This window comes from Malaclemys terrapin, chromosome 2, assembly GCF_027887155.1.
Source record: "Malaclemys terrapin pileata isolate rMalTer1 chromosome 2, rMalTer1.hap1, whole genome shotgun sequence".
NCBI lineage: Eukaryota > Metazoa > Chordata > Testudines > Emydidae > Malaclemys > Malaclemys terrapin.
In genome coordinates, this window is record NC_071506.1 from 206,989,281 (window position 1) to 207,061,369 (window position 72,089).

The 72,089-nt window shown below is 44.8% G+C and overlaps 1 protein-coding gene and 1 long non-coding RNA gene across 2 annotated transcripts; both read right to left on the minus strand.

Annotated features, from left to right (window-relative positions):
* Window positions 1-17,893: 17,893 nt before the first annotated feature.
* LOC128832329 (uncharacterized) lies at window positions 17,894-31,577 on the minus strand. The gene is made up of 2 exons (XR_008443961.1): window positions 30,378-31,577; window positions 17,894-18,519 (listed from the first exon to the last, which is right to left on the minus strand). It is a non-coding gene; the product is annotated as an uncharacterized LOC128832329 (long non-coding RNA).
* On the minus strand, window positions 27,349-29,972 carry TMEM158 (transmembrane protein 158). Its single transcript, XM_054019619.1, has one exon. The coding sequence runs from the start codon at window positions 29,857-29,859 to the stop codon at window positions 29,044-29,046; it is 816 nt and encodes a 271-aa protein (XP_053875594.1). The 5' UTR covers window positions 29,860-29,972; the 3' UTR covers window positions 27,349-29,043.
* Window positions 31,578-72,089: the final 40,512 nt, after the last annotated feature.

The window sequence follows — 72,089 nt, forward strand, 5'->3', positions numbered from 1 at the left end:
TGCTGTCACTGCCCTTCTAGCCAGTAGTCCAGTGCTTACGGCACTCACCTGGGTGCTACCTTTATATTTTATACTTTTTGTGGATACAGTGTCAGCCTTAAATAGTAGTGCATAATGGCTTAATTGATGAGGCAGATGATGGCACCTCCAAGTATGATCACCTCTATTGAAACAGGGCACAAAAACAGATAGATATTTGCATAGAATACCTCATCTTTGTGGAAACTGGAGCTTGCTATTGATAACACGAGCGATTCAAACATCAATTCCACAAACAAGACTACGTGTAGATTAGCTGTTGATCACTTACAACTTCCTCCTTTTTTAAATGACAGTTACTCATATCCCCTTTGTTTGAAACATTTCCAAGCACATATTGCAATAACCAGATTTTCCATACTAAAATGCGGTTAGAACATTTTTGCAGATAAAAACAATTGCTTTGATAAACAGGATATTACATGAAGCAACTAAACTTTCAATTCTTAGTACTACTAATAAAAATCAACATCTTAATTTCATCACCCTGCATTGTTATTACAAATTATTCTCAGAGCTTGCCAGGGGCTTGGTTCACTTAACAATAGGCCTTTACTTGGCAATGAGCCCATTGGCCTAATAGTCAACGTGGGAGAGGAGAGAACTGGATTCAAGTCCCTGCTCCAGAAGGGGAATTCAAACCTGAGTCTCTAATATCCCATGTGAGAGCTGTAACCACTGGGCTAGTGGGCATAAGGGGATCACTTTCTCCTTCTCTGGTTTTATGAATCTCACCCTTTATTTCCTTTGATTTTTTTAAAATGACACAAAATGTAACATTTTATTTTGGGGTCACACAAAGTGTTTCATTTGACCTGAAACAAACATTTTCCAACTTCTGCCAAAAATTAAAAAAAAAAAAAAAAAAGTTTTCTATTTGATCTGAACTGAAATCTTTTCTTTTTTGGAGGGAGGAGGGGGAGAGAGGCGAGGGTTCAGCTACAGATCTGAAAAAGCAGTTATTCCTCTAACCTTTGTTCCTGGACCCAAATAGGACTATGATCCTTTCTCTGAAAATTGCAGCACATTACACAGGTTCATTTATATGAACATTGACATTTGCTTTAGAGAAGATGCAAATTTACAAGGACTCTAATTCCTCATACTTTAGGACAAAAGTCATTAACTAATAGGAGTTAGGTAGGAACTTTCTCTGAAGCACCTGATTGCAATACGGGATTGGATGGACCACTGATGTGATCCAGTTTGGTTAGTCCTATGGTTCATTCATCATAATCCTGTGACAATGCTATGGGACAAATGCTCTCCCTACCCAGGATGGATTTTTTAATCAATTGTGCAGATTCATTTAGTTCTCATTAAAGTGGATGCCTAATAGCACTTGCTCAACCAAGCATCAAGTAGTGCGCAAACTTTCCCACGTGGAGCTACGCTAAATCATCTCAATCCTGATGCTCTGGGGCCTCTTTGAACAGAGACTGTCAGTGTCAGATTGCATGCTTATGTTTGATGTGCACAAATGGGGAACTTGCGTGTGACCACCAGACCAATCTTCCAAGTCCAAATGTTTAGCTTGGGTTGCCAGATGTCAAAGGCTAATATACTAACCTGTAGCATTTACAGTAGCACCTCCTCTGCTCATTATAGACTTCCATGGTGAGGACTATCAACATACATTCCTGCTTTTACCCTCTGTGTAATTCTTCACTTTTGCCCTGTTAATATCAGTGTGAAAGATCTGCAGCAAAATCATCTAGCCTGCAATGAATTTTAGACAGATTACGTTTTTCTTTTTCTCGTGTATCCTCCATAGTCAAAGTAAAAGAACACTTGCTGCGGCTGTTGGCAAACACAGCTTGTACATCATTAATGTTTGGGGAGAAAAAAAGGGAAATGTAATGATAGTACTGCTAGAAAAAAAATTCTCTAACCATCACAAATAGTAATTACTGTACTGTGCAAATCTTTGTTCTAATTGATGGAATTCAAAGAGACTAACAGTTAGTTTTAACAATCTCTCAGTGAAGTTTAATGAAGGATACTTTGACTGTCTGTGGAAGTTCCATTTCTTGTCATTCTTTATTGTATCTGAACTTTATGGCTTTAGTAATCCACTGTACATATAGCAGACACAGTAAATAAATAGAAGGAACTGAAAAATAACAAATGGGGAGCAGGCCCTGTGCACAAAAAACAGTTCAGCACATTGGCACTGGCAAAATACCACAAACCCCTATTACATTACAAGCCTGGACAATAAATCAATGGCTCAGAAGATGAGGTGTTATCACAAGCTAGTCAACGAGGTATATTCTGATTGAACTGTATTCACACAGATGTATATGTCAATAGAGATGAGTCTATATGCCATCCCAGAGCTTTAAGTGAAGCGATTCCCTCCAATAATGATAAATTACTTAACATTTAAACAGCACTTTTGAAATGTAAAGTGTTACATAAATTCTACAGTAAGTTATCTCAAAACACTCCTGTGAGGCATGTAGGCAGGCAAATAAATATTCCCTGTATTCTACTGGTGATTTACTTATAAATTAGCACTAATATTACATGTAGGCAAGTTACTCTGGCAGAATGTCAGGGGACAATTTACAGCTCAGTTAGGACAGGTTACTGGGTATGATTGTGTCTCGGGTTAATTACATCCTGTCACATAAGCTATGGCTACACTTATAGCTTGGGGTGTGATTCCCAGCTTGTGTAGACATACTCCTGCTATTCTCATCAAGCTAGCATCCTAACCGGAGTGTAGCTGCAGTAGCATGGGCAGCAGCAGCACAGGTGAGCTGCCCTGAATACAAACCAGCCCGGACCCTGTGGGTATGTACTCGGGGTGGCTAGCCCATGCCGCCACTCACTGCTGCCCTTGTTACCAGAGCTACTACACTAGTATTTTTAGTGAGCTAACTTAATAAGAGCTAGTACAAGTATGTCTGCGCAAGCTGGGGATCAAACCCCTAGCTCCATGTACAGATGTAGCCTTAGTCTCTCGTAGGCATGAGGTTGGAAGTCTCAGTTGATCCCATGGTGGGTGGATGATGGACCATTGTCCATTATTTACGTTTGTGGGGCAGGGCTGGATCCAAGCATGCGCCTGGGGTATTGGCTTCTCAGGTCTAGCACATTGGGAAAGCCTGTTTCCTGGCTTCTTGGGCATTGGCAGAAGATCTATGTCCTGTTTGGCTGAGATACAAAGAGCCTGGTTCTGATCTCATTTACACCAATGTAAGTCAGGAGTAACTCTGTTGAAGTCAACGGCGTGATATACCCCAGGATAAAACGGGTGTGAGAAGAGAATCAAGCCTGTACTAATTATTGGTCACATGTCATATTTCTAAATGGTCTATGAAGAGTTAATAAATAATTAATACGTTTTAATAAATGGTTAATCAATTGTTGTGGATTGTTATAGAATTCAGCGGATCCAGGGTTGCTTATAACCGGGTATAACACGTACTACTCATGTCTGTAACATATTTAGAACATGTATCATTTATTAACCCATTATAAGCCATTTATAAATAGACCTTTTTTTAATATAAAGGTGAAATCTATTCATCTTCAACTGGATTGTTAATATCATTGTTCCAGCCTTCATTGGGGATTGATCAGACAAGTGAGGACAAGTAGGTGCATTAGGCCAGGTAATGCAAAGTGACAGTGCAAATGTAAGTGGCATGATGCCAGAAGAAACGTCCAGGAGGTGCATGTACCTGTGAAACAAAAAGCTTTTGGAGGGCCATCACAGGCACAGACTCCAACTCTAGTGAAGGAAAGAGCCACATCTGTGCGTCAACGTGCAGACAAAAGCATGTAGACACTGAGGCAATGAAAGTGATTTTGGTAAGTTCTGTTTAGGCTCTGTGCACTCAGAGGTTAGTGACGCACCATGACACTATGAATTAATGATAGTTGGTTGATGTGCATTTTCATTATGGATCTGCTTCCTAACTTGCCAGTGAATCATTCTCTTTCACCTGACAGGCTAGTATTTGATAGCAAATCATTACTTAGGCTGATTACAGCATAAATCATGCCACTAGTAAAGCAAGTCTGTGTCTCCATAGAACAAATGAGGATGTGTCATATAAATATTTGTGGGTGGCTGGCTGTCTCTTTGCTCCCGCTATGTATAGGTTCATGCTTTATAACAACTCTCATACCTCTTAACTGTACCTCATTTTGAGGGATAAATAATTTATGTCCCTCCTTTATGGTCTTTGATGTGTTGCATCCCACAGTTGGGCATCGGCAGGCTGAGAGTTCTGGCTAGCCTATATTCATTAGCAGAAGATGTGTGGTAAATCAGTCAGTGTGTTACAAAGTATCTGTTATTATAAAGGTAGTAGAGGCCATATCATGCAACGTGCCACTGGCTCTGGCTTCTAATTTTCCCTGAGGGTGCTCAGCCCCTGCCTCCACTCCATCCCTACCCCCAAACCTCCACCCCACCCTGCCTCTTCCCGCTCTCGCTCTGCTCCCACCCCACCCCTTCCCCACATCTTCCCTCCCCCCTTGAGTGTGCCCCATCCCCAGTCTTCCCGCTCCCTCCCAGCGCCTCCTGCATGCCGCGGAACAGCTGATTGGCAGCACGTAGGAAGCGCTGGGAGGGAGGGGAAGGAGTTGATTGGTGGGGCTGCCCGCAAACAAGAGTGGGTGGAGATTGGGGGAGAGATTGGCTGCCGGTGGGTTCTAAGCACCCGCTAATTTTTTTCTGTGTGTGCTCCAGGGCTGGAGCACCCATGCAGTCAGCGCCTGCATGTGCTAGGAAATAGACTCCCACCTTCCCTACACACACACACACACACACACACACACACACACACACATACTTATAAAATCAAAGGTGAATTTAGTTTCAGGATGATTGCACTATGTGGTCCTTGGAATGTGGGCTAATTACTGTTGGTGAAAACATGCACTGTACATGGGAACAACACACTGCACCTGTTATGTGAAAGCTGCCAGGGTTAAATAATATGAGAGTTCTCCCCCATTGTCCTCACAGGTGTATTGCTGATCACACAATTCTTTTTCAATCACTGATGTGTCTGATTAATGTGATTGTTCCACTGTCCATGTTAACAGACGGCCTGTTGGGATCAGGAGCGCCGCCAGCTTTTCTGCCGCCCTAGGCGGCGGAAGGTCCCGCCCCAAAATGCCGCCCCCCACAGAGGCGGCGGAAGGTCCCGCCCCCGAAATACCGCCATGGTCGCCGCCCCCCAAACTGTAGCGCCCTAGGCGACTGCCTAGGTCACCTAATGGGTTGCGCCGGCCCTGGTTGGGATATATGGAGCTGTGTGTGTGCTCTCCAATTGTCATGTATTAGTCACTTGTTTTCTGACACATTTAACAGTGTTGAGGAAGATGGAGAGAAATGATCCAAAGGATGTTCCTGAGAAATCATACAGGAGTAAACAGTGTCTCCAGACATGATCCCTTCACTGCAGGGAATGCAAAACAATGAGGCCTATCTGTTAAATGATGAAGTGAGCACACACCCCATTAACAACAAAGCAACAAAAAAAGGCCACATAGGAAACATTTAGGAACGGTTTAAGGACATCACTTCCCGCTGGACTGTCTGTTGTTCTAGAACTTGTGATCATCTATTCAATTTTGTCAAGCTACTGGAGCTATTGATGGGAGTTGTCTGCCCAGCTTTCTGACTAATTTACAATATTTCCCTGACCCATGGAGATGTTACTAGCACAATAAATGACCACAATCTTAGAAGTTACATGCCAGCAATATTGTTGTGATGGGTGCAAGAGATGCCCAATGCCAGAGAAATGATCACTGTCATGGAAATAAGGAAACTAACACCTGAGCATTTGTCACCTATATGATTTGTAGAGATTTTTATAGAAATGTGAGCAATGCAGAACTAGTATTCTACATTAGAACTGTTGTACATAATTCCAGGGTCCCTTTTGAAGTTATAACCACCAGACTGTGGGGTGGGCAGGAGTACCAGAGTTGAATCTGCAGTGTGCTAGACACGGAGCTTAGACCTGTGCAGAGTGCTAGTATTTTTTTCAGACATCCAGGCACTGAGGAGAAACTGAAGTCTCTAATCATGCCACAAAGATGTTACAGGCTTGCACGGTGCCAAAACACCGACCCTGTGTATGCTCTGTTGTAATATGCCGGCACTGGAAAACAGTGTCATGAGTGAGTGCTCTGGAAATCAATCGATGCCCTTTACCAAATGTGGAATATCGTTTGACACCCAGTATGTTAGTGATGTGTGGGCTGGCATATTAATTGCTATGGCCTCCACAAACATTTTGATAGCTATTGATTGGCATAGGCTACATTTAATATATGAAATGAGCAGAAGGTCTAACTCACCCAAAGAGGGAATGGCGAAAGTAGCATTTGCAAAACCTATTTGTGGTTTTGTTGGGTTTTTTTGCACACAATACCGCTTTCTCAGTAACCTTTTTAGAGTGTCGGCAGGGAACAATTCTGTTAGTAAATATTGTTGCTATTTCCAGCTTCTGTATAATTAATCACAGAAATCCAGTTGGTATTAAAATGCCTCAATCAATTATTCATACCTATGCTTTTAATATTTCTCTCTCACCCATTTTTGCATTTGTTCTCAGCAATTGTAGAGATGCAGCTGGTAATCTGATTGCAACTTTGACCTTTAAGACAAATGGTGTGTGGGGTTTGGTGGTATTTTGTAGATGCCATTTTCTGTAGATGGTACATGTACAGACTCATTATTGATTATGAATAATGTGAGGTATAAGTATCCATGTACACAGATCATGACAAAATGTATCTCTGAATTGAAACACCAGACATGTTAATTGTAATCACTGAGAGCTTTAAGGTATAGCTGAACCTCACACGACAATGTTGCATCCACTGTTTAGTTGGAGCTCAGTTCTGGCCAAAGATGATTGAGAAAATTGGATCCTTTTGTGAAAAGAACAGTGGCAGTTTTTGTCTGAGGGCTCAGAAAGGAAAAAGCAGAAATACAATAAAAATAAATGGCATATGGTTTTACATTGATCATTTAAAACCCCAGCATGTAGGGTGTTCTGAAGTGCTGGCTGGTGAGAACAGGAAGCCTTTGGAGTTGTTGTGAAATTTAGAAACCAAACATCCACCAGTGAAAGATAAACTTGAGGATATTTTCCTTAGAAAACTTGAACCCCTGAACAATCAAGAAGACTGGATTACTCAAATTGGCAATGTCAACACAAATATCCTTCAGCCATCATATTTGGTATCTCTATGAAGCATGCAGCACTGTAAGGTGCAAACCATTCTTTCCAGCACAGTAGATGTTGTTTCGAAATCATAAGGCCCGGTGCAGTAACTACCATACTGAAGGCAGCACCTTTGTCAGATAACATGGTTTACCACTGTATTTGGCTAAGGAGGTCCAAAAACAACTGCTTTCAAAATTCAGGAAAGTGATTTCTCAGTAATTCAACTTGCTGAGTCAGCCAAAGTCTTTGGCATTGCACGGCTTAGTGTTTGTGAGGTTAGTTTCTGAAGGTCTGCAGAAGACCTGCGCTTTTGTGAAGTTGTGCCAATACTCACAACAGGAGAATGATTGAGATAATGCAGGAAGCAGTCACAGATCTCCACATTCAGTGGGGAAAGTGAAATGCAGTTTACACAGGTGGTGACAAGGCAATGACTGTTAAGAATAAAGGCCTGGTCACACATATGAAACACATTGTGCTTTCTGGTTTAACTCTTTCCTATGCCACCAAGCTGTTGTTCTTTTGACAATGGCTAAAGACCTGCTCTTGGTCCCTGAGTAAGCTGTTAAAGTAATTTACTCCATAAAGGCCATCTAACTCACTCTTGGCTCTTTGCAGTGCTCTGGGATGACATGGCTCTCATGCAACTCTTGGTCCTGGCTCTGGCTCTGCTGCCAATGAGGCTCTGCTGCCAAGCTCATCCTCCCCACAGCTGATAAGTCCCAGTGTGGGATGGAAAGATCAGGCTCGAGCCATGTTGGTGCAGTGACTCCAGGCCTGTCTCTGTCTCTACAAGCTGGTAAGATGTTCATACATAGAAAGTCCTCACTCCACAAGAGCACATGCCTATCAGCATAAAGCTACCTGCATCCCCACCCTCATGCAAACTCACCGCTCAGGAGTGCCCTAATGATAGCCTGTTCCCTGACATATTCAACTTACTTCCCCACAGAGGCAGGAGTATTCCCCCCTCACTCTCCACTTATGATGGCTGCTGCTCACCAATGACTTAGACCCTGGGTTCACAAAGCACTTAAACATTTGCTTAAGTCACTGTAAAATCCACCTGTGCCGAATCAGTGTCATTGTGAGGAGGATCTGACTTGTGAGCAAGCCTGCCCTTGTCCATCGTCCCTTGGGGCCTACAACATGGCAATGTTTCAGAACAGTCACGTAGTGAGTAAGGTTGTTGGTTATGTGCTGATGGGAGTCTGGAGATGGGTAAGCAGGAAGGTTTCCATGATTAGACTACCTAAGTGTCTGCTGAGAGTCTTAGCTGCCTTATTCAGGGATTGACATTTGATATAACCTCTGAGCATCTGAGAGAAGTTTAAGGTGCTAATTAAGGTGCTAATTAAAGTTGGACTTCATTGGATATTTATGGAAAGAGAGTCAGCTTTATGTTACACAATAGACACACTTCATGCAATGTCCCCCCTTCAGCTCCATGAAGTAATCCTGTCCTCCAGGCTAATGTAGAAATGTATATAGCCTGCTAGCTTTGTGATTGAATTCACCAAATCTGAACTCTTTTTAAAGGAATGGCAGAAGCCTCATTTAAAAACTATGAGGGGTAAACACAGAGGCAAACCCTGATACATCTCTCCCCTTACACATACTCAAGACTGGCTGCTCAGTGCCTCATGACTGAATGAATAAAGATCAGTTTCTTAAAATCATGCAAAAGGGTACTGATTTAATTCTTTGCCGAAGTCATGTGTTCCAAGCTGTGACAATATATCAGCAAAATGAAATCTCAAACATGCGCAACCCATGTGCTGCCTCTGGGCCTGGAGAAATTGTGTTTAGTAGTAGCATGTAGCAAGTTCTATCTGACGAGATCAGTATTTCCTAAATAACCACAACTATGTGGGCAGGTTGAGGGGGAAGGGAGGGGAGGGGAGGAGAGGCCAGAAAATGAAAATGACCCATGGAGAAAACAATAGCTACATTTTGTGTTCTCTGTGACGCTAATCCTCAAGCTATGCTAACAGAAATGTAAATGATGCTGTTCCAATACTGAACTGGGAACAGTACTTCTAAAGCTATTTTGTGTGTGCTGTGATGGGTAATTGGCTTCACTACAGAGCCCAAGATCAGAGAAATCTGGAAATAGCTGCAGCCCAACTATGATTTACACCAAGTAATGACAGGCACACTCTTAAGCTGGGAAACTGCCATGAAAGCTTGAGGCTTACAGTCGACCTAACCCTTTTGCACTCTATATTTTGATGTTTTAAAGTTGCTACAGAAATATATTAATATTTTCATGTTTCCCAACTTTAAGGCTGATTTACCCAGGATTTAAAACACTCTCAGTTAGTGGGCCAGCAATGTCTTCCTATAGTATTTTTGTGAATGATTTGGTATTGCATATTCATTTTTAAGGCTGAAAACAGAAGGCCATGGAGACACTGTCTGATAGCCCTGTAGATTATGAAAAATAGTACAGGATCAACTGAACATAAGCAAAAGGATAACCTGAGGCACATTAGGATATGTCAAAAGAGTCGTGCATAATTGGTTGAGAATAAAAAGACTATGCTGAAGATGCCATCAAATCCTCAGTATTTACTGTAGGACTCATTTCCACCCTCAGTTAGAGTGGGGCAGTTCCCATTGGAGTCAATGGGAGTTACATATACAGAAATGGGCTCTTTGTTTTCTATGAACTAATTTATTGAGGGTTGCTTAGAGCCCAAGCCTTGCATCCCTTACTCACTTTTGTAGTGCCATTGAAATCCACTTTGGTTTGCTCCCCTAGATATATGTGGAGAACAGAGTATCCAATGTCCTGTTCTTCCTGTATTTTGTGTGTGGCGGGGAGGAAGTCTATGTCTTCAGTTCCAGTCACAGTAACTTTGGCTACCACTGGACTCTGCAGAAAAAGGAAGTGTTTGTTATTCCTACTGCCAGAACTCCTGGAGCTGGAACTTGTCACAGGAATGACTTCCTCCTACAGCTAAAATGCTTCAGAGTTCTACTCCTCTTGCCTCACTCCATGCAGGCTAATGGCCAGAACTGTTCTGATGACAGTCTGCTGGTGGGAGGCTGCGAGTTCCACTGCCTGGATTGGAAATAGGTAGTGACATTTTGGAGAGAGATGTTTGACATGGGACACAACTGTGGCTTCAGAATCATAGGTGCTGGAACTAGGGGTGCAGGGGAAGCTGCCGCACACCCTGGCTTGAAGTGGTTTCCATCATATACAGGGTTTACCGTTTGGTTCAATAGTTTTCAGCGCCTTCACTATACAAATTGTTCCACTAGCACAACTCCCTGTGGTAAGGGCCATCAGCTTCTTCAGAATGAATCCAAGCTTTAATTTAAAACAAAAATTAATTTTCTCTTGCCCATATGGCTGCAAATGTGAACGGAGTATAAATTGATGCAATGCTGTCTTCCGAAGTGTGAAGACAGACAGTTCCAGTGCCTCTACAGCTGTGCAGAGCTTCTCCAAACTGCAACTGACCATGGCTGTTCAGAATCGATCTGATGATAAACACACATCCCAGGGCTGGGGGAAAGGTAGAGTAACAGAGTCCCCACCCCTCACCCAGGAGGCTGTTGGGACGGAGGGGGAACAGAGAGAGGGAAAGCCCTTCCTCCATTCCCAGAAGCTAGAGGGGACTGGCAGGGAGGGAAAGCTTCAAATTTATTAGATTCTCACAAGTCAAAGGATCATACAAAAGTTGGGGGCCCTGACCGCTATCCAGAGACAGCACCCAGGTAGGACTCCCAACCGCTTCTCTTTTCTCGTTAGCTGATGAGGGAGGAGAATTAGCTTCCCACTGGGGTTTTGCCCCTGGACAATGGGACCCTCTTCTTTCATGTTGGTTTTGGCTAGTAAATGTCTGTTAATCCTCTGGTTGTTAGGTTTTGGGTAACATTTCCAAATCCTGCATCTGACAGGGTATGGTCGCATGGAAGGATGGGTCGGGGAATGGGTGGAAAAGCAGGAGAGACTGATGGAGTAAGTTATTAAAAATATATATGTTATTGAGAGAGAAATCTGTGGGGAAGATGTGTGAGAAAAATGAAGAGAGAAAATATGGGGGAGGAGATAAAGAGGACGAGGAAAAGAGAGGGGAGATGGAGAGAGAAAGCAAAAACAAACACTTACAACATTATAGAAAAGGAAAAGAAGAGTTAGGCAAATTGGCATAAAATAAGTAACATTTTAAAATATATTAAATAATAGGTTGATTGGCAATATGCTGCAATACATAATAAACAGAACACACCGCTTCAATCTTTTAAATTGCAGTGGTCTGGCTTGGGAGCCATGATCACCTAGGTATTTTTTCCTCCAGGCTAGCAGGCTTACTCTTTTGGCTAGTAGGTGTCTAAAATCAATGTTTCAAGCCCAGCACTAGATAATGATAAACATGCATATCTGGCATGGAACAGATCATGTCATGGGGCAGTAGACCGATGACAGTGGGCCAAGGGCACCAGGGCAAACTCTTACTCTTAGAGAAAGGGCAGTGGGTTCTTCAAGGCCCGCTCAGAGTACACAGAACTTGGTTAAGAAGGTCTCTTCCACAGACCCATCTATAGTCAACTATTTGAGAGTAAGAGACAATTCAGACTTTCTGCTATACTGAGCTGAATGCAGAGTGACACAATTGCTATTTTTATAACATTCCATAACAGCAACATCCTTCTTTGATTAACCGAATCTCAGCATTAATTTTAGCACCAATCATCATCAAATCAGTTCTAAGAGCAATAATAAGAAAATTATATAATTTGTGAAATCTCATTCATTTGTGAAAACTATATTACGGTCTTTAGGCCCAATCTTGATGTTATTAGAAGTCTTGCTAGAGTAAAGGATAGGACTCTTTATCTCTCACTTAGATCTGCAATTGCAGAAACATTCAATAGTAATATTACTTTATATAAAAAACGGTTGTAGCCTGGTTTCCTTATAACCCTGAAGATGTCAAAAATAGAGTTAGCATGGATAATACAGTGCAGTCCCTTTACCAGTTATATGGGTTGTTTTATTTCCAAGAATTTGTAGAATGTTTCTTCTTCACTTGTTACATTGATTAAAAATATATACGTTTTTATATTATTAACTTGCCTTATTCTCTGTCTATCCACTGCCTTTCTAGCTCTTATTTTTCTGTCTGTGTCTGTCCATGAGTTTCTACCTATTCGTTGTTTGTTGGCCTGATCCTGCAGTCCTTCTTCGGACTAACCTCAATGAAAGCAATGGAAGTGTAGCTTGAGTAAGAAACGCAGAATAAGGCCCCTTAATTTTAACCCCTGTATCTTACCTGTATACTTTTTTTATTTCTCTGTGATCTTAATTTGTCTCTTCCACAGTCTATATTTTTTTCTAAACTGCTTAGTAGACACAAATTGGTACATACACTGTCTTTCTCCTGTTCTTTTTGTTTCTTTGCTTCCTTTTATTCTTCATTGTTCTTCTTTCGTATCTTTCCATTTTAACAGCTTCATGTTGCTTAGCAACACCAGCAGGTACATCAGATAGATAAAGTTCCAATACTTCCAGGGGCTCTCACCTTACAGTGAACAAAAATGCAATTTAACTTACAAAGAGAAATCCTTCCTACAACAAGGTATGATGTATTTATGGTTCACTGAGTACCTAACGAAACAGGAATTATCGATCAATGCTACTTGGAAGTAGTGAATTCATAGGGAGTCTAAGTGCATGTCACCCAAGGCATTGGATATCCCAAACCAGACATAGAGTTTGGGGGGAAAGTCAGCCATTCCAGCTTCACCCCTTAAATCAGTACCCTATTGAGATAGTACAAAGACTAAAACTAGAAGTATGGATTTGAATTCAGACTTTCCAAACATTCAATGGTGTTCTAATCTTGAGAATTGATTTAGCTTATTATAGAGAAATGGGCCAGCTACCAAGTTAAGATCTAGAGCCAAACTTTATCAGAGTTTGAGGGTATTTGGATCAGTTTAGTTTGGACACAATTCTAATCAAACTCAACCTGATTATATCTAGTAAACATTTCTGGCATCCCAGATTTTTCCCCAGGCTTCTCCCTTGAGATAGTTTATTCTGCTTATTTTAACTAACGTAACTATGTTACTATTTCAGATTTCAAAAATGACATTGAGCAACTTATCAGTCAGAGCCATCCTTAGCTTTTCTAAGCAGGTCTGCGAAAAAATGTTCATCCTTCAAAATGTAACTGACTCCAAATCACTGAAGAAAATCCTGCATTCAGAATATTGCTAAATGACATGCAAGAAATATGAGAAATGGAATTAGTCAAAAATATTTTGCTGAAATATCTTTTTGACAAAAAAAAATGGCATTTTGACCAAAACAAAAATTTTCAAAGGAAGTTTTTCATCTGGGTCAAAATTTTCCAAACTGATTTTGTTTTACCAAAAATGGTTTCTAAAATTTTATTTTTTTCTGTTGAAAAACCAAAAAATTATCTTGGGAAATTTTGAAAAAGAAATTAGTTTAAAAATTCCAGGAAAAATTATTGCCATTTTTCTACCAGTTTGAGAAACAGAAGAAATCACAGCTCAGATTAGTCAGCCCCAAGACTGGACTGAGGAATGCTGGTCTTTGTGTTATGAGCTACTCGTAGTGCATAAAAATAAAATAAATAACAGTAAACTTCAGGTAAAACTACTCTGCTAAACTATATGTTATGCAGTGCTGTTGTAGCCAGACGTGTACCCAGAAACCTCCTGCTACAAGACAGGCCCAAAAAAGAAACCAACAGAACTCCACTGGCCATCACCTACAGTCCTCAGCTTAAACCTCTCCAATGCATCATCAGTGATCTACAACCCATCCTGGACAATGATCCCTCACTTTCACAGACCTTGCGAGGCAGGCCAGTCCTCACCCACAGACAACCTGCCAACCTTAAGAATATTCTCACCAGCAACCACACACTGCACCATAACAACTCTAACTCAGGAACCAACCCATGCAACAAACCTCGATGCCAACTCTGCCCACATATCTACACCAGCAACACCATCACAGGACCTAACCAGATCAGCTACAACATCACCGGCTCATTCACCTGCATGTCCACCAATGTTATATATGCCATCATGTGTCAGCAATGCCCCTCTGCTATGTACATTGGCCAAACTGGACAGTCACTACGCAAGAGGATAAATGGACACAAGTCAGATATCAGGAATGGCAATATACAAAAACCTGTAGGAGAACACTTCAACCTTCCCAGCCACACAATAGCAGATGTAAAGATAGCCATCTTACAGCAAAAAAACTTCAGGACCAGACTCCAAAGAGAAACTGCTGAGCTCCAGTTCATTTGCAAATTTGAAACCATCAGATCAGGATTAAACAAAGACTGTGAATGGCTATCCAACTACAGAAGCAGTTTCTCCTCCCTTGGTGTTCACACCTCAACTGCTAGCAGAGCACGTCACCCTCCCTGATTGAACTAACCTCGTTATATCCATACTGATTTATACCTGTCTCTGGAAATTTCCATTACTTGCATCTGAAGAAGTGAGGTTCTTACCCACGAAAGCTTATGCTCCCAATACTTCTGTTAGTCTTAAAGGTGCCACAGGACCCTCTTTGTTGCTTGTTGTAACCTTGTCAATCCCAGGATATTAAGAGAGACAAGGTGGGTGAGGTAATAGCTTTAATTGGACCAACTTCTGTTGGTGAGAGAGACAAGCTTTTGAGATTCACCTTGAGTAGTCCCTTAGAATATGTGCTAACTACTTATGCTAAACTATCTGTTTGATCTTGTATTTAGTTGTGACACTCTAAATACCTTTCCCAGACATGAAGAAGAGCTCTATGTAGCTCAAAAGCTTGTCTCTCTTACCAACAAAAGTTGCTATTATAACTAGAAAGAAGTCCATTTATAGAACCAGATTCTGAACCAGAATCACAGAACCAGATTTTGAACCAGAATCATATAACCAGCTTCTGTGGTCTTCAATCGAGCAAAACTCCCATTGACTTCATTGCTTGATTGCTACAGGCTTGATCCAAAGCCCATTGAAATCAATAGAAAGACTCTCTGACTTCAGCCGTGGTTAGCCCTTAAGGACCACATAACTTCGCCCATATGGAGGGCTGGATTCTGCAGCCTGTAGTTATGCTGAGTAGTCTAAGGGTATGTCTACACTACGAAATTAGGTCAAATTTATAGAAGCCAGTTTTATAGAAATCGGTTGTATACAGCCGATTGTGTGTGTCCCCACATAAAATGCTCTAAGTGCATTAAGTCGGCGGACCACGTCCACAGTACCGAGGCTAGCGTCGACTTCCGGAGCGTTGCACTCTGGGTAGCTATCCCACAGTTCCCGCAGTCTCCGCCGCCCATTGGAATTCTGGGTTGAGATCCCAATGCCTGATGATGCAAAAACAGTGTCGCAGGGGGTTCTGGGTACATGTCGTCAGGCCCCTCCCCTTCCATCAGAGCAATGGCAGACAATCGATTCGCGCCTTTTTACCTGGGTTACCTGTGCAGACAACATACCACGGCAAGCACGGAGCCCGCTCAGCTCAGCTCAGCTCACCGTCACCATATGTCATCTGGGTGTCGGCAGACGTGGTACTGCATTGCTACACAGGAGCAGCTAATTGCCCTTTGGCAGTAGACGGTGCAGTATGACTGGTAGCCATCATCGGCTATCTGGGTGCTGGCAGACGTGGGGCTGCATTGCTATACAGCAGCGGCTCCTTGCCTTTTGGCAGTAGATGGTATATTATGACTGGTATCCATCGTCGTTGTATTCCTCAGTGAGTTCGATCAGAGGCACCTGGGCAGACACGTTTTGTCTCCTGGAGACTCAGTCCTGCCGGCAGTCCAATTGAACCGTCTTGACGATGATGGCTAGCAGTCGTAGTACAGTATCTTCTGCCAAGCACCCAGAATATGCCGATGGCTATCAGTCATGCTGCACCGTCTGCTGCCAGCTTAAGATGTAAAAAATAGATGGACCAGATTTGTTCTGTATTCATTTGCTCCCCCATCCCTCCGTGAAATCAGCAGCCTGCTAAACCCAGGCTTTTGAGTTCAATCTTTGGGGGGGGCCATTCTGTGTGACAGTTGTTTGTGTTTCTCCCTGATGCACAGCCACCTTTGTTGATTTTAATTCCCTGTACCTGTAAGCCATGTCGTCACTCGCCCCTCCCTCCCTCCATCAGACAATAGTTTCACGCCTTTTTTCAGCCCAGACACCATAGCATTGGGATCATGGAGTCCACTCAGATCACTGCGGCAATTATGAGCACTATGAGCACCACGCGCATTGTCCTGGAGTATATGCAGAGCCAGAACATGCCAAAGCAAAACCAGGCGAGGAGGCGATTGCAGCGATTGCAGCGCGGCGACGAGAGTGATGAGGAAATTGACATGGACATAGACCTCTCACAAAGTACAGGCCCCAGAAATGTGCAAATCATGGTGTTACTGGGGCAGGTTCATGCCGTGGAACCCCAGTTCTGGGCCCAGGAAACAAGCACAGACCGGTGGGACCACATCATGTTGCAGGTGTGACACGATTACCAGTGGCTGCGAAACTTTTGCATGCATAAGGGCACTTTCATGGAACTTTGTGACTTGCTTTCCCCTGCCCTGAAGTGCCAGAATACCAGGATGAGAGCAGCCCTCACAGTTGAGAAGCGAGTGGTGATAGCCCTGTGGGAGCTTGCAACGCCAGACAGCTACCGGTCAGTCGGGAATCAATTTGGAGTGGGCAAATCTACTGTGGGGGCTGCTGTGATCCAAGTTGCCAGGGCAATCAAAGACCTGGTGATATCAAGGGTAGTGACTCTAGGAAATGTGCAGGCCATAGTGGATGGCTTTGCTGCAATGGGATTCCCAAACTGTGGTGGGGCGATAGACGGAACCCATATCCCTACCTTGTCACTGGAGCACCAAGCCACCGAGTACATAAACAGCAAAGGGTACTTTTCAATGCTGCTGCAAGCCCTGGTGGATCACAAGGGACATTTCACTAACATCAACATGGGATGGCCAGGAAAGGTACATGATGCTCGTGTCTTCAGGAACTCTGGTCTGTTTCAAAAGCTGGAGGAAGGGACTTTCTTCCCGGACCAGAAAATAACCGTTGGGGATGTTGAAATGCCTATCGTGATCCTTGGGGACCCAGCCTACCCCTTAATGCCATGGCTCATGAAGCTGTACACAGGCAGCCTGGACAGTAGTCAGGACCTGTTCAACTATAGGCTGAGCAAGTGCCGAATGGTGGTGGAATGTGCATTTGGACGTTTAAAAGCGCACTGGCGCAGTTTACTGACTCGGATAGACCTCAGCAAAGCCAATATTCCAATTGTTATTGCTGCTGGCTGTGTGCTCCACAATATCTGTGAGAGTAAGGGGGAGACATTTATGGCGGGGTGGGAGGTTGAGGCAAATCGCCTGGCCGCTGATTACACGCAGGCAGACACCACGGCAGTTAGAAGAGCACAGCAGGGCACGGTGCGCATCACAGAAGCTTTGAAAACGAGTTTTGTGACTGGCCAGGCTACAGTGTGAAACTTCTGTTTGTTTCTCCTTGATGAACCCTCTGCCCCCCCCAGTTCACTCTACTTTCCTGTAAACTAACCACCCTCCCCTCCCCCCTTCGAGCACCGCTTGCAGAGGCAATAAAGTCATTGTTACTTCACATTCATGCATTCTTTATTAATTCATCACACAACTAGGGGGATAACTGCCAAGGTAGCCCGGGAGGGGTGGGGGAGGAGGGAAGGAAAAGGACACACTGCAGTTTAAAACTTTAAAACTTTAACTCTTATTGAAGGCCAGCCTTCTGATGCTTGGGCAATCATCTGGGGTGGAGAGACTGGGTGGCCGGAGGCCCCTCCACCGCGTTCTTGGGCGTTTGGGTGACGAGGCTATGGAACTTGGGGAGGAGGGCTGTTGGTTACACAGGGGCTGTGGCAGCGGTCTCTGCTCCTGCTGCCTTTCCTGCAGCTCAACCATATGCTGGAGCATATCAGTTTGATGCTCCAGCAGCCAGAGCATCGACTCTTGCCTTCTGTCAGCCAGCTGACGCCACCTATCCTCTTCAGCCCGCCACTTGCTCTCTTCAGCCCACAATTCAGCCCGCCACCTCTCCTCTCATTCATATTGTGCTTTTTTGCACTCTGACATTGACTGCCTCCACGCATTCTGCTGTGCTCTGACAGAGTGGGAGGACATCTGGAGCTCCGAGAACATATCATCCCAAGTTCACCGTTTTCTCCTTCTAATCTTCACTAGCCTCTGTGAAGGAGAAACATTTGCAGCTGGTGGAGGAGAAGGGAGAGGTAGTTAAAAAAGACACATTTTAGAGAACAATGGGTACACTCTTTCACATTATATTTTGCTATTCACATTACACAGCACTTGTGCTTTTGTTACAAGGTCGCATTTTTCCTCTTATATTGAGGGCCTGCTGGTTTGGTGTGAGAGATCACTCATGCAGTGCCAGGCAACAGATTTGCAGGCAGCCATGGTAAGCACAGTCTTTTGGCTTTTTTAACCTTCTTAACATGTGGGAATGGTTTCAAACAGTAGCGTCCTCATTTCCCATACCAAGCACCCATTGGGTTGGCCATTTAAAATGGGTTTACAATGTAAAAGGAGGGGCTGCAATTTCTGGGTTAACATGCAGCACAAACCCAACTACCCCCCCCCACACACACACACCTAATTCTCTGGGATGATCACTTCACCCCTCCCCTCTACCGCGTGGCTAACAGCGGGGAACATTTCTATTCAGCTGAGCAGGAACGGGCTAGGAATGGATGTTCTCTGCATGCCAGCAAACACCGGGACCATACGCTGCCATGCTGAGCAGTATTTACCATCACAGATAGTCCTATTGAGGTCAGTGGGGCTACTGTAGTTACTAATTAATGTAAGAGTTGCTGAACTGGATTCTGAATAAATAAAACCTGTATATTTATCTGAATACAACAATTCTGTCCCAACACGTATGTAGTTATGCGTGTATTAAAAAAGACTACACTGACTATTGCTGACCTATTAATATATAATAATAATGCTTCAAATAACCCTATACATTCTTGAATAATAATAGTGCCCCAATTACCCATGTATATTCTTACTACGTTGAAATACTCTGCACTAAGTAACAATGCTTACAATAATGTCATTTCTAAAAACTGGGTACCTACCTGCTACTATTCTTATAAAGCATAAATAATTTTTTTAAATATATATAAAACCGACCCTTTATGCTAGACCTGAACCAACAATTTACTAGTCTAGCACTGATCATATAACCTAAATAAGTATACTAACCCCTAATGCTAAATCTTTTTTAGGGAAAGAATTTGTTGGTTCTTGGAACCAAAAAACAAAAGATAATAAACTTGCATCAAATATAAAGAAACAAAGATTTGCCTCCATTCCAATGCTCCAACATTAATCCTTGCTTTCCAGCAAACAAATGCTAGAATAAACTAAGTATAATTTATAAGAGAACCAGATTTACAAAATATTTGACAAAGAAAAAATAACTGATCTTTTTTTGTCTTTTCATCATCCTTCCCTGTCCCGCACCTCCCCTCCCACCCCGCTTTAACTTCTTATTACACAAAACAAGGCCTCACATAGGAATCACGGAGAATAAGAATAATTATATTTGGGCTACTAATCCTCCTCTTGTGCTGTCCCTGATAACAACTGGTTTTAAAAATAAATCCAGACAGGTGGGAATATGGCTTAGACTCATCCCTTGAAAAGAAATTATAAAAATTACACTGCTAGTGAAACAGGAAAAAAACATAGACACCAGCTCTGTATATAGTTAAAATCCCAAACTAGCTGATGATCCAGATTATTAAAGACATGCATCAGTTTATATGGGTCTGATGCTTCCATATTTAGACAGCTGCAGTGACACTGGAGCCAGCAAACAGAGCTGTAAACAGTTTGAGTGGGAGTTCTGTTGGAGAAGGCATTTGTAGAGGCAGGTAGGGGCAGTGTGCTGGGAGAGAAGCTGAGCCCTGATTAGGGGGCAGGGCTTCTCTGATTAGGGGTCCTATAAAGGTAGCCAGTCAGGCAGCGGAACAGGAGCCAGCAAACAGAGTGGTAAACAGGGGAGTTTGAGTGGGAATTTGTAAGGGGAGTCTGGGGGGAAGACTAGGAGAACCAGGCAGAGGAACAGACAGGCTAGTGAAGGGAGTGTGTGGTGGTCTGGCAGTGTTGTGGTGCTCGTTGGGGGGTTGTTTTGCTGTGTTTGGTGGTGTTTTGGTTTGGTTTGTGTTTCCCGGACTAACAGGACTTAGGTGGGAAGTCTATGACAGATACAGAGGCAGCAGTGGTAGTGACCCAAGCAGTGAAAGACACAATGAAGATGACTGTATGTGAAAGCTGCGGCATGTACATGATCCTGGAGGGGGTACCTGAAAAGTGTTTCGTCTGCATGAAGTGCCACCTGATAGAGCTGATGGAAGAAAAGATCCGAGGATTGGAGATGCAGGTGGAAACTCTGGTTGAGTTTAGAAGGAGGTTTGAGCAGATGATGGAGCAAAGACATGAGGAGGCTGAAAGGAAAAGCTCAGACTTGCAGATGGAAGCAGGACCAAAGAACTCTGAGAGGAGACTGCTGGGTGAGGAAAGTGGACAGTGGAAGCATGTGACTAAGAGAACCAGGCAAAGGGAAAAAAGGGCAAGTGAAGGAGAAATAGAGCTCAGGAACAGGTTTGCAAAGTTGGAAAATGAGGAAGGGGCAAAGCCGATGGTGTCTGAACGTGGGAGGGCAAGGAAGAAGAGAAGAACAGCTAGTTCTATAGGAAGAGGGGAAGTCAATGGAGATAACACCAAATATGAGCCCCAGGAGGATACAGGATGGGTTGCAGAGGATTGCAAGGGAGAATAGGAATCGAGAGGACTTGCAGCCAGAGGGAACAGGGGATAAACCGGAGAATCGCACCATCACCAGGAAAAGGCAGGTCTACATGATTGGGGACTCCTTACTGAGAAGAACAGACAGGCCTGTAACCAGAGCTGATCCAGAGAACAGAAGGGTGTACTGTCTGCCAGGTGCTAAGATACGGGATGTGGACCTGAGGCTGAAGAAGATCCTCATGGGAGCGGGAAAGAATCCACTGATTGTCCTTCATGCGGGAACAAATGATACGGCTAGATTCTCGCTGGAACATATCAAGGGAGACTATGCCAGGCTGGGGAAGATGCTTAAGGAAATTGAGGCTCAGGTGATCTTCAGTGGGATTCTGCCTGTTCCTAGAGAAGGGCAACAAAGGTGTGACAAGATTATAATGATCAACAGATGGCTCAGGCAGTGGTTCTATAAGGAGGGCTTTGGGATGTATGTCCACTGGGAGGCATTCATGGACAGAGGACTGTTCTCTGGATGGACTTCACCTGAGTAGGGAGGGAAATAGACTTCTAAGATGGAGGCTGGCACAGCTGATTAAGAGAGCTTTAAACTAGGAATTTGGGGGAAATGGTTGGGAGATGTCCAGGTAATCTCAATGCTGGATTTTAAAATTGAGAGGGAAGAAAATGAAGTAAGAAAGGATACAGCCATGGGTAGGAGAATGGACATAAGGAGGAAGGGTAGTGTAGATACCAGTCTAATAGGTGATACTGGCCATAGAATGTCTGTGCCTAATCGGGTAAAGAATGTGAGTGAAGCCAAACAGCAAAAATTAAGATGTTTGTACACCAACGCAAGGAGCCTAGGTAACAAAATGGAGGAACTAGAATTACTGGTGCAGGAAGTGAAACCAGATATTATAGGGATAACAGAAACATGGTGGAATAGTAGTCATGACTGGAGTATAGGTATTGAAGGGTATGTGCTGTTTAGGAAAGACAGAAATAAAGGCAAAGGTGGTGGAGTATCATTGTATATCCATGATGAGGTAGACTGTAGAAATAAGAAGTGATGGAATGGATAAGACAGAGTCTGTCTGGGCAAAAATCACATTGGGGAAGAAAGCTACTAGAGCCTCCCCTGGGATAGTGCTTGGGATGTGCTACAGACGCCGGGATCCAATTTGGATATGGATGGAGACCTCTTTAATGTTTTTAATGAAGTAAATACTAATGGGAATTGTGTGATCATGGGAGACTTTAACTTCCCAGATATAGACTGGAGAATAAGTGCTAGTAATAATAATAATAGGGCTCAGATTTTCTTGGATGAGATAGCTGATGGATTCCTTCAACAAGTAGTTGCTGAACCAACAGTAGGAGATGACATTTTAGATTTGGTTTTGGTGAGTAGTGAAGACCTCATAGAAGAAATGGTTGTAGGGGACAAACTTGGTTCGCGCGATCATGAGCTAATTCAGTTCAAACTAAATGGAAGGATAAACAAAAATAGATCTGTGACAAGGGTTTTTAATTTCAAAAGGGCTAACTTTAAAAAAATAAGGAAATTAGTTAAGGAAGTGGATTGGACTGTAGAACTTGTGGATCTAAATGTGGAGGAGGCCTGGAGAAACTATCAGAAGCCTGCATCCCAAGAAAGGGGCAGGGGAGGGGGAATTCATAGGCAGGAGTTGTAGACCAAGCTGGATGAGCAAGCATCTCAGAGAGGTGATTAAGAAAAAGCAGAAAGCCTACAAGGAGTGGAAGATGGGAGGGATCAGCAAGGAGAGCTACCTTATTGAGGTCAGAACATGTAGGGATAAAGTGAGAAAGGCCAAAAGCCATGTAGAGTTGGACCTTGCAAAGGGAATTAAAACCAATAGCAAAAGGTTCTATAGCCATATATATAAGAAGAAAACAAAGAAAGAAGTGGGCCGCTAAAAACTGAGGATGGAGTGGAGGTTATGGATAATCTAGGCATGGCCAATATCTAAACAAATACTTTGCCTTAGTCTTTAATGAGGCTAATGAGGAGCGTAGGGATAATGGCAAGATGACAAATGGGAATGAGGATTTGGAGGTAGATATTACCACATCTGAGGTAGAAGCCAAGCTTGAACAGCTTAATGGGACTAAATCGGGGCCCCGATAATCTTCATCCAAGAATATTAAAGGAACTGGCACATGAAATTGCAAGCCCATTAGCAAGAATTTTTAATGAATCTGTAAACTCAGAGGTTGTACTGTATGACTGGAGAATTGCTAACATAGTTCCTATTTTTAATAAAGGGGGGAAAAAGTGATCCGGGTAACTACAGATCTGTTAGTTTGACATCTGTAGTATGCAAGGTCTTGGAAAAAAATTTGAAGGAGAAAGTAGTTAAGGACATTGAGGTCAATGGTAAATGGGACAAAATACAACATGGTTTTACAAAAGGTAGATCATGCCAAACCAACCTGATCTCCTTCTTTGAGAAGGTAACAGTCTTTTTAGACAAAGGAAATGCAGTGGATCTAATTTACCTCGATTGCAGTAAGACATTTGATACGGTTCCACATGGGGAATTATTAGTTAAATTGGAAAAGATGGGGATCAGTATGAAAATTGAAAGGTGGATAAGGAACTGGTTAAAGGGGAGACTACAATGGGTCATACTGAAAGGTGAACTGTCAGCTGGAGGGAGGTTACTAGTGGAGTTCCTCAGGGATCGGTTTTGGGACCCATCTTATTTAATCTTTTTATTACTGACCTTGGCACAAAAAGTAGAAGTGTGCTAATAAAGTTTGCGGATGACACAAAGCTGGGAGGTATTGCCAATACAGAGAGGGACCGGGATATCATACAGGAAGATCTGGATGACCTTGTAAACTGGAGTAATAGTAATAGGATGAAATTTAATAGTGAAAAGTGCAAGGTCATGCATTTAGGGACTAATCACAAGGATTTTTGTTATAAGCTGGGGATTCATCAGTTGGAAGTAACAGAGGAGGAGAAGGACATCGGAGTATTGGTTGATCACAAGATGACTATGAGCCACCAATGTGATATGGCCATGAAAAAAGCTAATGCAGTCTTGGGATTCATCAGGCGAGGTATTTCCAGTAGAGATAAGGAGGTGTTAGTACCATTATACAAGGCACGGGTGAGACCTCATCTGGAATACTGTGTGCAATTTGGTCTCCCACGTTTAAGAAGAATGAATTCATACTGGAACAGGTACAGCAAAGGGCTACTAGGATGATCTGAGGAATGGAAAACCTGTCTTATGAAAGGAGTGTCAAAGAGCTTGGCTTGTTTAGCCTAATCAAAAGAAGGCTGAGGGGAGATATAATTGCTCTCTATAAATATATTAGAGGCAGGGCCAGCTCCAGGGTTTTGGCCGCCCCAAGCAGCCACAAAAAAAAAAAAAAACCCGCGATCTGCGGCAGCAATTCGGCGGGAGGTCCTTTGCTCCCAGCGGGAGTGAGGGACCGTCCACCGAATTGCCGCCGAATACCTGGACGTGCCGCCCCTCTCCGGAGCGGCCGCCCCAAGCACCTGCTTGCCAGGCTGGTGCCTGGAGCCGGCCCTGATTAGAGGGATAAATACCAGGGAGGGAGAGGAATTATTTAAGCTCAATACCAATGTGGACACAAGAACAAATGGATATAAACTGGCCATCAGGAAGTTTAGATTTGAAATTAGACTAAAGTTTCTAACCATCAGAGGAGTGAAGTTCTAGAACAGCCTTCCAAGGGGAGCAGTAGGGGCAAAAGACATATCTGGCTTCAAGACTAAGCTTGATAAGTTTATGGAGGGGATGGTATGATGGGATAGCCTAATTTTGGCAATTAATTGATCTTTGACTATTAGCGGTAAATATGACCCATGGCCTGTGATGGGATGTTAGATGGGGTAGGATCTGAGTTACTACAGAGAATTCTTTCCTGGGTGTCTGGCTGGTGAGTCTTGCCCACATGCTCAGGGTTGAGCTGATCGCCATATTTGGGGTTGGAATGGAATTTTCCTCCAGGGCAGACTGGCAGAGGCCCTGGGGGTTTTTCACCTTCCTCAGCTGCGTAGGGCACTGGTCACTTGCTGGAGGAGTCTCTGCACCTTGACGTCTTTAAACCATGATTTGAGGACTTCAATAGCTCAGGCATAGGTTAGGGGTTTATTGCAGGGGTGGGTGGGTGGGATTCTGTGGCCTGCATTGTGCAGGAGGTCAGACTAGACAATCATAATAGTCCCTTCTGACCTTAAAGTCTATGAATCTATTTATTTAGATAAAATTCCCATCGACATTGATGAAAGCATTGCCTGAATGAGAACTAAAGGACCGCATCCTTAGTTACTGAGAATCATAGTAGTGTCTTGAACCAAGTTAGAAGAGATCATTTTCATTGCTACTATTGGGATAGATGCATGAATCACTGCGTGAAGTTCTATTGCTGTGTTATGTAGGAGGCTATCTCATCATAATGATCACTACTGTCTTAAAATCCAAGAATCAATTACTTTACTATTGACTTGGGACCAAAGATGACAGAGAATCTTGGGTATTGCCCGGACCATACCAAGCTTTGAAATTTTATTCTTCAGGGGACAAATCTTGCCTCCATTTCTATGGGCATACAAGGCCCTTTGGGGAAAATTATTCTGGCAGTCTGTACAATGGGTATATATCTTCTGCGCCCCATGCAACTTGGCTCTCCAGAAGGTCCCTGCATACCAGGGGAGTTTTAGGGTCCAGAGACAATGCTGATGCATCTCCCACAATGCAGTTCCACTGGCTATTCCCCCCCTGTGAATGGAGCATGCTTAGCCACAGAGGTTACTGCAACCCAAGGAGAAGCCCACACTGTCTCCTTGATCTGAGACAGATCTTTCTAGAGCACAACAAATTAATTTGTGCTGAGAACAGGATTTGTCCTTTTCTGATTTTACATGATCCATCCATTCTAACATCTCATACTATAACAAAAGTTATTTTAACAAGTGCCCTACTTATGTTGAGGTATATAGGTAGATTGAAAGCAAATTCTTCTCCTCCATTTTCTCACTTGTTTATTGATGCAGCATAACATACGATAATTAGAGCTGCATTTATATAAAATTTGCATTCAAGTAGATTGTGGTATGAGCTAGGGAACTCACCCTTAACTTTATAGTCTGTATATCTATTTTGTATTAACATTTTAGTCATTCTTGATATGTTTCTGTAGGCATCAGCTAAAAGAAGAATTGTTAAAAATGGTAATTTTATAAGACCCAATTCTCCTTTTGCTTAAGTTAGTGAAATTCAGATGAAATCTATGGAGCTTTGCTAGTGAAATTGGTGTGAGAAGAGAATTGGGCCCATAAAGATCTTAAATTTAAACATATGCTCAAGTGCTTTGTTGGATCAGAAAAAGAATGTTCAGTATTTTGCAGAATCAGCCCGTTAGTTCAATCCAAGGTAATTAGCCCTCTCTGCCTACGTGTGTGCTCTTGTTAACAATAATGCCTTGCTGGCACTGTAAATCTTCACTAGATATTTTATTATATATGTACAGGCTCTATAGCACTTAGACGCATTTGGGAGGATGTTGACATGGCTTCATTTGTACCTGGATGCAATATTCTCCCGGGGCCCCTGTATTTATATTTTAGGAGGTTTGAGTCACCCAGGGTATCAAAGGTACATAAAGCAAATATTTGCTTTTATGTGCATTTCTCATTTCTGAAAAAAATAATCCATACAAAATGGAAATGTATTTCTCACATCAAGAACAGAAAGATAGGATTCAGTGAACTAGCTACACAGCAGAAAATGCCACAGATCAATAGGTAACATGAACATTTTTCATGGTGAATGGAGCCTATATTTGTTAAAATAAGGTTCCATTGACACAGTGGACCTATTGTCTGAGTGAGAGCTGCAGGATAAACCCCTAAAATATAAGATTTTTAAATATATATTTTATTTATTTTATCTATTTCATCCAGTATGCTCAGCATACTGTTTTCTCTGCATTCTCTTTCATCAAATTTCATATGGTATAAAATATTGCATAAATTTATTTTACTAATGTTGTCCTTTACTTGTTTAAAAATAGTAAAATAAATACAAAAACAGAATTCTAACAGGATTTAACCCATTCAAACTTTTCATGCCAATATGAGTTGCCTTATCTCATCTACATAAACCCTAGAAGAATTAAACAAAAATGCTCATGTCGTGTTAAATTAGCCATCAGAGTGAGCTCAGATGTGCCTAGAAATCAAAGATGCTGACACTGGCAAAAAAGTTAGAAATCTTATCACAAGTCTTGTTCGCTTTATTCCCACAACTGGTCTCATTGACTTCAGCTGGACAATTCATTTGGCTAATGCAAAGAGGATATGGTCCCTTATAGAGCTAAAAAGTTCAAACAAAATCATTCCTTAATTTACACTGAGCTTTTCAGGCATGTGAAATTTCAGAGACATCAGTTGTGGCTGACCACTGTGTAGGGGACACAAGAAAGGAGGTTTCTTACAGCCTCTCTCTCCCTTTAAACAGGGGGCCAGTCAAAATCCGATTCTAGGTTTATAATGCCTTCCCTACCCAACCCCTAAATTTGGGGTTAAACAACCTGACCGTACCCCTTTAAGACGAATAGTCACAAAGAAGTACTATATTACAATTCCTTCTGCAAGTGTATTTGAGCTTGCTTTGAGCCATGCACTTTGTCGGAGTCACAGAGAGTTGTTTTCCAACTGGTTTGGATACAGTACAAATAGTGGGCCAGATCCTCAGATGGTAGGTACTTGTCTAGCTCTGTTGAAGTCAACAGACCCCAAGGAACGTGTAAATGGGCACAGCTCCATAGAAGTTAATGCAGCTATGCTGGTGAACTCCACTTAAGGATCTAGACCACTGATTCTTATCCTGAAGTGAGTGGAAGTTTTGAAGATTAATTCCAATGGAAGCAGAATCCCATTATTTGTATTCTGAAAGAAGGGCAAATACTGTAGAAAAAGCTTTTGGGTGACCATCAATCCATTTCCTCTAATAACACACGTAACAGACCCTCATTTCTATTGATGGTCTTCACCATCAGCTAGGAGAACTGGGAATTTTGCAGAACCCTTCTTTCCCATCCTGGGAGAAACAGAGCAACAGAAGGCTAAGCATGACTTCCAGAAAGAAAATCTCTGTATTAAAAGCCAAGTAACGCAGAACTACAATATTAAATACACATTATCTGAAATGGGAAATACATTGTAAAAGTTTCATTAAAGTTCAGTTTCAGCAATAACAATATATCAGTTTTAAATCCTGCCAGAAAAGATTCGTCTGATGTAAATAAAACTGCTACGACAAATTTGTTCATATACAAATAGCTACTCTGACTAAAACAACTGCAATTGAATAGGGTTTTTCGGGTTTTTTTTTTTAATTATTATTTTTTATTTTTTTTTACTAAAACGTCCATTTAAAACGCCTATTAAATATAGAAAACAAATACACAGGATTTGGTCGTTTTCTGCTATGAATCTTGGGCACATGAAAATAAAATCAAATCCCTTTGACTACTGGGGAGGGAGCAATGCTCCGCAAAGGATTCATTGCAGAGAAACCGTGAGGTCCCAGACAACCCCCGACTAGGGTGACCAGATGTCCTGATTTTATAGGGACAGTCCCAAATTTTGGGTCTTTTTCTTATATAGGCTCCTATTACCCCCCACCCCCTGTCCCGATTTTTCACACTTGCTGTCTGGTCACCCTATCCCCGACCGCCACACTCGCCTGCATTGGACACCAAGAAACTTGGGCAAGGCTTTAAAGTGCTACACACACACACACCACCAACAACAACCCCGGGTTAAGCGTTTACAAAGAGCGCGCGGGGAGGGGAAGCGAGTCCACCAGCGTCCGCCCCAGTCTCGGGAGCCCCGCGGGAGCGGATCGCCCAGCAAACGGAGGAGGGCGGCCCCAGCCGGGGTGGGAGGGGGGTTATTTGCCAGCGGCGGTGGCGCCCGCAGTGCTTCTCCTCTGCTCCATGCCGTTGGGCAGGAAGCCGGCGATGATGGGCACCGGCCAGATGAGGGCGGCCACGCTCCACACGATGATGACGAGAGTCATGAAACAAGCCACCAGGGTGGACTCGATGGGCTTGCGGTTCAGCCGCCAGCCCGGCTCCCCCTTCAGCTCCTCCAGGCTGAAATCCAGGCAGCAGAAATTCAGCGGCTCCCCCTGCAGCCAGTACTGGCCGGGCTCGGACAGCGAGGAGGAGGAGGAGGCGGCGGCCGCTGCCCGGAGCCGCCCGACCCGGCGCCCCCGCACCCAGCTGCAGCCCACGCAGAGGCGCAGATCCTGCTGGGCTCCCCCCGCCGCCAGCCCCAGGTGCTCGATGAGCAGCGGCGGCCCCACGCGGTGGAAGGCGGCGGAGAAGAGGGCCCGCCCGTGGCCGTTGGTGGAGAAGAGCAGCAGGTCGCACGGGATGCCCAGCGGGCGGCTCCAGCGCACCAGCAGCGAGCTCAGCATCTGCCGCTGCACGCTGATGTTGCAGGGCGCCTCCTCGGGGGGCTGGGGCGGCTGCTGGCCGGCGGCGCCCGGAGGCGGCTCCTGGCTGGGGCTGCCCGCCTCAGCCTGCCCGCCCACCCCGCGCAGGTCCCGCTCCAGGCTGGCCAGGGAGCGCGAGGAGGAGTTGATGGGGGGCAGCAAGAGCTCCGGCTCCTCCTGGCCCCCGCCGGCCGCGGCGGGGCTCCAGCCCTGGCAGGGGGGCAGGCAGGCGGCCAGCAGCGCCGGCAGGAGCGGCGGCAGCAGCATGGCATGGACTCAGAGCCGGCGAGGAGGAGGTGGAGGCTGCATGGCGCTGCCGCCCGCCACCCGGCTGGGGAGGGCGTGGGAGCCGGGCTGGGGCCGCCGCTGCTGCTCGGCGAAGGGCTGAGGGAAAAGGCGCGCGTGACGGCAGCAGCTCGGCAGCCCGCCTCCGCCCCCTGCTCAGCCCCGACGGGAGGAGCGGCCGGGCGGGAGCCCTGCTCGGCTCAGGCGCTCTGCGGGGCTGCCCCCAGCATCAGAGGCAGGCACCCCTCACACTCCCTACGTGGGGGCCCCCTCAGAACGGGCCCCCTTCTCCCTCACGGCCAGGGCTCCCCTCGCTCCCCGCGCCCAGCTTCCTCCCTCCTCTGTGGGGCGGGGCGGGGCAGGGCGCCCTCCCTCCGCACCCCCGCCCCAGGACACCTGCCCCACAGGGCGATTCTCTCCAGCCCGTACAACGCCAGCCGGCCAGGCGTGATTTCCAGTGTGCACTCAGAGGCTGAGACCGCGGATTGGGTTCCCCCTACCTCCGTAATCCGGTTCCCAGGGTTTAAAGCTTCTTGCACGGGTATATTTCTTGTGCCCCTGATTCGGAGTCTCTGGGCCGATCTGCTTTCTTAGAAGGGGGCACCTGAATGCCATGCGGTGTCACCCTGGTTTGAAGACTTTCTCAGTACCCCCAACAGCAGCATCTGCACTTCCAGTGAAAACTGGGAGCCATTGCTCTCCCTCTTCCTTTGGCCGGAGGAAAGCAGGAGAGCACAGAACAATGTGCGTGAGGCAGAAAAGGGCGTGAATTCTCCACTGGCTCCAGCGGCCCTGGACACTGCCTTTTTCTCCAAATATCCCCAATAATGTTACTACAATGAGAAATACCCATATGGGCACCTAGACAAAAGTAATTGTGTACTACACTAGGAGCAGGGACCAACCTTCCACTCCACAGCCCGCTATTCTGTCCGATTTAGTTTCTTCTACTGTATCCCTCCAGTGTTTTTTGGGGGGCAAGGGGGTGTTGAGGAATTGTGTTTTGAGAGCACAAAGGACGTTCATCTGAGAACTGACTTTACAGATGCTCCTTTCTTATGGGTTTATAGAAGGGAAAATAAAAAATAAAAAACACTATAGGAAATGCTGTGAAACTGTCAAGCCTGATCCCCTGGCTATTTTTTTATCCATTTCTTTAAGTTACTTTGTTCTGAAAGAGGGAAGTCATACTTTGTTCACAAGAGGGAGTTCCAGCAGCCTGGAAAGAAAGAATCACCCAGTCCTAGCCCTTGCCCGGCAATTCGAGGTTCACAGCTCTGATTTAGAGAGAGAGAATGTACTTTCATAAATGATTAATCCACTGTCATATGCTGGAGGACAATTAATCCCTATATAAAAGATTTGAGTAAGAAAACAATTACAAGAAACATAAAACTGTCAATTATATTAAGTTAGTGTGAGATTTATATTTTTAAAAGACAGCTTTATAATAATTTCGGTGTCATTTTGTACTTCAGGCTGTTTTATAATTTGACAGTTACCATAGTTTTACTTTTGACACTCTGCTTAGCGTTCCCAGGCGAACAGAGCCTTAGAAATGGATAGGGTATAATAATAAGAATAATAGGAAGAATAGATACAGGGAGTGGACAAGGAACACAACAATAGGGACTCAGTTGTGGCATTCTTTAGCCACCACTCTGCACTGGGGGTCGGACAGAACTATACTACCCCAGGGAGAGCCATGACTGCCCACTGTATCCTTCCCCACCCTCTTTCCAGCAAGTTCTCCTGGAGAGGGAGATTTATTTATTTGTATTACCATAGTGCCTGTGAACCTTAGTCATTGACTAGAATCCTATTGTGCTAGGTGCTGTACAAACATAGAACAAAATGATGGATCTCTGCCCCAAAGATCTTACAATCTAATAGGAGAGGTTGATACTGAAGTAGTACTGAAATAGTCTCAGCTGAGTAAGGTACAATGCAACATGAATAAGGCTAGTGAACCAGGCCCTATATGGTTTTCCTCTATAGTCATTGCCTAAGCTTATCAAGACAAAACAATATTTTCTTGGTTTTAATTTGAGATGGACCTGAGTGCCAAAGTGGACTTGTGTCCTGACCTGAATTTGTCCAACATAAATGGTGTGTTTAGGTCTAGGCTTTTGGTTTGGCTCATTGTAGAGATCTATGTCAGGCATGAAGTTTAGATCCAGGTCTGGCTCTGAAATGCCACAAAATTCACATCTGGTTTAGATTCTCTAGTTTTAATAAGTTTTTCAATCCATATATTTCCATTTCTCCTATTTTCATTATATTTTGATATATTTTAGATACACTTTGTGATGGGTTGGATCACGGAACCCCCCTTGGGAACTTCCAACTGATGTGCCAAGACTACTTCTGCCCCTGCTTTCCCTGCCAGCCTGGGACCCCAGCACCCTGTCTTGTTGAACCAGACACGCTCGTCTGCTCCAACACAGACCCAGGGTCTGAATTACTTGCCCCAAACAGCTGCAGGCTTAACTGAAGGCAGCTTACAGAAGTGTTCCTGCCTTTAACACTTAGATGCCCAATTCCCAATGGGGTCCAAACCCTAAATAAATCCGTTTTACACTGTATAAAGCTTATAAAGGGTAAACTCATAAATTGTTCGCCCTCTATGACACTGACAGAGAGATATGCATAGCCGTTTCCCCCCCCTCCCCCCAGGTATTAATACATACTCTGGGTTAATTAATAGGTAAAAAGTATTTTATTAAATACAGAAAGTAGGATTTAAGTGGTTCCAAGTAGTAACAAAGTGAATTCCAAGTAAAATAAAATTAAACTCGCAAGTCTATATCTAATACAGTAAGAAACTGAATACAGATAAGATCTCACCCTCAGAGATGTTTCAATACTTTTTTTCACAGACTGGATGCCTTCCTAGTCTGGGCACAATCCTTTCCCCTGGTACAGCCCTTGTTCCAGCTCAGGTGGTAGCTAGGAGATTCCTCATGATGGCTGCCTTCTTTGTTCTGTTCCACCCATTTATATATCTTTTGTATAAGGTGGGAATCCTTTGTCCCTCTGGGTTTCCCCCACCCCCAATGGAAAAGCACCATGTTAAAGATGGATTCCAGTTTAGGTGACATGATCACATGTCACTGTAAGACTTCATTACCCACTTGCCAGCACACGCGTATACAGACTTATAGGTAAAACAGAGCCATCTGCAGTCAATTGTCCTGGTTAATGGGAGTCATCAAGATTCCAAATCACCATTAATGGCCCACCCTTTGCATAATTACAATAGGCCATCAGAGTTATATTTCATATTTCTAGTTTCAGATACAAGAGTGGTACATTTATACAAATAGGATGATCGCACTCAGTAGATTATAAGCTTTGTAATGATACCTTACAAGAGACCTTTTGCATGAAGCATATTCCAGTTACATTAGCATATTTTCATAAAATCATATAGAGTACAATGTCACACACTTATATAGGTTTCTGTGTAAACATTTGCATAGCACATCTTGCACTTCTTGGTCACATGTACAGCCTCATAGACCTGTATTAATAGGAGTTTCACTGCTGTACTTTATCAGTGAGCAGCAACAAATAGGCAAGGAGAAAGCTGTGATGTAGTCAATAATAGACAAAATAACTTAATGCCAAAATAGTTTGACCAGTGATGAGAACAAATTATATTACATCAGGATTTTGGCATAAGGGGATTGGGGACAAACCTGAAATTTTAAGTAAGGTTATCTTCTGAAGAGGGTGGCAGATGTTCTCAGACAGTGCTCCAGTTCCTTTCTGAGCTACTAGAAACGAGTTTACTAGGTTTAGAGAAATTTGTGTAGGGGGAAAAGGGAAAGCTGAGTGAAGGGAAGATAACTTGCCAAAGGAATTTTAAATTATATCCACCTATCATAGTAAAGAACTAAGAGATGACATCTTGGCTGAGGCTGGGAATGCAGGAGGGTATTATATGTGTTTCTGTTTATAGAAAGACAACACATGAGGACAAAGATGGGAAAAGGTATGGCAAATCACTTATTAACCAATAATGTCCTATGTTGATAGGGGCCATAAGAACCTAGATAGATAGATAGATACAATTAATCTCTGTATCGAGTCAATCATACAAAGAGTATCACAGCACACTTAAAAACTACTGTTGTTATTATTACTAATTATTGCATAATACCTATATAGTGTTTTTCATCCATTGATCTCCAAGCACTCTACAAAAGAGATTTCATGACCCTCATTTTATAAAGGAGAGAGTTGAGACACAGAGAAATGAAGAGACATGCTCAGCTTCTGCATATATTAGACTATACAAATACAAATAAAATTAATATATGCACTATAGATCATTGTATCTCAGATAGGTAGCATCTGTTGATGTGCTAGGGAAGGTCTGAAGTGGAATTTAATGGCCAAGTTGTAGGGAAAGTAATGAAGCAGTGGGAAACTAGGAGTCTCGTGAAGTAAAAAGGGTTTATTAGGATGAGGGTAAAGGGTGAAGGACAACAATTAAAATCTTGGAGTGAGAGTTGAATAAACTTTTTGTTACTGTAAATGTAATACTCATGGAAGTTGCTGGATTGTCAGTTGTGAGGACACAAGTTCTCTCTCTAGCTATGTACCGGGTACAACATGGGCAACCACAGTGCAAGGTTCCCTTTGCTATCCTGCAACATTTCTCAACTCTGATCTGGATGGGCCATGCTCGGAGTAAGGTTGTTCAGTCTCTGGGGCTTTGCAGTACTTCACCTCTGCTGAGACTGATGGTGCCAGTGATATTTTGTGATGTGGACACATGTTCACTAGGAACTGGTTGGACACCACTGAACTCATTCCACCAAATGCTAACAACTTTCTCTTATTACCATTTTGAGCTACATTTGAAATAGTAACGTACAACTGAAAGGTTCTTTCACCCATTACCAGCACCATGAACCATCTAGGTCTCACTTAACAAAGGATTTGAAAAGAACAATTGAATGGATCTGCTTCACAGAAGCATGGAGTTTGAGGAGATAGAAAGGTGAACAAATCCATGTGACAGCCATACAAGGAGGTGTATTTTATATTGGACTCTGAAATGGACTGGCAGTCAGTGAAGATATCTGAGTTGGGGTTTAGGAAAACCTCAAAAGAAGGAAGTTAAAATAAGATGGATCCAGGAATATGTGCTTCAGCAGACAACCAGTGAAGATTGTTTTTCATGCATTTGCTCTTTTGGTCCCCCATTATGGCTAATGGAGAGACTCTGACTGACCACAGGCAGATTCACATAGGGGATGCTAGAAGCAAAGAAATAATTTGGTTCAAGTCAAAATTGTAGGGGATTCTCAGGTAGCATTGTTCAACATAACTCCATTGCCTTCAGTAAAGCTGTGCTGATTTACACCAACCAACGATCTGACTTGAGATCTACACTGAGGAGGGAGATGGAGGGGAGGAACTTTCTTGGTTAAGGGTTCCTTTTTCTGTAGTAGGATGTCATTTCAGAATATATTGAGTAGAAAGTATTTGGCAATGGGAAATAAGATAGGAAAGTAGGCCCTGGGCCATATCATAATGCAGAGGTTTAGCTGTGGAAAGTTGTTTATTGTCAATCACAGAAAAGGGATGTAGGATCAAATCAGGACACCAAATTGTGCCTGATCTCCACTGAACTGCCAAATAAACAAGAAAGATGTTACAGTCAACAGTGTCACTTGTTGCTTCGTGGCTAAGAAGGAGGCAGGCTCGGATGAAAGAAGTGAGTTGTTGACTCCACCTAGAAGAGCAGGTTCAATACTGTGAAAGGAGTGAGAGCCAGACAGGAAATAAGCTTTCGTATTATTTTGAGAGAACTGGTTATTTCTAGTTGAGAAAACATCATTTTCCAAGATGTTGCTAAGAAAGGTTTGATTGGCTAGTGGGTGAGAAAGCGTCATAGAGAGGTATTTTAGAGATGGACTTAATAAGATGAAATGAATGGACAGTGGTTGATTATCAATATTTTGTTGATTAACGAGGAAACTGCATTATTTTTTTATATTGCCCATTGAAATGCCAAACAATAACATTTCTTTAATGCTAATTACACCAAAGCCTTTACTTATTTTTTCATCTGCCACCTCTATGGATTTGACAGAAATTATTCGATTAAAATGCTTTTGACAACTTTTCTTGGAGGAAAAGAGATTAAATATGATGACTATATCAATAATTGTTTAGTGTGGCAGGACTGTTACTGTGAACTACTAGAATTAGAGAACATTTAATTTAATTATCTATTACATTGTTCTGTAAATATTTGAACATAAACTTGCATTTCCTAATGATTGTTTTATTAGTATGTCATTGGAAAATCTAAACATTTACTGTAACAATGTGCTTGAAAAAAAGCTTCTTATAAAGCATTCAGTTTTGCAGATCCATTATGCCTTTCCTAATCTGCTCTGAAACAAAGTCTTAGGGCTTGGCTTTATTATTATTAATATTTATTATCCCTAGTAGAGTGGAAGGATGGCCATGTAGCTAGGCTGCTATCCTGGGACTTAGGAAACTTTCATTGGCTGTTCTCCTGCAGGATTCCTATGTGACTAAGTTACTTAGGGTATGTCTACACTACGAAATTAGGTTGAATTTATAGAAGCCGGTTTTATAGAAATCGGTTGTATACAGCTGATTGTGTGTGTCCCCACATAAAATGCTCTAAGTGCATTAAGTCGGTGGACCGCGTCCACAGTACCGAGGCTAGCGTCGACTTCCGGAACGTTGCACTGTGGGTAGCTATCCCACAGTTCCCGCAGTCTCCGCTGCCCATTGGAATTCTGGGTTGAGATCCCAATGCCTGAATGATGCAAAACAGTGTCGCGGGAGGTTCTGGGTACATGTCGTCAGGCCCCTCCCCCTCCATCAGAGCAATGGCAGACAATCGATTCGCACCTTTTTACCTGGGTTACCTGTGCAGACAACATACCATGCCAAGCATGGAGCCCGCTCAGCTCAGCTCAGCTCACCGTCACCATATGTCCTTGGGTGCCGGCAGACGTGGTACTGCATTGCTACACAGCAGCAGCTAATTGCCTTTTGGCAGTAGATGGTGCAGTATGACTGGTAGCCTTCATCGGCGATCTGGGTGCTGGCAGACGTGGGGCTGGCAGACGTGGGGCTCCATTGCACACAGCAGCAGCCCCTTGCCTTTTGGTAGAAGATGGTATATTACGACTGATATCCGTCGTCGTTGTCGTACTGCAGTGGCTGTCAATCATGGGCACTTGGGCAGTCTCGACGATGATGGCTATCAGTCGTAGTATGCTATTTTCTGTCAAGTGCCCAGTATTTTCTGCCAAGCACCCAGAAGATGCCGAGGGCTATCAGTCATGCTGCACCATCGTCTGCCGGCTTAAGATGTAAAAAATAGATTTGTTCTGTATTCATTTGCTTCCCCCTCCCTCTGTGAAATCAACGGCCTGCTAAACCCAGGGTTTTGAGTTCAATCTTTGGGGGGGGGGCATTCTGTGTGACAGTTGTTTGTATTTCTCCGTGATGCACAGCCACCTTTGTTGATTTTAATTCCCTGTACCTGTAAGCTATGTGGTCACTCGCCCCTCCCTCCCTCCCTCCGTCCGTCCGATACTAGTTTTGCGCCTTTTTTCAGACCAGACACCATAGCACTGGGATCATGGAGCCCGCTCAGATCACTGCGGCAATTATGAGCACTATGAGCACCACGCGCATTGTCCTGGAGTATATGCAGAGCCAGGACATGCCAAAGCAAAACCAGGACCAGCCGAGGAGGCGATTGCAGTGCGGCAATGAGAGTGATGAGGAAATTGACATGGACATAGACCTCTCACAAGGCACAGGCCCCAGCAATGTGCAAATCATGGTGTTACTGGGGCAGGTTCATGCCGTGTAACACCGATTCTGGGCCCGGGAAACAAGCACAGACTGGTGGGACCGCATCGTGCTGCAGGTGTGACTTGCTTTCCCCTGCCCTGAAGTGCCAGAATACCAGGATGAGAGCAGCCCTCACAGTTGAGAAGCGAGTGGCGATAGCCCTGTGGAAGCTTGCAATGCCAGACAGCTACCAGTCAGTCGGGAATCAATTTGGAGTGGTCAAATCTACTGTGGGGGCTGCTGTGATCCAAGTAGCCAGGGCAATCAAAGACCTGGTGATATCAAGGGTAGTGACTCTGGGAAACGTGCAGGCCATAGTGGATGGCTTTGCTGTAATGGGATTCCCAAACTGTGGTGGGGCGATAGACGGAACCCATATCCCTATCTTGTCACCGGAGCACCAAGCCACCGAGTACATAAATGGCAAGGGGTACTTTTCAATGCTGCTGCAAGCCCTGGTGGATCACAAAGGACGTTTCACCAACATCAACGTGGGATGGCCAGGAAAGGTACATGATGCTCGCGTCTTCAGGCACTCTGGCCTGTTTTGAAAGCTGGAGGAAGGGACTTTCTTCCCGGACCAGAAAATAACCGCTGGGGATGTTGAAATGCCTATCGTGATCCTTGGGGACCCAGCCTACCCCTTAATGCCATGGCTCATGAAGCCGTACACAGGCAGCCTGGACAGTAGTCAGGACCTGTTCAACTACAGGCTGAGCAAGTGCCGAATGGTGGTGGAATGTGCATTTGGACGTTTAAAAGCGCGCTGGCGCAGCTTACTGACTCGCTCAGACCTCAGCAAAAAGAATATCCCCATTGTTATTGCTGCTTGCTGGGCGCTCCACAATATCTGTGAGAGTAAGGGGGAGACATTTATGGTGGGGTGGGAGGTTGAGGCAAATCGCCTGGCCGCTGATTACGCGCAGCCAGACACCAGGGCAGTTAGAAGAGCACAGCAGGGCACAGTGTGCATCAGAGAAGCTTTGAAAACGAGTTTTGTGACTGGCCAGTAGCGCCCTCATTTCCCATACCAAGCACCCATTGGGTTGGCCATTTAAAATGGGTTTGCAATGTAAGAGAAGGGGCTGCGGTTTCCGGGTTAACATGCAGCACAAACCCAACTAACCCCCCTCCCCTCCCATACCCAATTATCGGGGATGATCACTTCACCCCTCCCCCACACCGCGTGGCTAACAGCGGGGAACATTTCTGTTCAGCCGAGCAGGAACGGGCACCTCTGAATGTCTCCTTAATAAAATCAGCCCATTTCAACCAGGTGACCGTGAATGATATCACTCTCCTGAGGATAACAAAGAGCGATAAGGAATGGATGTTGACTGCATGCCAGCAAACACCGGGACCATACGCTGCCATGCTTTGTTATGCAATGATTCCAGACTACATGCTACTGGCCTGGCGTGGTAAAGTGTCCTACCATGGCGGACGGGATAAGGCAGCTCTCCCCAGAAACCTTTTGCAAAGGCTTTGGGAGTACATGAAGAAGAGCTTTCTGGAGATGTCCCTGGAGGATTTCTGCTCCATCCCCATACACGTTAACAGACTTTTCCAGTAGCTGTACTGGCTGCGATTGCCAGGCCAAATTAATCATTAATCATTAAACACGCTTGCTTTTAAACCATGTGTAATATTTACAAAGGTACACTCACCAGAGGTCCCCTGCGTGCCCTCAGGGTCTGGGAGCACGCCTTGGGTGAGTTCAGGGGTTACTGGCTCCAAGTCCAGGGTGATAAACATATCCTGGCTGTTGGGGAAACCGGTTTCTCCGCTTCCTTGCTGCTGTGAGCTATCTACATTATCTTCATCCTCATCTTCCTCATACCCCGAACCCGCTTCCCTGTGTGTTTCTCCAGTGACGGAGTCATAGCACACAGTTGGGGTAGTGGTGGCTGCACCCCCTAGCATGGCATGCAGCTCCGCATAGAAGCAGCATGTTTGCGGCTCTGCCCCGGACCTTCCGTTTGCCTCTTTGGCTTTGTGGTAGGCTTGCCTTAGCTCCTTAATTTTCACGCGGCACTGCTGTGTGTCCCGGTTATGGCTTCTGTCCTTCACAACCTTAGAGACCTTTTCTAATATTTTGCCATTTCGTTTACTGCTACGGAGTTCAGCTAGCACTGATTCATCTCCCCATATGGCGAGCAGATCCCGTACCTCCCGTTCGGTCCAGGATGGAGCTCTTTTGCGATCCTGGGACTCCATCATGGTTACCTGTGCTGATGAGCTCTGCGTGGTTACCTGTGCTCTCCACGCTGGGCAAACAGGAAATGAAATTAAAACGTTCACGGGGCTTTTCCGGTCTACCTGGTCAGTGCATCTGAGTTGAGAGTGCTGTCCAGAGCGGTCACAATGAAACACTGTGGGATAGCTCCCGGAGGCCAATAACGTCGAATTCCATCCACACTACCCCAATTCCGACCCGCTAAGGCCAATTTTATCGCTAATCCCCTCGTTGGAGGTTGAGTAAAGAAACCGGTTTAAAGGGCCCTTTAAGTCGAAAGAAAGGGCTTCGTCGTGTGAACGTGTCCAGGCTTAATTCGATTTAACGCTGCTAAAGTCGACCTAAACTCGTAGTGTAGACCAGGCCATAGTCTTTCTGTGCCTTGGATCTCCATCCGTAATATTGGATGATTGCATGTCCCTTCCTAAGGGTGCTATGTGGAAAATACATTAAAGATTGTGAGGTACAATATGGTAACATCCTGTTAAATAGAGAGCTCTGGTGTGCACATTACTGTATAATGTTACTGTAAACTAAAGCTCACTGTTGTAATGGTTATTGATATTTACATGACAGTGATTTGTAAACCAGTTAAAACTCGATAAATACATAGATAAAAAAATTAAAAAGATCATGAGATGCTCAGATACTGTGGTAATGGGAGGGCCATACAAATACCATAGAGGAATGAACATTTATATTGCAGGTATCAGAGGGGTAGCCATGTTAGTCTGGATCAGTAGCACAAGAAGGCCATTACCAGATTGGACCCCACTTACAAACCATACCAACAAATAATAAATGACAGTTCCTACTCCAAAGAGTTTACAGTCCAAAAGACAAGACATAAGTAGATGAGATGAAAAGGAAGTCAGAGTTTGGAGGGGAGGGGCACCAGAGCCAGGGCAATGTGTGCAATTCTTAGGCCAGGGGTAGTCAACAAGTAGACCACGGGCCAAATCTGAACTGCGAGATGCTTTTGAACAGACCCTGAAATATTTTTATTTACTTATTATCATTATTGTTGTTTTTTATTATTTTCTCTGGAGTCTGGACTTTCATCAAGAAATTTGGATCTTGACCAAAAGTAATTGACTATCCCTGTCTTATATAGATCAGCAGTGGCAATCACAGCTCTTCATCTGCCTATCTGTTATCAGGTTGTACTTTGCTGTATACATTACAGCAGAGGAGAATTTTGAGGAGGAACTTGGAGGCTGAAGTAGTGGGTTTACAGATTTGACTGGGAGCTTTCCCCACCCATAAGTTGCAGCATGGGTGAAAGTGCAAAAATTCTTATTAGAGAAGCAAGAGATTGAGGTTGACACCATTGTCACAGCAAAGACAGGAGATGACCTTGCAATAAGATAAGATATCGGACAGGTAGGGTGGAGCTAAACTGTGAAGACGAGAAGTTTATGTTTGATATGGTGGAAGAGGGAATCCAAAGGAGGGACATAAAGAGGGGAGTGACATAGCATGACAAGCCACAATGATCTTAGCAACAGCATGGTGAATGAATTTAAGTGGGGGTAGGTTGCAGACATCAAGGCCAGAGAGGAGATTACAGTAATCAAGGTGCAATATGATTAGGCTTGGACAAGAATTTTGGAATGTGGACAGAGAGGGAAGGTCACATCTTGGAGATGCTGTGCAGGAAGAAATAGCAAGATTTAGACACCACATGGATATAGGGTCTAAGGATGAGGCAGAGTATTATTACCAAAGAAATTAGCAACAATATACCACACAGATTAGCTCTGAGCTTCTCAAGCTTGGCTGCTCATTGGGTTCCCCTTCAGGACTGTCCGTCCCACACCCTAGACCCTTCCTTTGTAGAGGCATTCCTACCTCCCTTATCCATGTGAATCCATCTGCCTCCGTAAGACAGCAGAGCCTACTTATCCTTTCCCAGCAGTAACAGCACCTGCTAACAGGGATGGGTGGTTCACAGAATCATAGAAACAAAGGGCTGGAAGGGAACTCAACTAGGCAAACCTACCACCCTGTTCTACCCACTCATTTGGAATATTAATGAATTAAACAAGGAGGCACATTCTGGTAGGTCAAAGAAAAGGTGACTGCATTTTCCACTCCACTGATTAATCCAGCATCATAAATATTTGCAAAACATCTTTAGTAAACAATTTTGTTTTTTTTTTAAAGATGCAGAATAAATTAATTGGCAAAAAATGTACTGAAGCCTGGCTTAGACATGGTCCAGGGGTAAGAGAAAGCAAAATGTCCAATATGTATACACTGTGCATAAAATCCCTTTAGAACTCGATATGTGCTTCCATTGGATAATATAGACCACTGTGAGCTAGGTGGTGCTAATTGCACAGAGCTCCCCCAACACTGAAGGGTGCCGCAAAGCAGAACTGCCCTGGGACGAGTATGGGAAGCATCATGCCTCAGACAGAAGGTGTCCTGAAGTGTGAGGGGACTTTGCAAAGTGCCACATCCCTTTAAGTGCTACAGTATACTACCCATGCCACCCTGCACAGATGATCAGCTCTGGCCACGTGTCTGCCTACTATCCCTCCCTCCCTTCCCCAGAGTGATTAGGGAGCAGCCCCTCAGTATAGGGATTGCAATTCTGCTCAGCCATTACACAGACCACATGAGATGAGTGATTTTCTGGGTCCTCCACACATTGTGCCCCTGCGTAAGACTCCATACTTGGTAGCTCGTGGAAAACTGGAAAGTATTCTAGTTATAAAGAGTTCCACTTAATGTATTTCTCTTCCTCTGCTTATATTTCTAGGGGCATAATATGAAAACAGGATCTTCTTTTCTGAGGAACTTATCTGTTCCTGTTGCTAATTTCCCCAGCAACCGTCACAGCCCTGTGACATCACAACTGGCTCCTGTGCAAAATTTTATGATGTCACAAACACAGGAGAAAGGGTCCCATGCTGCTCTCTGTTACACCAGAGTAAATCTGGAGTAACTCCAGTGAAGTCAATGGGGGTCAGGTTTCACCTTGAAAGGTGCTGTGCATTCCTGCCCTGATCCGGCAAAGCATTTTATATGTGCTTAAGTTTAAGCACATGAACAATCCCATTGACCAGCTTCAGCCCGACTGCTTTCATTCTTCAGTGCTTTGCTTTACACCATTGTAACTGAGAGCAGAATTTGGCCATGTGACTTGAAGTGAGGAATGAGCAGCAGCAGCACAATCTCTTCAGAAACGCACATCATTCTATTTTCATGCAAATATCCCTAGTGATCAAAACAGACGAAAAGATGTACAGAAAATACATGCTGTACCAATCGATTTCTCTCTAAATACATTGTTTTCCACACGGCATCAGCTGCCCTTTAAATGAATGGGAAGGTAACCTGCAATGCTGTTCATAGTTCATCATTGAAATTGACCACATTTAAATATGGTTGATTAGCACTGTGGAGCCAACTTTACTACCACATGGCTTGGTTTTGCCGGTGTGAATGTAATTTACATGCAAGTAAAAGGAAGGCTAGATCTCAATAATTACAGCCCTCAGTTGTTTATTTTAACCTCCAATCTTTGGGATTTATTTCATAGGTCACCAAGTCAAATGTTAATGTTTCAAATATTACATATTAATTCACTGCCTAAATTATTACATGTGTTCCTGTGGTAATGTGAAGCACACACTGATGGCAATTCCTTTACCTGCCTTTTTACACAAATACACCTCTCCTTCCCACAATTCATGCTGCCTTCAGCAGTTAGTGAATATCTCATAAACACATTCACACTCAGGTCTTCTCACTTTGCTATGGCTGCAGGCCCTGATTCTCCTCTCACATATGCCATGGTAAATCTAGACTAACTTCACTGCAGTCAGTGAGTACACAAGACCCTACTTTACCAACTCCAACAGACATTCCCCACCCTACATAATATCTCTACAAGGCAAGTCTCAATTATGAGAAGGGGGATATACAACAAGTCTACATTTTTAGGGCACAGTTTATCCATTGTACTTTGGCAAAGCCAGGAGGTAAAAATAGGGCTTAAAAATAATTCCCTGTATTTTTACTGCAAGTCAGAAAAAAATAATTAGTCTCTATGGGATTCTAACTGCACAATGACATCTGGGGATATTGACAACAATGGCCCACTAGAATAGCAAAGAGGATAATCTGATAGTAAGATTAGGGTATTTCAATTGGCCTAATGCTTTACAAAATTATTTCTGTTGTTTTTTCTGCATATTAAAATTTTGAATTAGCCATGTTAGTTCTTTCATCATAGAGCACATTTCACATCCTGAATCCAGATCAATAGTGTGCAAGCAACAGCATTGACTAGAATCATGTTTTCTTGACTTCATTAAATATGTGGGGGACTGATCCTGGGCGGTGCTTAGTACCCTTGTCTATCATTGCACAGCACCTCTCAGAAGGAGAGCTGCATGAGCCTAATTTAGTATTTCTTTATTTTCTTTTGTTATTTTTGTTCTTTTTTTATTTTCCTCTCTCTCAGCACTGATATCCGCTTACTATTTGGAGATCATTCTTGGCTAAAATGAGTCAGAGAGAAGTGTGATGGGGTATACAAAACCCACATGCAGCTGGTCAGGAACTGGAATTTTTGTTGCATGGGAAATTCTGATGCTTTTTCGGAGGTAGGGCGGGGAGATGGGGAAATGTTCCAAATCAGGACAAAAAGCTGACATCATAATTTCCCACAAAACAAAAATTCCCAAACATTTTTGTTCAGGGCTATCTAAATATTTTGTTAATGTTAATTTATTTGTTCAGATAAAAACATGTAATTTTAATAAGGTAAAATATTTAATTTTGATTTTTGTCATTTAAATTCATTTTGTTTGAATGTTGATAGTCAATTAAAATATTCATTTTAATATCATACATATATTTAATATCTAATATTTTAATACAGTCAACATGAATTGAAACAAAGTTGAAACAAAATATTTGTATTATCAAAACAAAACATTTTTATTTTATTGAAACAAAACAAAAGTTTAAATGTATTCCCATTTAAAGTTTCATCAAAATCAACAGGTTTTTGAAAAAATCAATTTTGATGAAACTGCTTTTTTCAATAGAAAACTGCACCTCTGAACATTTTCCAACAAACTCTAACTATAATATTTAGAGCTTTGGCTCCTTTGCACACCTCACAGCTCTGATTCAAGGAAGTATTATTAGAACAACCCTCTGAAAAGAACTTGCTCTGTCAGTCAGTCAGAAATTGACCAGATATTTCTAGAATGTGCCTGTAGTGAGGTGGAGTGGCCTCCCACTGAGTTAAAGGGGGAGGAACCACTCTCTGAGCCCAGGTGGACAGACCAGGCCATGCCCACCTACGGTGACCAGATGTCCTGATTTTATAGGGACAGTCCCGATTTTTGAGTCTTTTTCTTATATTACCTTCCTATTACCTTCCACCGCCGTCCTGATTTTTCACATTTGCTGTCTGGTCACCCTATGCCCACCCTTCCCATTGGAGACAAGACAGGAGGTGGGACAGGAAGTATAAAGGGCAGGTCCTAGACCTCAGATGTGCTGCAGAGGAGACAGATACCTTCTGCCCACTCACAAACCTGGAGGCTGAAGGGAAGCCCTGCCAAGCTGAGGACTGGCCAGACCTGCTGGAGCTGCCAGCTGACCCAGACACTGAGGAGTCGCTGGGACTGCTGCTAGCTACCTATCCCAGGGAGAAGGAGGACATCCACAGACCCACGTACACCCCAAGGGAAGGGTAGGAAGTGGCCCCGGGACATCCGACTACAGTCTGGCTGCATTGCTGCCTGAAACCAGGTCAGCATATTCTGGCTGGATTCCCCACTGACCCAGTGGTGGAACACTCCCCCACTGTTAGGCCCCTAGGCTGGGACCCGGTGGAATTGGGTGGGCCCGGGTTCCCCTATCCCCTGCCACCCCGCTTGTGGGGTGGCAGCTCCACACAGTAGGCCAGGAGGCCTGTGTTAGCCTACCATCCACCAGAACTAGGTCACTAGTCTATCCACTGCTCTGCCCTTCCTGAGGGCTGAGCCTAGACTGCTTACTGCTCTGCACTGCCAGGGGCTGGAATACACACATTGTTTATAGCCTGCCCGGCCTGAGAGCCAGAGCCCCTTAAGACCGTGAATCTGCTCCACCCTGCCACTGCGGCCCGGATCCTCACGCCAGACTATGCTAATTCCCTGACAGTGGGTGACACGCACTGACGTAGTGAGCCAGGGTAACCTCCCACTGAGTCAGAGGGAGAGGAACCACTTCTAACCCATTTCAGTGCCATAAAAGAAAAACTGACCTAGACACTTCTGTTGCTGGTTCCAATGTACATGGCATATAAAGGAAATTATACATGAATGCTCAACCAGTGATTCAGTGGGCTGGATTTTCCTCTTACACCAGTCTTATACCAATGTAATTCATTGACTTTAACAGAGTTGCTTCAGATTTAAATCCCATGTGAGAGGAGAATCAGGCTTGATATGTTGTGACCTTAAGGAATTTCAGTTTTAACGTGCTTAGTCACCTGGTTGGAATATAAATGTACTTTGTTCCAGTGATTTCAGTAGCAACTCACTACTCCAGAGTCTCAGTTGGTGTAAATGGATGGAGCTCCTTTTACCCGCTAACTACATCCCCGGTGGGTAAATGAAGCTACACTGTTGGAGTTTCACAAAGACAGTAAGCACTTGATGGGCTAACTCAGAAGTTAGCTTTGACTGCGACTTTGTGCTCTGAGTCCTGTCAGCCCATCTCCTGTAAGTGGTAGTGTGCGAGATAAAGACTTTGGAGCTAGGGACATAAGGACTTTAGATTTCAGACCAGTTCACCTACAAGAAGTCTTTGGAGTAATTTCTTTGGATTATTGTCCCTGGAAGTCTTCAATAAAAGCCAAGCTTAGTCAGTGAAGATCTACACATAACTCCATCTCCTTGTTCAAAGCCATTGTGAAGGTGTAACTGAAAACATGGAAGCAACTACTGGGGCTCCTTATTCAATCCCCAGTATGTTCTAGTGACAAGAGCACTTGAGTGGGAGTCAGGAAACCTGGGTTTTAAGGCAGAATCTACTATTAACCTGCCATGTAATCATGAGCCAAATCACTTCATCTCTCTGTGCCTTTGTTCCCTCATCCCTAACTTTTGTCTGTCTTGTCTATGTAGACGGTAATATCTTTGGGGTAGGGGCTCTCTCTTATTAGGTGTGTACAGCCCCTAGCAAAAGGGGTCCTGATCTCAGTTGGTCTGTAGGTGCTACTACATACAAATGTAAAATGGTAATAGCAAGAGTCATGTAGGAACCTCCACCCATCTGGAATTCCCTACATCTCTCAATTCCCTTTGAAATGGATATAACATGCCACTTATCACTGCAGGTAAATACAAAGGCTGGTGGGTGTAAGAGATAATAGAGTCCTGAGATGGGTCTGATGGTGCCCTGCTGCTCTGTGGATGCATGAGGGATGGTGGGGAGGATAGTGCCTCTTTTACATCACTGAACACAGTAGGGATCAGTGGAGGTCCTTTTGGTCCCTGGAGCATAGGAACTGCTCCCGTCATGCACCTAGAGGTGAGGAAGGCAGAAGAAAAGGTGAGGCCATGCACGTACTGGTGGAATTAGCCAGGTGTGCAGGGGAACATGATGCCTTTTGAAGGGGTCTAGCAGTATGTATGCTCTCTTCTGAGTCAGGGAGGTCCTGCTTGAGTAGAGTGGCTCAACCGTGCCTCCAGAGTTGAGACTGTACCATAATGGCAAAAGTGAGTCTTATCTGTCAAGAGCAGATAAAATGAGCCCCGTCGCTAGCAAAGTGCTTTAGGATCCTTTGGGAGGAAAAGTGCTATAGAAATGTAAAATGATTCCTACAGTTTATTAATAGACATTTCTATAAGGATAATATGCAAACTATAAAGGGAAGCTCATTCTGAATTAAATTACCATAATTTTTTATTACTGTCTCTCTTCTGGAGACCTGGATAATGCTGCTAACAGTGACAGGTTGAGTAATAGAAGTGTTTGTGTGGGTCAGAGGTGGGAGCACAGAGAAAGACTAATTATATCTCTAACCTTTGCATATATCTGTGCAGGATATAAATGAATTATGCAACCTGCAACTGAGCTATTATCCCACAGGAAGCTGTGAAAACGTGTTCAGCTCCCTCAGAAACATATTTAAGCAATCCCACCTTTCCCAGTTCTGTGTACTCTTCCCATGAGTTAAAATGGATATTTTCTGCACCCTTCACCTTACGTTTATTGGACAAATGAAAACAGGCTCCCTCTTACCTACTCAGGAGATCATATCCATCTTTATACTTCAAAACCACAAAAGAAAGTGTAGCAAGCACTGATGCTATATTTGAGAGCTCAGAATAGCATTTTTAATGTCTGTTTATGAATGCAGGCTATAAAAATCAGGCAAAACAATGCCAAAGCAGTTCTGGGTGGGCTGGGTGAAAAATCTGTTAAAAGCGTTTGAGTTTAGTCAGTTAAAGAAGATGGAATTGCTTTTTGCAATCACTTAAATTTATGACCGGAACAATTTGACATGTGGCATCAGTTTCTTTTCAATGCCTGTTCTGCCATGCTGCTTTGTTCAAGGGCCTTGGCGTAACAGTACAGAGAGAAGAGGCATTCTGTACTGCTAATCAGAATGGCCAGGATCTGCAGAGGTTCCTTGACTGAGAAGAGGAAACAGTTTCTTTACAGGAATATCAGTAGGGCTGTGCAATTGAAGTAGAGGTCAGATTTAACCTGGTAAGGTATTTTATCTTTGGGCTGGTGCTTAGTGGGTTTAACCCTAGAAATACTTTCCCTAGTTCATTCAGCATTGCATGTTTTTCTGTATAAGAGGAGTGGATGAAGCCGTTTGCATCAAACAAGAACTTACTTCCCTCCAGAACCTTTCCCCCAAATTTAAATTACAATTGCTAAGATATGAAAACTAAGGGTTCTTTCTTATTTTCACAACACTGCTCTGGCAGTCTTTAGGGGCCATAATGTAAATGAAAATCAGGCCCCGAGAGAAGAACTTGGGCCCTAAATCTGGAACTTCTCCAAACTCTAGTCTATATCCCCAACAACTTGTGTGCTCATCGGAGACCTAAACCAAATCAAAAGCTAGCGTGGGGGGGGGGGGCCTGATCCAAAGCCCATTGAATCCAATGTATTTTTGTATCAGACCCTAAAGTAACTATGTTCTTTAGTCCCCTTTCAAGGGCACAGAATGTTAAACAGAGATGGACCAAAACCAAAAGCTTCCCTGCAGAGGGAATGAGCTGTTCAAATTCCAAAAACCCAGATCCTGATCCAAATTTCCAGCTGTTCCCTATCTGTCTATAGGTCCAAGCCAAAACTCACTAGCAGAACACTGGAAGAGTAACAGAGTGTCTGCCCCTCCAAGGGCTGGGGCAGCCTGTTCTGAAGTAGAGCCTCTTTAAGAACAGGTGTTTGGGCCTCATACAGGGGAATTATCATACCCAGCTATGAAGGGGTCAGGTGATAGGGTTGTCAGTTGTGGTTAGATGTATTCCTGGAGGTTTCATCACATGATGATTTTTTAATTAAAGATTAATCTTTAGTTCCTGGAGACTCCAGGACAATCCGGGAGGGTTGGCAACCCTAGGGTGATTGCCTGAGGTGCACTTGATTCATATAAAGGCTGAAAGAGCTCAGCTGAGGAGGAGAGCTATAGGAAACACGTTGCAGAGGAAGAAAAGACACTGCCAGGAAGATGACCTAATGAGGACTGAGGAAGAGCTGTCAGGAGCAGGGAGGCTCTGGCAAGGAAGTTCCTGGGACAGAGAAAAGATAACTGTTAGTGTTGAACAACATACCCCAAAATAAAAACAGATGATTGTCAGTACAACCAATAAATAAGGCCCCGAGGAAAGGGCCTGAACAGACTGTGGGTGTGGTGTTAATCCTCCTTGGGCTGAGGTGACAGGCCAGCAACCTACAAGAAAGTTCAAAATCCAGCTGTGCTTTTCCAGGCTGAACCTAGCTTTAATTTAAACAAGTTCTTCTGTTCTTGCTTAGTTGCCTCAAGGGAATAATATGAATCATCTCAACATATTGGAAGTCACACAGGAGAGCAGAGAATATGTTGTTTATAGTTGCTGAATTTTTTTGGCAGCGGAAGAAGTGTATTATAGAATAGGAAAGAGCAGCATGTCACTAAAATACCTCTGGCTCGTTGAAGACAAAAAAAATCTCTTAAGTCAGATCACCTTGTGGACAACCTGACAAAGTGAAGATGAGAAGATGCCATTTCTTTTTTTATTCAGTACTTTATTTTAAAATCAAGGCTAAAATAATCTACTCTTGGCTGTTCATCTTTATTGTATCTTTTCCCTCCTGGATCATTAGATGGCAACTTCTTCATTTAAAATCTGAAGTTTTGAAGTTTCACACCTACTTCAGATAAGGTTAAATGCTATGTAAACTGTGGGCACCACAGTGACTGAATCCATCCTCATAATGTCCCAGTTAAGCAGCAGTCTGTACCATTCTCCAGGTCAGGATTAGGTTGAATTGGTTCCCTGGGAGACATCCCAATAAAGCAGCTCTCTGGATAACTAGTATCTACTGCACTAAAATACTACAACTTGCTTACCTATCATAACATCACCCTTCACTGAGGGTAGCTGCTCTCTGCTTGTTAAGATGGGGTTCCTTCTGAACTTTTCACTGCTACTGGAGAGCCAAATAGTTACAACCAGGAGCAATGGCCTCTACACCCTAAGTTTGTCCAGAAGATTGTGTCTCATCTCATAGACTCATAGACTCATAGACTTTAAGGTCAGAAGGGACCATTATGATCATCTGGTCTGACCCCCTGCATGCTGCAGGCCACATGACCCTTCCCTGGACTCTGCCATTGAAGTCCCCAATCCTGTGTTTTAGTGACCTCAATTGGCAGAGACCCTCCTGCTAGTGATCCCTGCCCCATGCTGCGGAGGAAGGCGAAAAACCTCCAGAGGCTCAGCCAATCTACCCTGGAGGAAAATTCCTTCCCGACCCCAAATATGGCGATCAATACTACCCCAAGCATGTAGGCAAGAGTCTCTAGCCTGGCCTTTGTTGGCCATTATGCTATTTACGTACCATTGCTTGGTTTTCCTTGGCTACTATGTTTTACCATTAAACCATTCCCTCCATAAACTTATCTAACTTAATCTTAAAACCAGACAGGTCCGTCACTCCCACCGTTTCCCTCGGAAGGCTGTTCCAATATTTCACCCCTCTGACGATCAGAAACCTTCGTCTAATTTCAAGCCTGAACTTCCCCACGGCCAGTTTATATCCATTCGTTCTTGTGTCCACATTAGTACTAAGCTGGAATAATTCCTCTCCCTCCCTTGTATTTATCCCTCTGATATATTTAAAGATAGCAATCATATCCCCCCTCAACCTTCGTTTTGTCAGACTAAACAACCCAAGTTCCTCTAATCTCTTTTCATACGACAGGTTTTCCATTCCTCTGATCATCCTAGTCGCCCTTCTTTGCACCCGTTCCAATTTGAGTTCATCTTTTTTAAACCTGGGAGACCAGAACTGCACACAGTACTCCAAATGAGGTCTCACCAGCGCCTTATACAATGGAAGCAGGACCTCCTTATCCCTACTAGATATACCTCGCCTAATACATCCCAAGACCGCATTGGCTTTTTTCACCGCCACGTCACATTGTCGACTCATAGTCATCCTGCGGTCTACAAGGACCCCTAGGTCCTTCTCCTCTTCCGTTACTTCTAACCAATGCGTCCCCAGCTTGTAACTAAAATTGTTATTAGTCATCCCCAAGTGCATCACCTTACACTTTTCACTATTAAATTTCATCCTATTTCTGATACTCCAATTCACAAGCTCATTCAAGTCTCCCTGCAGAATATCCCTATCCTCCTCCGAATTTGCAACTCCTCCCACCTTCGTATCATCCGCAAACTTTATCAGCCCACTCTTGCAATCGGTTCCGAGGTCAGTTATAAATAGATTAAATAAAATGGGTCCCAAAACCAAACCTTGAGGCACTCCACTAGTAACCTCCCTCCAACCCGACAGTTCACCCTTTAATACGACCCGCTGCATTCTCCCCATTAACCAATTCCTTATCCACCTCTGGATTTTCATATCGATCCCCATCTTTTCCAGTTTAACCAATAATTCCTCGTGGGGTACAGTATCAAACGCTTTACTGAAATCCAGGTATATTAGGTCCACCGCATTTCCCTTATCTAATAAGTCCGTTACTTTCTCAAAGAAGGAGATCAGATTCATTTGGCACGATCTACCCTTTGTAAAACCATGCTGTAAATTATCGCAATTGCCATTAACCTCTAGGTCCTCAACTAGTTTCTCTTTCAGAATTTTCTCCAGCACCTTGCACACTACAGATGTTAAACTAACAGGCCTGTAGTTACCCGGATCACTTTTTTTCCCTTTCTTGAAAATAGGAACCTCGTTGGCTATTCTCCAGTCTAACGGGACCACCCCCGAGTTTACAGATTCATTAAATATTATTGCTAATGGGCCTGCTATTTCCCGCGCCAATTCCTTCAATATTCTCGGATGAAGATCGTCTGGTCCTCCCGACTTAGCCCCATTAAGGCGTTCAAGTTTTGTTTCTACCTCGGATGCGGTAATCCCCCATCCTGTATGCCCCTCTGTAGTGGTGCTAGTATCCCTAATACCTTCATTGGCCTCATTAAACACCGATGCAAAATATTCATTGAGATATTGCGCCATGCCTAGATTATCTTTAATCTCCTCTCCGGCTATAGTCTTCAGCGGTCCCACTTCTTCTTTCTTTGCTTTCTTCCTATTTATATGGCTGTAAAACCTTATACTATTGCTTTTAATTCCCCTCGCTAGGTCCAACTCTACACGGCCTTTGGCCTTTCTCACTCTATCTCTACATTCTCTGACTTCACTAAGGTAAGTTTCCTTACTGATCCCTCCCCTCTTCCTCTCTTTGTACGCTTTCTGTTTTTTCCTAATCACCCCTTTGAGTCGGTCGCTCATCCAGCTCGGTCTAAATCTTTTGCTTAGTAATCTTTTTCCCTTTTTGGGGATACAGGCCTCTGACAGCTCATGCATCTGTAACTTAAAGTAATCCCAGGCTTCTTCTGCCTTTAGATCCCTTAATACGTTTGCCCAATCCACTTCCCTTACCAGTCCCCTTAATTTGTTAAAATTGGCCTTTTTAAAATTATAAACCCTAGTCTTTGACTTAATTCTGTTACTCCTTCCATTTAGTTTAAACCGAATTAGCTCATGATCACTGGAGCCCAAGTTGTCCCCCACTACCACTTCCTCAACGAGGTCCTCACTACTCACCAGAATCAAATCTAAAATGGCCTCCCCCCTCGTCGGCTCAGCTACCACTTGATGAAGGAATTGATCAGCAAGCACATCTAGGAACATCTAAGCCCTATTATTGCTACTAGCGTTTGTTCCTCAATCTATATCCGGGAAGTTAAAGTCCCCCATAATTACACAGTTTCTATTAGTATTTACTTCCCTTAATACATTAAATAGTTCCTTATCCATATCCTGGGTCGATCCCGGCGGTCTGTAGCACACCCCAAGTACTATCCCCGGAGAGGCTCTAGTAGTCCTTTTACCCAGTGTGAGTATCGCCCAGACGGACTCCGTGTTATCTATTCCATCCACTATTATTTCTTTACAGCTTATTTCACTATTGACATACAATGCCACCCCCCCACCTTTACCTTTATCCCGGTCTTTCCTAAACAGCGCATACCCCTCCATACCTGCGTTCCAGTCGTGACTGCCATTCCACCATGTTTCAGTTATTCCTACGACATCCGGTTTCAATTCTTGGACCAAGAGCTCCAATTCCTCCATTTTATTACCTAGGCTTCTCGCATTTGTGTACAAGCAGCCTAGTGTATGTCGTTTAGCCTGTCTCCCATTAGTAGCACTATATGTTGCGGGCCTCTTTGTGTCTGTCCCCCCTGTCTTCCTATATACAATCCCATCTCCCCGGCTATGTCTCCTCTTATTTCACTCAACTTTTCAATACTGGAATCTGGCGTGGAGATTAACTGTGCATCTCCCAACCTTCTCCCCAAACTTCCTAGTTTAAAGCTCTTTTGATGAGATGAGCCAGCCTCCCTCCCAGAAGTCTATTTCCTTCCCTACTCAGGTGAAGCCCATCTCGCGAGAACAGGTGTCTGTCCCCGAAAGCCTCCCAGTGGCCATACATCCCAAAGCCCTCCTTATAGCACCACTCCCTTAGCCAACTATTTATTCTCACAATCCTATCAGCCCTTTGCTGCCCTTCCCTCGGAACAGGCAGAATCCCACTAAAGATAATCTGAGCCTCTATCTCCTTGAGAGTCTTCCCCAGCCTCGCATAGTCTCCCTTGATTCTCTCTAACGAGAACCTAGCTGTCATTTGTTCCTACATGAAGGATTATCAAGGGGTTCTTACCTGCTCCTTTAGGATCCTTTTCAACCGCAGGTCCACATCACGTATCTTTGCGCCCGGTAGACAGCACACCCTTCTGTTCTCCGGGTCCGCCCTGGTCACAGGCCTGTCCAATCTCCTCAGTAAAGAGTCTCCAATTACATACACCTGCCGTCGCCTGGCAACAGTGCGATCTAGTAATCTAGTCTCCGATCCCTCTAGTCCTGACCTGTGTCTGTTCCTATCTTCCCTTATGCTCCCCCTTATGCCTTCCTGTATCCTCTGGTGGCCCATAATTGGTGCTGTCTCCATCAACTCCTCCCCCCTCTCTCAGACTTGTATTTGGCCATAGTGATCTACATATCTGCATCCTCCTGGCTTGATTATCACAGTGCACTATACCTAGAAATGAAATTGCTGAGCTTAGTAAAGCTTCAGTTGATTCAAAATTCAAAATAGCTCACCTATCATACTCAGCAATACAACCTGTACATCACACTGGTACTCACTCACTGCACTGGCTCCTCAATGAGTACAGAGGCAAGATCAAGGTTTTAATCCTTATCAAAACCTCCACAGGACTAGCTCAACTTACCCGAGAGACTGCCTCATTCTCTGAGGCCTTGTCTACACTGCAGGGGAAATTCAGTCCAAGCTATGCAATTTGAGTTACGTGAATAGCATAACTCAAATCAACGTAGCTTAGACCTGCTTACCGCGGGGTCCACACTCCACGACGTCGATGGGAGACCTTTCCCATCCACTTCCCCTACTCTTCTCAATCCAGTAGAGTACAGGAGTCGATGGGAGAGCAATCTATGGTCGATTTAGTGGGTCTTCACTAGACCCACTAAATCGACCGCCAAAGCATCGATCATCGCTCCCCCGGTAAGTGTAGACAAGCCCTGAGGTTGTGACCTTCCACAACAGCTGTGATCCACTGGAACAATAGAATTGCCATTCTCAAGAGTGAGATTCATAAGTTCAAGAGACAGAACTTTCTAAGGATGGCCACAACTTTGTAACAAAAAAAGATTAGAGGATTCAGAAACCTCAGCACCTCCTGACTGAATTGCAAAATACGTTTCTTCAGCCTAGCTTTCCCAAATCAATAAAACAATAATTAAAAAATAAAAATAACCTCCAGAGCAGTAGAGAGAAATGGGAGATAATCCTCTCCACCATTACGGCTTGAAACTTCTATAATGCTAAAATGCAGTGTTCAGCTGGGGTGGGGTGGGTGGGTTTTTTTTTTTATTTTGGGGTGGGGTTTTTTTGTAAAATGATAGGTACCCTAGATTTTCAAATGGCTACAGCTTTCAAACGTCCCAATCTCCTTGCTTGGGGGTGCAATTTGTGCACACACTTTGTACCCACAAAAAACTAATTGTGGGAACAAGTCAGAATATTTGCTGCTTCAAATACCTCCCACTATGCACTACTTGGTGCTCAGTTATGATTCATAGATTCATAGATTCTAGGATTGGAAGGGACCTCAAGAGGTCATCGAGTCCAATCCACTGCCCTCATGGCAGGACCAAATACTGTCTAGACCATCCCTGATAGACATTTATCTAACCTACTCTTCCATATCTCCAGAGATGGAGATTCCACAACCTCCCTAGGCAATTTATTCCAGTGTTTAACCACCCTGGCAGTTAGGAACATTTCCTAATGTCCAACCTAAACCTGCCTTGCTGCAGTTTAAGCCCATTGCTTCTTGTTCTAGCCTTAGAGGCTAAGGTGAACAAGTTTTCTCCTCCTCCTTATGACACCCTTTTAGATACCTGAAAACTGCTATCATGTCCCCTATCAGTCTTCTCTTTTCCAAACTAAACAAACCCAATTCTTTCAGCCTTCCTTCATAGGTCATGTCCTCAAGACCTTTAATCATTCTTGTTGCTCTTCTCTGGACCCTTTCCAATTTCTCCACATCTTTCTTGAAATGCGGTGCCCAGAACTGAACACAATACTCCAGTTGAGGCCTAACCAGAGCAGAGTAGAGCGGAAGAATGACTTCTCGTGTCTTGCTCACAACACACCTGTTAATACATCCCAGAATCATGTTTGCTTTTTTTGCAACAGCATCACACTGTTGACTCATATTTAGCTTGTGGTCCACTATAACCCCTAGATCCCTTTCTGCCATACTCCTTCCTAGACAGTCTCTTCCCATTCTGATGATGGTAGGTAAGTAGGTTTGAACCTGTCAGTAGGTAGGGAGAGGCACAATTATTTTGATGTAAACTCCCCATTGAATTGTGAGCGCAAAATGTGTGGTTGCAAATTGCACCTATACGCAGGGAGAATGGGTTTGTGTGTGTACGTGCACAAATCCCTGTAGCTAGTCATGTTCATGCAGGGACTTGCAGACAATCATCCAGTAATTTCACATGCAAAATGGGTACCCACATAAATGCACTTGTATTGAAAACATGTCTGCATAGAGCCTGTAGCACATTTTGTGAGGTACAGTATATGTAATGGGAATCAGGCTGTGAGGCTTTTACATCTTGATTGCTATGGAACATTACAGGCAGCTAGGCCCAGTTAGAATGCCTGGCTGAGCTGCTGAATGTATGAGCGACCTCTGATTATGGCAGCATAGCAGGTGCAGTGGGGAAATCACAACAGACTGTTTAAGTGATTGATAAGGTTGAAAGACATTAGCCACTGCTAATTTGGAGATATTGCCTCATTCATATACGATGTTTCTTTAAATGTCTTTTTATGTAACATTATTTCTCAGCATAGGTTAATGGCAGGTCTCAGAATGAGCAGGGGCCGAATTACAGCTCTTTCTTTTCCAGCAGGAGTTAAGTACCAGCACTTCCTTTCCATGTAAAATTTCGTACTGTTTCGATAAAGTTAGACAAGAAAATGATACAAGAATTGGAAAAATCGTAAAGATTAAGAAAATAAATGTTCAGGGTGGGGAGAGAAAGGGAGGCCTCAGACTTGTATAGATTTGAAAGCAAATAGTTAATATGCAGTCTTGTTTAGACTGGCTCTGTACTGCTCACTTTCAATATTCTCTCACAATGGGTGAAGCTCAAAAGATTTAGATGAGCATCCAGACAGGCAGATGCTTCTCTGAATCTTAATCAAACCTTTTGAGTTACAGCTGATTAAAAAAACAGCAACACTTGCCAAAGTTTCAGGATGTTTTGACCAACTCTACCTTACCTTCACTGATGTATCTGTTCTACAGATTGATGTGTTAGGGACTGGGGCACAGGCAGTCTGGCCTAGCAATCAAAGCTGGGTTAGTGGTCACACATCAAAGACAGGCAGGTGTCAGAGGAATCACTAGAGGCGGGTTCAGTAAGCAAGCATCAGTCCTAGGACAGGGTTAGAGACCAGAAGTAGTATTAGGCTGGAATCAGAAGGCAAGAGTCAGAGTCAGGCCGGGGTCAGAGACTGGAGAGCAAAAGACAAGGTGTTGTCAGGTGTCACAGCAAGCCAGCAGGGCCGGCCCACAACATTTTGGCACCTGAGGCAGGGAGCTCAAATGACGCCCCCATGCCTCCTCGCTTGGGCCAAAATTTTGAAAGGTCTCAATTCTGCCTTCTTCCTGTTCTATTCCTCTCATGGTACTGCTCTGCTACCTACCCCAATAAAGGAGAACTAACAACTTAAAATGCCTTGTTCAAAAATTTTAAGTAACACTTAACTTTCAAACGCCTGAACAGCAAATGTAACTTTTCTTGTCTGCATAGTAAACACTGGCATTTTTATCTGTTTGAATAATCAAAGTGGTGCTTTCCGTGCCTTCTTGGTTGCAAAGATCTGAACTGCTTCCTGAAGGGCCACAGTCTGGGCCAGCTCATGTTCTATTGAGATGGTTGCAAGGCTGACCAGCCTCTCCTGTGTCATTGTGACATGTAGATGTGTTTTTATTAACTTCAGCTTGGAGAAGCTGTGTTCTCCACTGGCAACTGTTACAGGAAGTGTTAGAAGTATGCGCAGAGCAACAAGAGCATTTGGAAAGAGGGTGGTCATTTTATTTGTGCACATATATTCCAGAACAGCCTTTGGAGTTGATCCTGCTGAAATGTATCTTGAAAGGGCTTTCAGTTCATCACTGTGGTAGGGCGACTGCCCCACACCCAGAGAGAGTAGGCTGCGGCAGGCCTAGGCGCCTGCGTAGGCGCGCGGCCAATCAGGAAAGGTCTTACTGGGAGCCAATCAGAAGGCAGATTGGGGCCAGCCAATCAGGGCCCGCCTCAGCCATATAAAAGACTGCCCAGAGCAGGAGCAGTTGGTCTGTCCCAGGCCTTCAGAGGGGAAGGTCTGTCTCCAGAGCTGGGAGTCCAGCACCGTGGATAGCGCAGTGCAGGCCAGCCTGAGAGAGTAGGAGAAGGTCCTATTCTGTAGCCTGCCAGGCGGCAGGCCTGGGAGGAGGAGGCCTAGCGTAGAGAAGGGCTGTTGGGGAAGCGGTCCAGAGGGATAGTCAGAGGAGGAAGGAGAAGGAAGACAGCGAGACTGTCAGCCGAGGGCCTCTGGACGGGACTCAGAGTAGTGGGCGGGCCTGAGTCCCCCCCCCCCCTTTTCCTCCCTTTGTTTGCTGGGTTTTTGAGTACATAAGCCATGGCCTCTCCACTGTCAACCATTGGGGATTTCATGCCAATGTTTGGATGGAAACTTCTATTTTCATTGTCTTTGGGGAACATGAAGTTTTTCACTTGCTGTGGCCCATGCAGTAAAGGAAGTCCCTCAAGCTACTTTCTCAAGTGGGTCCACAGTCCTGGATCATCTAGACTTAAGGGACTAAACTCAGCAGCAGCTGTTTCTTGTGCCTCCACCACACTCTTCTCTGATCTACACTTTTCTTCAGGAACGTGCATGGTTACATCCATTTGAGATGGAGATATGGATGCTGCAGTAGCTGCACTCTAACTGGAAGATCAGGCATCTCCTCACCACTCACATCCTCACTGGGGCTGGAAGGCTCACCATGAACATTTGTGTCTATGTATTTCAGGAGAGCTCCTTCCTGCTGCTTTCTGTTGTTTCCTCTCACCTTTTCTCCTGTCTGCCTGTTAGGTCTCTTGTGCCCTCCTTCCTCCAGCACAGCACTCCACCATCGCTGTGCATCTAGAGCAGAGAGAATACACATGCACCAGCAGCAGACACAATTTTCTACACTCTGGGTCCTAGTGCCCCCAGTCTGGCACCTGAGACGGCCGCTTCAGTTCGCCTCATGGTAAGGCCAGCCCTGCAAGCCAGAAGTCTGTTTGCCCAGACAACTTCCTGGGCACCCTCCAGGGTTAAATAGTGCACTGGACTAATCAGAAGGCTGCAGGGTACTGTCACTCTGAATCCCTTGGGTGGTACTTCCTGTGGCACTCAATCTCCACAATGTTCTCTGGATGAGGCTCTGCCTGCCCTCCTAGGGCAATTTGAGCTATCCTAGGCTCTGCAGACCAGGGTTCTACTCCCATGGGTCCTTACACCCTGATCCCACTTTCTACAAATCAATACTTACCATTCCCACTGCTGCTCCCTGCCATAGCTTTATAAGTGGAGGTCTGGCAGCCTTTAGAGCTGGAACATGTTTGCTGCTCATTTGCCAGCACTCTGAGTTTTTGCTGTTCCTCACCTGTCCGAGTGCACAGTGTGGTTATAAGAGGAGGCCTCAGGGCATGGATCGCTTTCTCTTCTGGGACTCTTTGCTAGCAGCTCACTGTGCCTTCTGCAGAGTAAGAGTGAGAAGTCTTCAAGGTGCTAATAAATGAGCAATGAACAGTGCACTGGGGCCAAACATACAGATCTGCTAGGCCTCCAGCTAAGGGGGTGAGGAGGAAGGGAGGGTTTGTTGTTCTGGCTCTGTGGGGAGTGAAAGAGAATGAATTGAGAGTAAGAGACTGGGGAGAAGACAGTGTGTCCAAAGCAACCTGAACACTAACAAGGATTGAGGTTGGACAATGTATGAAGATTCACGCCAGTTCTTACTTTGCCTGACCTGATTTGCCCATCCTTCCTAGCTAATGCTTGCATTCAGCTCCGCAGCTCAAGTGACCTTTGCTGCAGCTTTGGATGAGTGTCTCCAAATTCATCTCCCTGCTTTGGGCCAAATTCTGTCAAAGGATTGGAAGGAGAGCAGACACACAGGAGCTGAACAGAGGTTCCTTCAGCCATTCTACCAGACAGAGCTGTGGGCTCAGCAGCCATCCTCACAGCTGCTTCAGAAACTAGCATTGTGCACTTCCTTCACTCTCTACTGCAGGATGCCAGGCAGGCCAGGGCCAGGGCCTGGCCACACCACTTGGGGGCAGTAGAGAGCAACTGGAAACATTGACTGGATGTGTTATTCTGCTCGACACCCATGGGTACTTGGGCGACTGACTCCCTGTGCTCCTTCTTCACTAGCTGTAGCCACCTGCATGAGACAGGGAAGGATTTAACTCTTTGAGCAGTGGTCCATGATTGCACATAAAGGGGAAAACTCCTTTGTGTCTGCCTTCCACACATGGTGGACTAGGGTGACCAGACATCGTGATATTATTGGGACCATCTCGATATTAGGTGCTTTGTCTTATATATGCAACGATTCTCTTCCCCGCCCCCTGGAAAAATGTGTCCTGATTTTTCACACTTGCTATCTGGTCCCCCTATGGTGGACAGTCAGTCCGTCAAGTTACTTCACCACATGGAAGCTTTACCCACCCTGTTAGTAGCATGTCAACTTGATTGTGCTATAGCTCAGCATTTCTAAGGTGGAGGAGTGTGTGCTTATGGGATGGTGACGAGTTTGAAATAGTTCACACTTTAATAGACAAAAGAGATTGTACCAGTCCTGTAATTAATCCCTTGCTTTTAGCTGTGCAGAGACCGGCACCAAATCCTGGCCCCATTGAAGCCAAGGGCAAAGCTCACATCTGATCTCAAATGGGACGAGGACTTGGTCCTTGATGAGGCTAACAGAACCAAAGGGAGCCTGTTAGGCTCATTCTTGTTCCTTTGATAATTAATATCAAGACCAAGGAGACTGCCAGGTATTGTTTAGTTTAAAGCAAAGAGTGATTCAGAGGAAATAGCTCGGAATGTGTCTGCAGAGGAGAAGAAGGATCATCCTATAGAGAAATCAAACTGGCAACAATTGCAATAACTATAAAAATGGGAATTCTATAGGGAAATTAAGTGATTTGCTGCCTATGTTGCTACATTCTTGTGTGGAGTCTTGGGGAAGGTACGATGCAATACAATGTTATTGCTTTTCTACAGTGGCATTTACACATCATATTACTGTGAGAGACAATTTTGTGCAGCAGTTCATACAAAGGCAGCGTGGGGGGGAGAAGCTAAAATGAAAGTTTTCTCCATACTTAGATTATAAAATATCTCAAATTATGATGTGGTAACTGCTGATAAATGTTGGCTTTATAACAGTAACCACTATATTCTCTCACTCTTTTGTGTGGGTATGTGCATAGATACTATATTTTATATATACTCAGAGTATGTGTGTGTGTGTGTGTGTGTGTGTATGTATATATTGCACATCATTTGAACAGGGAGTTGCATTAGAGGGAAACCTTCTGTGTCCTCATACAAATATCAATGTATCTTATATACTCCTGAGCTTAATACCTCCTTCCTTGTTCCCTTCAAGCTCTCTCAAGGACAGGACTTTAGAATCCAGAAAGATATCAGTGCCATATCCATAGGACTTACCTCTAGTTTTGGACAGTATTCCCTGGGCAGGAGTTGAGAGTGTGCTACAGCTAATCTTTTCTAAGCAGGAGTTACAAACTTGCCTTTGTTCTACATCTCTTGTAAAACCTCCACGCCTATTTCCGTTATTGCCTTTGTTGTCCCCCGAACTTGGTTGGGTTCTGGGTCCAGTAGCTCCTCCCTAGGCTGGGGGAGGGATTTTTAGCAGTGGGCGAGCTAGTGCCCGCCCACGTCCCGGCGCTCAAAAGGACATCTCTTGTAAATGTCCCTGTGATTGGGGTGTCCACCCCACACAAGACAGAACAGGTTGTTAGGACAATTACCCTGTTAGCCTTTCTGTCCCTGGCTCTCTCCCTAGGAGCAGCCTATCTGATGATGAAGGCCAGCTGGCCGGGGGCAGGCTGAGCTTGTATAAAGCCAGCAAGCTGAGAACAGGAGAGGGCTGTAGAGTAAGAAGTCTGCAGTCACTTGATGGGAGAAGGGAGGTGTGTTTAGGGCTAGAGAGGCTAGCAAGTAATGAGTAGTCTGCAGTTACTCCCTAGGAGTAGGGAGTTTGGGTTAGTAAACCGAAAGGAGGGGGCTAGAAGATAGAATCATAGAATATCAGGGTTGGAAGGGACCTCAGGAGGTCATCTAGTCCAACCCCCTACTCAAAGCAGGACCAATTCCCAACTAAATCATCCCAGCCAGGGCTTTGTCAAGCTGGGCCTTAAAAACCTCCAAGGAAGGAGACTCCACCACCTCTCTAGGTAACGCATTCCAGTGCTTCACCACCCTCCTAGTGAAATAGTGTTTCCTAATATCCAACCTAGACCTCCCCCACTGCAACTTGAGACCATTGCTCCTTGTTCTGTCATCTGCCACCACTGACAACAGCCAGCTCCATCCTCTTTGGAACCCCCCCCCCCTTCAAGTAGTTGAAGGCTGCTATCAAATCCCCTCTCATTCTTCTCTTCTGCAGACTAAACAATCCCAGTTCCCTCAGCCTCTCCTCATAAGTCATGTGCTCCAGACCCCTAATCATTTTTGTTGCCCTCCACTGGACTCTTTCCAATTTTTCCACATCCTTCTTGTAGTGTGGGGCCCAAAACTGGACACAGTATTCCAGATGAGGCCTCACCAATGTCGAATAAAGGGGAACGATCACTTTCCTCGATCTACTGGCAATGCCCCTACTTATACAGCCCAAAATGCCGTTAGCCTTCTTGGCAACAAGAGCACACTGTTGACTCATATCCAGAGAAGGGAAGTAGAAAGGAATCCAGGTAAACAGTGACAAAGTCTGGGAGCAGGTAGACAGTAGTTGCTGGATGTTGGATCCCTGGAGTAGTGGGTGGGCCTGAGTTCCCTTACCAGCCTCTGCGAAGTGGTACAGGACTCAGCCTAGGACTGAAGACTGTCTTGAGTGGCATGCAGACAGTTGATCCAGTAGGACTTTGATACCCCAGAATGGGAGGACTGTACAGTGAGCTGGCCGGAGGGCTGAGTCACAAAACAGGAGCACCGTGAGTCCTGAAGAGCAAGGAGGAGTATGGCATGTCAGAAGAGGGGGTGGGTTCTCAGACCTGAATGGAGCTAATCCCCAGATGTGGCCACAAGGAGGTGCCCAATGGTCAATGAAACCTGTGACCATCCTAACAAAGACAGAAAAGATAATGTAAAACTATACACACAGAACTCTTCTTCAGGAGAGAGACTGCTATTGATGGGGAACCAACCTCATTGAGCTTAACGATCAACATTTGTGTTCCAGACGTTGTCTTCAGCAGTATTTTTAATTAAGGTTGTAATTTACCTCAGAGGGCTCAAATCCACTTTTCCTTTGATCATGCTTCTGCTCTAGACAAGTTGATAACTATGATGAACTATTCATCTAAAGACTGGGGTATCCGGAGACTTTTTACGCCCTCAGGCTTAGGGGTTAACATAGACTGGGGATTTGCTCTATGAACAACAGTAAACTGTGAGATGATAGTACTGGAAAGTTTTACCCAGGTTGTTGCCTCTGATTGTTCAGTTCTTAGGAAAGAGAAATTAGCAGTTGTGTGTCACGTAATCAGTGCATCTTAAATATTTCAAGAGCTGGATCAAAAATCATCTGAAGGTGTAAAAGTGACATGCGGAGTTAGCATGATTCTTCAAGGCTGCTGCCCCTTTCTCTAAACAGTAGCATGTTCTCACCATGGCAATATATTTCAGCATGCACATGTTTTGAATGTGCAGCAGAAAAGGTTTCCCCTTCCAGCAGCTCAAAGAAGGTATGAGAGTTAGAAACACCTGCGCTTTTGCTAGGCTTTCTCTGTCTAGTTTTTCTTGCTTGGCTGACACAATTGCTTCCCTGCTGTTCAGAGGATGATGATTACCTATGGAGCACATTGTGAAACAGCGTTTTAAGTCCAATCAAAGTGTTTTCTCTCTCAAACTATTTCTCTCCCCTAAACTTCCTAATCAGCTCTATCAAACTATATTAGCTCTTGCTGCCTCATTTTCTTTGATTGCTTTATGATTACATGGGTCAGGTGGATGGGAAAAATCTTGGGAAAGGTCCAGGGAGTAGATGATGATCTTCCTAAGTGTTTAGTCTGTCAGGAAGAAGCTGATCAGGGCCTGAGATATCTATATGAACTTGCAGGCTGCAGCAGCCGGCTCACAGGGTTGGCCTTTCCTGCCTTGCGTAGGGAGGGATTGACAAAAAGACATGGAAAACTGAGCATGGTGAGAGCGTGAGAGGTGAATACGCTCACGTCACCCCCAGGCATTTGGCTGGGAATTGATCAATATTACTCATTCTTGGTCCAATTTGCTTCTCACTCACACCAGTGTAAATCAGGAAGGACTCCAGTGAAACCAGTAGTCACACTGTTATACAACTACCAATATGAGAGAAGCAAGACCATTGAATATATTTTGAATAAATCCCAGATGAAAACAAAAGTACTGTATGGAGTGGGTGGCTTCCCATCCCCCAAAGCTTATTTATAACTCTGGGTCCGCTGCTGAGTATCTGAAAGCTGCAGCCACTGCCAATCATTGCTGAAGCACTCTCCGTTTTCAGCTGGTTGAACCAAGGGCTATCCACTAGAATTCCCATTGACATTGGAGCTGAATGTGTGGATCAAGAGTACCATGATCCTATAGGGCTTTAAGCACACATGGTTCTGTAGTATTGGAAGTTCCAAACAAGCATGGTCAACAGGTCTGAGATCTGCCTCTTCAGTGACCTTCCATTGCCACGCCAGGCTTTGTTCTGTAATGATATACCTGTTGGATACAGCTCTTCCTGTCAGTGTAAACTGGAAGAAAGAGAACCCCCACTTTGGGGGTGCTCCTTGGGAAGTGCTAGCATTTTCCTGTTGGAGATTGAGAAGTGAAATCATTGGGGTTGCCAGGAGGCCTGACTGGAAAACAAGAATTTGCTACAACAACAAAGAAGAGTTGAAGTTTTGAGATCTGTCTTCAGTCCACAGTGGAATGAGACCTTTCAAAAACTTTCACCAAAAAAAAAAAAAAAGCACCCCACCGAGAGTGAGCCCAGAATAGCCAATAGCTCAGTGACTAGGGCACTTCCATGGGCTGTAGGAAACCCAGGTTGAAGTCCCTGCTCTGCATTCACCTAAAAACAGGTGACATTTGGTTTGTTTGATATTTGGGCACTTTTGAAGCTGAAACTCTCAGCAAAGCTCTGGGTATGCTGACTTGAACAAGTGAAAAGGCTTAATGAACCTCAGGAAAAAAACTTTCAATTTTTCACAACTCCATAAATTCTCCACTTTTTTGAGTCTAAACACCTGGGGAGAGTATTTGAGTCAAAAAATAAAAATACTGTGGGTGAAATCCTGGGTCCACTGAAACCAATGGAAAAACTCCCCTTGACTTCAATGGGGTCAGGATTTCACCCTGTGTCTTTAACTTGTTTGGCCCAAACATTCCTAAACCCTATTATATATTTTTATCTGCGGGAATGGTATGTGGATCAAAAAGAGCCATGCTGTATCCCGTTCCTAAGAGCAGCACTAGCAGATTCACTGAGCATTTACAGTAACTCTACAGGAAAAGGACAGGGCAAAGAAATCTTTTTAATGTGGTTCATTGGGGATCCTATAGGCACATGTGCATGCGCGCACACACACACACACACACACACACACACACTGACTTTAACCCCTGCCTCTGACCGCCCCTCCCATTATGTTTCCATACACAAACATCAAAACAGACCTCCAGTCTAAAACTGCATTTTTCAGCTTAGATTTGGTGACACAGGTTCAAAAAACCATTTAAAATGCTCTTGATAGATTGACAGAAACAGAAATAATTTTGCATCTTCATGATCAGAACATCCTTTTGTTTTCTTAAGAGGCTATCAGGCACAAATGGGCATGAGTCAGAGGCATTTCTATCCAGAAAGAATGGATTTTCTAATGCTTTTTTCAATCCCCCCCCACAAAGCTCATCTGACAATGCCATGGTGATGCCCATTTTCACAGTCCTTGAAATTCTAAACCCTTTTTTCCCTTTCAGCTGAAAGAACTAAAAAAAACAAAAAACAAAAAAACCCAAAAGCCTCCAGCTGATCCTAGACCCACCAAAAACTTTAAAATGAATGTTGATACAGGTAGACATAAGCTACACAAGTGATTTCCAAAGCTTATTGTAACAGCTGAGTAACTGTGTGGTGCAATGCAATGTAATGGTAAGTATACTTGAGTTCCCTTACTGTGTTCCCAGAGATGTCTGATAACCAAAGGGCTGTAACTTATAAAGATATAGGTAAGAGGACTTGCTGGCCCTGTGATTCATATTCAATTTCACAATCACTTTTTTGAAATCTAGGTGGTGCTTTATATAATGGTTTCTGGACCATGGCTTCCTGTATTTTGTGGTCATCAGTTTCTACCTTGACCAGTTTTCTAAAATTTTATATAGAAATTACTAATTTGCGTGGATTTATTATTATCTTTACAGAGACCCAGTCAGATGGTGTCTGTATGCACTCAATAGTATCTCATCTTACCAACTGGTCAAGTTGAGCCTTTATTTTAGCTCTTAGCACTAAGAGGACTCTACTTGGTGAATATATTTTTTGGCAGCACACAATGTGACACATCCTTAATGCATCTGTCAAACCATAGACAAGTATTTTTTCAAACCGTGGGTCATGACCCAGTACTGGGTCGTGGCATGTCAGGCACTGGGTCGCCTTGCTCTGGTCAGCACTGCTGACCGGGACATTAAAAGTCCCGTTGGCTGTGCTGCCCAGCTAAGGCAGGCTAACGCCTACCTTTTCCGACATTGCGCTGTGTCTCGGAAGCGGCCAGCAGCGGGTCCGGCTTCTAGGCAGGGGGGCCATGGGGCTCTGCATGCTGCCCCTGCCCCGAGCACTGGCTCCACACTCCCATTGTCTGGAAACTGGCCAATGGGAGCTGGGGTGGTGGCGGTGCCTGCGGGTGGGAGTCACGTGGAGCCGCTTGCGTGTCTCCGCCTAGGAGCCAGACCTGCTGCTGGCCACTTCCGGGGTGCAGCGTGGTATCAGGACAGGGGGGGAAGCTTGCCTCTGCCCCCCCCAGCTGTGCCGCTGACCGGGAGCCGCCAGAGGTAAGTCTGTGCCCCAACCTCCTGCCCCAGCCCTGAGCCCCCCCAAACCCTCCTGCACCCCAAACCCTTCATCCCCAGCCCAGAGTCCTGACTCCCTTCCTCCCGCACCCCAACCCCCTGCCCCAGCCCAGAGCCCCCTCCTGCAGCCCTCACCCCCACACCCCAACCCTCTGCCCCAGCCCTGAGCCCCTCCCACACGAAACCCCTCATCCCCAGCTCTGTTGGGTTGCAGGCATCAACAATTTTCTTCAACTGCGTCCCCAGGAAAAAAGTTTGAAAATCACTGCCATAGACCATCTTTTGCATCCTGTGCAGTAGACAAGCTATACACCCCTCTGATCATCTTCATTTGCAAACTGTTCTTCAGCTCAAGCCCATATGGGAATTTCTCTTCCACTAGTTCAAACTCTGCTGGGTGGTATTGCCACATGGGGAGATTTTGTGCCCCTCTAAAAAAACAAGCTTAATTTTGTTCTTTAACAATGGTGTGGGACTCTGTACCTTAAAGCAGCACCCTGGAACCACAGGTGGGGCCATGGCTGGGCTCTGGGCAGTAAGGGGCTGGTGTCCTGGGGAGGGGAGGGGTGTCCTGGGTTGGGCGAGAGGGGATGAGTGTCTGAACTCTGGGGGCCCCCCATGGCTGGGTTTTGGGGGGGCAGTGGTTCAGGTGTATTGGGTGAGGGGGGGACACATGGCAGGGTGCTGCTACAGAAGCCCTTAATCAGCTCCTGCCACTCCAGTCCCAATCAGGGAGAATGGATTGGGGCTGGGTGAACTGCCCTGTGTTTGCCTGGTAACTGACCACACTTGTCAGTCTCATTAGCAGGAGCTATAAGGCTGGGAGGAAGTGAGAAAAGGGGGTAGAGACTAAGATGTCAGGCTCTGAGGGAGTAGGAGCTGCCTAGTGTGTTGCTGTGGTAGGCCAAGCAGTTGTAAAGCCTGTATATGGTTAGAAACTGGTAGTGGGAAACTGATCACAAATAAAGAACATGGGTGTTGCACCAGACTGAAATGTCCCTGATTCACGGAGGAGAAGGGCCGAATCCGGAGGGGTGCAGTGTGTACCCTGTTACAGGTGGGGGCTTGTCCGGGAGCTCAGACACCGCCAGGGCATAGCAACCCGAAGATGGAGAGGACCATGCAGTGGCTAACCAAGCAACAAGAGAAGATGCAGAAAGCACTGCAGGCCTTCCAGCAATCCTAGCTGCTGGAGAGACAGGCCTTATTCACCTGGCAGGCCGAGCAACAGAAGACCCTCCGGGACTTCATCAGGGATCAGGCTAAGGTACAGCAACAGCTCCTGCACAGATTGGTGAGTCCCCAGGGAAGTGAAGGCAGCCACACACCAGCCTTGTGCTTATGTAAAATGGGCCCTGCTGATGACCCTGACACCTGCCTGTGTACTTTTGAGCGGGTGGCCATGGGCACCAGGTGGGACAAGGCAACCTGGGCCCTGCGACTGACCGCCTATCTGGCTGGCGAGGCGCAGGCTGCCTATATAGCATTAAGTGATGAACAGGCCAAGGGTTACGATGCAGTGAAGGTGGCTATCCTAGACCAGATGGGGCTCTCGGTGGAAAAGTACCGGCAGAAGTTTCGGGCAGCCTGGTGGACGGGGTTTGCAGCCCTGAACTTTTGCCCAGAAGCTCACGGACTAGGCCATTTGGTGGTTGAGGCTGGACACCCAAACGGTGGGAGAAATTATGGACAGGATGATCCTTGAACAATTTATGCAGGGCCTCCTGGAAAACATCCGAGTCTGGGTCTGGTGGCACCAGCTGAGTATGGTGGAGGTCGCTGTTAAACTGACAGGGGAGTACATGAAGGTGAATTTTCTTCAAAAAGAGTATCGGGTACTCTGGGACCAGGGGAAGAAATGCCGGGAAAAGCCCAGAGAAAAGGAAGGAAGAGACTAAGGGAGCCCCTCGTTGCCCAGGGCAGTTGGTCTGATAGCAATGTGGACAGCCGGGACACACATGCTAGGACTGCCCAAAAATGGAGGGTGAACTAGCTGAGTTTTGCAGTTGGACAAATGGTGGAGGGGGGAAGCAGGGGCAAGGACTGGCCACCATCCCCGTGCAGGGAGGAGGAAGCCCCTGAGGACTTGGTGGACACAGCCTTTCCCTCATTCCGAGAGGGCTGGCAAAGTCACAGTGTTTTATCCCTGGGGCAAAAATGATGCTGAAGTGCATCCACGGAGATTGGAGGCCTTGGCCCAGGTACACCTGAAGGTAGGGGGCAGGTTTGCCTGGCAATGGGTTGGGGTGTAAAGGGGTTACCTTACCCCATGGTACTGGGGACAGATTGGGGCCCCTTCCTGAAGGGGGGAAAGGAGGCTGTGGGAGAGGTCCTGCCAGCAGGAAGAGGGGGTGAGACCCTGTTGAAAGGTGGGGAAACCCATATGCCCCTCCTCCCCAGAGACAGAGGACCCAGGCCTTCAGAGGACAGGAGAGCCAAACCCTAGACGACAAAGCCAAAATGAAGACTGGTGAGAAATAGGGGGCAAGGGGCCAAAGGAGTGCCCCAGTATAGGACACCCAGGGAAGGAGGCCCAAGGACTAGAAGGGGAAGCCCCCAGGGAATGCCCAATGGTAGAACCTCCAGGCAGGGAGAGCCAGACCCCCCTGGGCGGGGTAACTGAACCTGAGGCCCTGGGCAGCTGGGGCGATGTCCAGAACCACTCAGCTCTCCTGCTGGACAGAAAGGGGGAGCAGCTGGGAGTACAACCACGAGGCTGTGACTCGTGTGAGGACCTCTGGGTAGCAGCAGACCTGTGGGACAGTCCGCCACCTACCCAGTGTGCCTTCTGTGGATGAGGGATGGACAAACCCAATGAGGGGGACTCCAGGGATCACCCAGTGGGAAGTGGTGGGCTTCCCCAGAGCAACCTCCCGGGCAGAGGGAGAAGGGGCCGGACCTGGCCCTTGCTTAAGAAGTGAGGTGTGTGGCAGGGTGCTGCTATAGAAACCCTTAATCAGCTCCTGCCACTCCAGTCCCAATCAGGGAGACCAAATCTGGAGGGATGCAGTGTGAACCCCATTACAGGGCATCCCAGCTGGACTTGTGGGGAGGGCTTGTGGGTGTCTGGCCCCCCCCAAGGTAGGCTCTGGTGCGGGACGGGGCAGAGAACCAGGAACTGGGTTGTCATGGGTGTTTCTTTAACTCTCTGCTCCTCAGGGAATTTTTGTGTCTGTATTGTTACAGACATACCTGCTGACAGGTATTTTGAAATAAATTACCAAAATAACTGAAACTGGCTTGATTACGTAATGTTTTGACAAATAAAACTTGCAGAATTTTAAAATATTGTGTGCAGAATTCCCCCCAGGAGTAGCTATCACTGTACATGAAGCTATGAAGTTTTGCTCTGTGTGTTACTGAAATATGCATGAAGTTGGGAACACCCACAATCAACCTTTCAGGTACAACAGTGGACTAGCCAGACAGCCTTAATGGCTCAACACCATCAAGGAAAGAATCCACTATCTCAAGAAACGAATACAAAAGAGGCTGCTTGACCCAAGTCCTAGCAAAAGATCTTTCCAGCCCCTCTCTCTCTCTCTCTCTCTCTCTCTCTCTCTCACAACTCAACACCTGGAGGAAATGTCTAGAAGACAAAGACTTTGAACTGGGAAGGGTGGCCCTGGGCTGGAGGAGAGTCCCAGCCTGTGTATTGAGGAACTATACCATCTGTCACGGCGAGACACTGCTTTAATCCTATTTAGTTGGTAGAACTCAGACTACACATTTATTTTTGTTTCTTAGGTAACCAACTTCGATCTCTAGGCTTACTACTTATAATCACTTAAAATCTGTCTTTCTGTAGTTAGTAAATCTCTTTTATATTTTACCTAAGACAGAGTGTTTTGGCTGAAGTGCTTGGGGAAATCTCAGCTCAGTTTACAAAGGCTAGTGTGTCCTCTCCACAAGGAGGGAGGGGCAAATTGGGTTATGAACTTATATTGGTCTGACTTCTGACCAGGGCAAGATGGTACAGGTTGGGGGAGCTAGACTGGGAGCTGGAGGGAATTGTCTGGAGCCTCTCGATTGTTGGCTCCTGAGTGGCTGGGGAAAGCATTCATGTAACTCAGTTGGGTATATATAGCCTGGCCTGTGGATGGCTGTAAGTGAAACACCTGTCAGAGATTTGTAGCTTAGCAACAGCATCCCAGAGTGAGAGGGATATGCCAGATTGGTGGGACAGGGCTCAGTGGTCCCACAGTCCTCGTTGCACCCCAGCAACCCTGTCACAAATGAGTTTTTTTTTTTTTAATTGTGAGCTTGCTGTGATTACATTGTGCTCATAAAAGAAAAAAATGGAAGATGTTAAACCCAAGGCATACTCAAAGCAGCCAACTTTGTTTCAAAAACCAAGTTTGCTGAATACCAGGTGGACTTACCTAGCACAATTTACAAACCCTGAACACTTAA

Coding starts and splice junctions, on each gene's coding strand:
- TMEM158 (XM_054019619.1), bottom strand. CDS start 29,859: ATGCTGCTGCCGCCGCTCCTGCCGGCGCTGCTGGCCGCCTGCCTGCCC.